General features: G+C 33.0%; 24 non-coding genes across 24 annotated transcripts; all 24 read right to left on the reverse strand.

The window, feature by feature from the left end:
* Positions 1-908: 908 nt before the first annotated feature.
* Positions 909-982, reverse strand: TRNAI-AAU (transfer RNA isoleucine (anticodon AAU)). Its single transcript has one exon. It is a non-coding gene; the product is annotated as a tRNA-Ile (tRNA).
* A 3,374-nt stretch (positions 983-4,356) lies between these two features.
* Positions 4,357-4,430, reverse strand: TRNAI-AAU (transfer RNA isoleucine (anticodon AAU)). The gene has a single exon. It is a non-coding gene; the product is annotated as a tRNA-Ile (tRNA).
* A 2,515-nt stretch (positions 4,431-6,945) lies between these two features.
* Positions 6,946-7,019, reverse strand: TRNAI-AAU (transfer RNA isoleucine (anticodon AAU)). Its single transcript has one exon. It is a non-coding gene; the product is annotated as a tRNA-Ile (tRNA).
* A 788-nt stretch (positions 7,020-7,807) lies between these two features.
* On the reverse strand, positions 7,808-7,881 carry TRNAI-AAU (transfer RNA isoleucine (anticodon AAU)). Its single transcript has one exon. It is a non-coding gene; the product is annotated as a tRNA-Ile (tRNA).
* A 783-nt stretch (positions 7,882-8,664) lies between these two features.
* On the reverse strand, positions 8,665-8,738 carry TRNAI-AAU (transfer RNA isoleucine (anticodon AAU)). The gene has a single exon. It is a non-coding gene; the product is annotated as a tRNA-Ile (tRNA).
* Positions 8,739-12,980: 4,242 nt separating this feature from the next.
* On the reverse strand, positions 12,981-13,054 carry TRNAI-AAU (transfer RNA isoleucine (anticodon AAU)). Its single transcript has one exon. It is a non-coding gene; the product is annotated as a tRNA-Ile (tRNA).
* A 4,240-nt stretch (positions 13,055-17,294) lies between these two features.
* Positions 17,295-17,368, reverse strand: TRNAI-AAU (transfer RNA isoleucine (anticodon AAU)). The gene has a single exon. It is a non-coding gene; the product is annotated as a tRNA-Ile (tRNA).
* Positions 17,369-18,157: 789 nt separating this feature from the next.
* Positions 18,158-18,231, reverse strand: TRNAI-AAU (transfer RNA isoleucine (anticodon AAU)). The gene has a single exon. It is a non-coding gene; the product is annotated as a tRNA-Ile (tRNA).
* Positions 18,232-22,475: 4,244 nt separating this feature from the next.
* Positions 22,476-22,549, reverse strand: TRNAI-AAU (transfer RNA isoleucine (anticodon AAU)). The gene has a single exon. It is a non-coding gene; the product is annotated as a tRNA-Ile (tRNA).
* Positions 22,550-24,202: 1,653 nt separating this feature from the next.
* Positions 24,203-24,276, reverse strand: TRNAI-AAU (transfer RNA isoleucine (anticodon AAU)). The gene has a single exon. It is a non-coding gene; the product is annotated as a tRNA-Ile (tRNA).
* Positions 24,277-29,379: 5,103 nt separating this feature from the next.
* On the reverse strand, positions 29,380-29,453 carry TRNAI-AAU (transfer RNA isoleucine (anticodon AAU)). The gene has a single exon. It is a non-coding gene; the product is annotated as a tRNA-Ile (tRNA).
* Positions 29,454-30,242: 789 nt separating this feature from the next.
* Positions 30,243-30,316, reverse strand: TRNAI-AAU (transfer RNA isoleucine (anticodon AAU)). Its single transcript has one exon. It is a non-coding gene; the product is annotated as a tRNA-Ile (tRNA).
* Positions 30,317-35,419: 5,103 nt separating this feature from the next.
* Positions 35,420-35,493, reverse strand: TRNAI-AAU (transfer RNA isoleucine (anticodon AAU)). The gene has a single exon. It is a non-coding gene; the product is annotated as a tRNA-Ile (tRNA).
* A 1,652-nt stretch (positions 35,494-37,145) lies between these two features.
* Positions 37,146-37,219, reverse strand: TRNAI-AAU (transfer RNA isoleucine (anticodon AAU)). Its single transcript has one exon. It is a non-coding gene; the product is annotated as a tRNA-Ile (tRNA).
* A 6,824-nt stretch (positions 37,220-44,043) lies between these two features.
* TRNAI-AAU (transfer RNA isoleucine (anticodon AAU)) lies at positions 44,044-44,117 on the reverse strand. Its single transcript has one exon. It is a non-coding gene; the product is annotated as a tRNA-Ile (tRNA).
* A 5,967-nt stretch (positions 44,118-50,084) lies between these two features.
* On the reverse strand, positions 50,085-50,158 carry TRNAI-AAU (transfer RNA isoleucine (anticodon AAU)). The gene has a single exon. It is a non-coding gene; the product is annotated as a tRNA-Ile (tRNA).
* A 789-nt stretch (positions 50,159-50,947) lies between these two features.
* On the reverse strand, positions 50,948-51,021 carry TRNAI-AAU (transfer RNA isoleucine (anticodon AAU)). The gene has a single exon. It is a non-coding gene; the product is annotated as a tRNA-Ile (tRNA).
* A 5,103-nt stretch (positions 51,022-56,124) lies between these two features.
* On the reverse strand, positions 56,125-56,198 carry TRNAI-AAU (transfer RNA isoleucine (anticodon AAU)). Its single transcript has one exon. It is a non-coding gene; the product is annotated as a tRNA-Ile (tRNA).
* Positions 56,199-57,850: 1,652 nt separating this feature from the next.
* On the reverse strand, positions 57,851-57,924 carry TRNAI-AAU (transfer RNA isoleucine (anticodon AAU)). The gene has a single exon. It is a non-coding gene; the product is annotated as a tRNA-Ile (tRNA).
* A 2,509-nt stretch (positions 57,925-60,433) lies between these two features.
* TRNAI-AAU (transfer RNA isoleucine (anticodon AAU)) lies at positions 60,434-60,507 on the reverse strand. The gene has a single exon. It is a non-coding gene; the product is annotated as a tRNA-Ile (tRNA).
* Positions 60,508-63,931: 3,424 nt separating this feature from the next.
* TRNAI-AAU (transfer RNA isoleucine (anticodon AAU)) lies at positions 63,932-64,005 on the reverse strand. The gene has a single exon. It is a non-coding gene; the product is annotated as a tRNA-Ile (tRNA).
* Positions 64,006-65,651: 1,646 nt separating this feature from the next.
* TRNAI-AAU (transfer RNA isoleucine (anticodon AAU)) lies at positions 65,652-65,725 on the reverse strand. The gene has a single exon. It is a non-coding gene; the product is annotated as a tRNA-Ile (tRNA).
* Positions 65,726-69,014: 3,289 nt separating this feature from the next.
* TRNAI-AAU (transfer RNA isoleucine (anticodon AAU)) lies at positions 69,015-69,088 on the reverse strand. Its single transcript has one exon. It is a non-coding gene; the product is annotated as a tRNA-Ile (tRNA).
* Positions 69,089-71,992: 2,904 nt separating this feature from the next.
* On the reverse strand, positions 71,993-72,066 carry TRNAT-AGU (transfer RNA threonine (anticodon AGU)). The gene has a single exon. It is a non-coding gene; the product is annotated as a tRNA-Thr (tRNA).
* Positions 72,067-72,089: the final 23 nt, after the last annotated feature.

Consider the following 72,089-nt stretch of genomic DNA (forward strand, 5'->3'; position numbering starts at 1 on the left):
ATGAGACGCAAGAAAAAAATTAATCTTTTTTCAAACAATTAAACTTGGCCTGTATAGGGATCGAACCTGTGACCTTGTCGTTATTAGCACCACGCTCTAACCATCTGAGCTAACAGGCCATTTTGCATAAACCCTTGGAAGTCCAGCATATGAAGAAGTGCTAATGATAGTTAACCCAGGAGATTTGGAAAGCTTACTTTCAGAGGTTTACCATGAAGTTATAAATATATAATATCAACATGAAGAAACTAATATGACTTTAAAAAAATTACAATACAAAAGAGATTTTCATACTTAGTGTTAGAACTTAGAACCATTAATGTTTTTTCCATGTGTTTTAGCAATAAATAACAATTCATCACCTATATGCAATTGATTCATTTAATCATTCTATCAGCTCCCCCTCAAAGGAAATACAGAGATACACATGATACAGAAGAAAATACATCTATTTTCAACATTAAAGGAGAATCAAGTATTGGCTTGGAGACTGATTGAAAGTATGTCCTTGGCATTTTTAACTTTTTGCTCTAAAGACTAAACTAATAGGCTCACTAAATATATAGCATACTATTGAAGAAATAGCAGATGATGAAGTGCTACTGATTGTTAACCCGGGATAGTTGGAAAGCTTATATTCAGCTGTTTACATTCATACTATCTTTATATTTCATCAACAAGACAAAACAAAAATGACCTCAATGAATTGCAATAAATAAGAGATTTAGTTACTTGGAGTTAGAACTTAGAACCATTAATAGATATTCCAGGAGCTTTCAGAATAATAATTAATTCTACAACTATATCAAATGTATTCATCCAATCCTTCAAGCAGTGTTTGATCCACAGTGATAAACAGTCAAAAATGAGACACAAGAAAAATTAATCTATTTTCAAACAATTAAACTTGGCCTGTACAGGGATCGAACCTGTGACCTTGGCGTTATTAGCACCACGCTCTAACCATCTGAGCTAACAGGCCGTTTTGCACAATTTCCTGGAAGTCCAGCATATGAAGAAGTGCTAATGATAGTTTACCCGGGAGATTTGGAAAGCTTAATTTCAGAGGTTTACCATGAAGTTATAAATATATAATATCAACATGAAGAAACTAATATGACTTTAAAAAAAGTTACAATACAAAAGAGATGTTCATACTTAGTGTTAAAACTTAGAACCATTAATGTTTTTCCATGTGTTTTAGCAATAAATAACAATTCATCCCCTATATGCAATTGATTTATTTAATCATTCTATCAGCTTCCCCTCAAAGGAAATATAGAGATACACATGATACAGAAGAAAATACATCTATTTTCAACATTAAAGGAGCATCAAGTATTGGCTTGGAGACTGATGAAAATATGTCCTTGGCATTTTTAACTTTTTGCTCTAAAGACTAAACTAATAGGCTCACTAAATATATAGCATACTATTGAAGAAATAGCAGATGATGAAGTGCTACTGATTGTTAACCCGGGATAGTTGGAAAGCTTATATTCAGCTGTTTACATTCATACTATCTTTATATTTCATCAACAAGACAAAACAAAAATGACCTCAATGAATTGCAATAAATAAGAGATTTAGTTACTTGGAGTTAGAACTTAGAACCATTAATAGATATTCCAGGAGCTTTCAGAATAATAATTAATTCTACAACTATATCAAATGTATTCATCCAATCCTTCAAGCAGTGTTTGATCCAAGGTGATAAACAGTCAAAAATGAGACACAAGAAAAATTACTCTTTTTTCAAACAATTATACTTGGCCTGTACAGGGATCAAACCTGTGACCTTGGAGTTATTAGCACCACGCTCTAACCATCTGAGCTAACAAGCCATTTTGCACAAATTCCTGGAAGTCCAGCATGTGAAGAAGTGCTAATGATAGTTAACCCGGGAGATTTGGAAAGCTTAATTTCAGAGGTTTACCATGAAATTATAAATATATAATATCAACATGAAGAAACTAATATGACTTTAAAAAAATTACAATACAAAAGAGATTTTCATACTTAGTGTTAGAACTTAGAACCATTAATGTTTTTTCCATGTGTTTTAGCAATAAATAACAATTCATCACCTATATGCAATTGATTCAACTAATCGTTCTATCAGCTTCCCATCAAAGGAAATATAGACATACACATGATACAGAAGAAAATACATCTATTTTCAACATTAAAGGAGCATCAAGTATTGGCTTGGAGACTGATTGAAAATATGTCCTTGGCATTTTTAACTTTTTGCTCTAAAGACTAAACTAATAGGCTCACTAAATATATAGCATACTATTGAAGAAATAGCAGATGATGAAGTGCTACCGATTGTTAACCCGGGATAGTTGGAAAGCTTATATTCAGCTGTTTACATTCATACTATCTTTATATTTCATCAACAAGACAAAACAAAAATGACCTCAATAAATTGCAATAAATAAGAGATTAAGTTACTTGGCGTTAGAACTTAGAACTATTAATAGATATTCCAGGAGCTTTCAGAATAATAATAATTCTACAACTATATTAAATGTATTTATCCAATCTTTCAAGCAGTGTTTGATCCAAGGTGATAAACAGTCAAAAATGAGACACAAGAAAAATGAATCTTTTTTCAAACAATTAAACTTAGCCTGTACAGGGATCGAACCTGTGACCTTGGCGTTATTAGCACCACACTCTAACCATCTGAGCTAACTGGCCGTTTTGCACAATTTCCTGGAAGTCCAGCATCTGAAGAAGTGCTAATGATAGTTAACCCGGGAGATTTGGAAAGCTTAATTTCAGAGGTTTACCATGAAGTTATAAATATATAATATCAACATGAAGAAACTAATATGACTTAAAAAAAATTACAATACAAAAGAGATGTTCATACTTAGTGTTAAAACTTAGAACCATTAATGTTTTTCCATGTGTTTTAGCAATAAATAACAATTCATCACCTATATGCAATTGATTCATTTAATCATTCTATCAGCTTCCCCTAAAAGGAAATATAGAGATACACATGATACAGAAGAAAATACATCTATTTTCAACATTAAAGGAGCATCAAGTATTGGCTTGGAGACTGATGAAAATATGTCCTTGGCATTTTTAACTTTTTGCTCTAAAGACTAAACTAATAGGCTCACTAAATATATAGCATACTATTGAAGAAATAGCAGATGATGAAGTGCTACTGATTGTTAACCCGGGATGGTTGGAAAGCTTATATTCAGCTGTTTACATTCATACTATCTTTATATTTCATCAACAAGACAAAACAAAAATGACCTCAATGAATTGCAATAAAGAAGAGATTTAGTTACTTGGAGTTAGAACTTAGAACCATTAATAGATATTCCAGGAGCTTTCAGAATAATAATTAATTCTACAACTATATCAAATGTATTTATCCAATCCTTCAAGCAGCGTTTGATCCAAGGTGATAAACAGTCAAAAATTAGACACAAGAAAAATTAATCTTTTTACAAACAATTAAACTCGGCCTGTACAGGGATTGAACCTGTGACCTTGGCGTTATTAGCACCACGCTCTAACCATATGAGCTAACAGGCCGTTTTGCACAAAGTCCTGGAAGTCCAGCATATGAAGAAGTGCTAATGATAGTTAACCCGGGAGATTTGGAAAGCTTAATTTCAGAGGTTTACCATGAAGTTATACTTATATAATATCAACATGAAGAAACTAATATGACTCTAAAAAAATTACAATACAAAAGAGATTTTCATACTTAGTGTTAGAACTTAGAACCATTAATGTTTTTTCCATGTGTTTTAGCAATAAATAACAATTCATCACCTATATGCAATTGATTCATCTAATCATTCTATCAGCTTCCCCTCAAAGGAAATATAGACATACGCATGATACAGAAGAAAATACATCTATTTTCAACATTAAAGGAGCATCAAGTATTGGCTTGGAGACTGATTGAAAGTATGTCCTTGGCATTTTTAACTTTATGCTCTAAAGACTAAACTAATAGGCTCACTAAATATATAGCATACTATTGAAGAAATAGCAGATGATGAAGTGCTACTGATTGTTAACCCGGGATAGTTGGAAAGCTTATATTCAGCTGTTTACATTCATACTATCTTTATATTTCATCAACAAGACAAAACAAAAATGACCTCAATGAATTGCAATAAATAAGAGATTTAGTTACTTGGCGTTAGAACTTAGAACCATTAATAGATATTCCAGGAGCTTTCAGAATAATAATTAATTCTACAACTATATGAAATATATTCATCCAATCCTTCAAGCTCCGTTTGATCCAATGTGATAAACAGTCAAAAATGAGACACAAGAAAAATTTATCTTTTTACAAACAATTAAACTTGGCCTGTACAGGGATCGAACCTGTGACCTTGGCGTTATTAGCACCACGCTCTAACCATCTGAGCTAACAGGCCGTTTTGCACAATTTCCTGGAAGTCCAGCATCTGAAGAAGTGCTAATGATAGTTAACCCGGGAGATTTGGAAAGCTTAATTTCAGAGGTTTACCATGAAGTTATAAATATATAATATCAACATGAAGAAACTAATATGACTCTAAAAAAATTACAATACAAAAGAGATTTTCATACTTAGTGTTAGAACTTAGAACCATTAATGTTTTTTCCATGTGTTTTAGCAATAAATAACAATTCATCACCTATATGCAATTGATTCATCTAATCATTCTATCAGCTTCCCCTCAAAGGAAATATAGACATACACATGATACAGAAGAAAATACATCTATTTTCAACATTAAAGGAGCATCAAGTATTGGCTTGGAGACTGATTGAAAGTATGTCCTTGGCATTTTTAACTTTATGCTCTAAAGACTAAACTAATATGCTCACTAAATATATAGCATACTATTGAAGAAATAGCAGATGATGAAGTGCTACTGATTGTTAACCCGGGATAGTTGGAAAGCTTATATTCAGCTGTTTACATTCATACTATCTTTATATTTCATCAACAAGACAAAACAAAAATGACCTCAATGAATTGCAATAAATAAGAGATTTAGTTACTTGGCGTTAGAACTTAGAACCATTAATAGATATTCCAGGAGCTTTCAGAATAATAATCAATTCTACAACTATATGAAATATATTCATCCAATCCTTCAAGCTCCGTTTGATCCAAGGTGGTAAACAGTCAAAAATGAGACACAAGAAAAATGTATCTTTTTACAAACAATTGAACTTGGCCTGTACAGGGATCGAACCTGTGACCTTGGCGTTATTAGCACCACGCTCTAACCATCTGAGGTAACAGGCCGTTTTGCATGAATTGCTGGAAGTCCAGCATATGAAGAAGTGCTAATGATAGTTAACCCGGGAGATTTGGAAAGCTTAATTTCAGAGGTTTACCATGAAGTTATAAATATATAATATCAACATGAATAAACTAATATGACTTTAAAAAAATTACAATACAAAAGAGATTGTCATACTTAGTGCTAGAACTTAGAACCATTAATGTTTTTTCCATGTGTTTTAGCAATAAATAACAATTCATCACCTATATGCAATTGATTCATTTAATCATTCTATCAGCTTCCCCTCAAAGAAAATATAGAGATACACATGATACAGAAGAAAATACATCTATTTTCAACATTAAAGGAGCATCAAGTATTGGCTAGGAGATTGATTGAAAGTATGTCCTTGGCATTTTTAACGTTATGCTCTAAAGACTAAACTAATAGGCTCACTAAATATATAGCATACTATTGAAGAAATAGCAGATGATGAAGTGCTACCGATTGTTAACCCGGGATAGTTGGAAAGCTTATATTCAGCTGTTTACATTCATACTATCTTTATATTTCATCAACAAGACAAAACAAAAATGACCTCAATAAATTGCAATAAATAAGAGATTTAGTTACTTGGCGTTAGAACTTAGAAACATTAATAGATATTTCAGGAGCTTTCAGAATAATAATTAATTCTACAACTATATCAAATGTATTCATCCAATCCTCCAAGCAGCGTTTGATCCAAGGTGATAAACAGTCAAAAATGAGACACAAGAAAAATTAATCTTTTTTCAAACAATTAAACTTGGCCTGTACAGGGATCGAACCTGTGACCTTGGCGTTATTAGCACCACACTCTAACCATCTGAGCTAACAGGCCATTTTGCATAAACTCCTGGAAGTCCAGCATATGAAGAAGTGCTAATGATAGTTAACCTGGGAGATTTGGAAAGCTTAATTTCAGAGGTTTACCATGAACTTATAAATATATATTATCAACATGAAGAAACTAATATGACTTTAAAAAAATTACAATACAAAAGAGATTTTCATACTTAGTGTTAGAACTTAGAACCATTAATGTTTTTTCCATGTGTTTTAGCAATAAATAACAATTCATCACCTATATGCAATTGATTCATTTAATCATTCTATCAGCTTCCCCTCAAAGGAAATATAGAGATACACATGATACAGAAGAAAATACATCTATTTTCAACATTAAAGGAGCATCAAGTATTGGCTTGGAGACTGATTGAAAGTATGTCCTTGGCATTTTTACCTTTATGCTCTAAAGACTAAACTAATAGGCTCACTAAATATATAGCATACTATTGAAGAAATAGCAGATGATGAAGTGCTACTGATGGTTAACCCGGGATAGTTGGAAAGCTTATATTCAGCTGTTTACATTCATACTATCTTTATATTTCATCAACAAGACAAAACAAAAATGACCTCAATGAATTGCAATAAAGAAGAGATTTAGTTACTTGGAGTTAGAACTTAGAACCATTAATAGATATTCCAGGAGCTTTCAAAATAATAATTAATTCTACAACTATATCAAATGTATTCATCCAATCCTTCAAGCAGTGTTTGATCCAAGGTGATAAACAGTCAAAAATGAGACACAAGAAAAATTAATCTTTTTTCAAACAATTAAACTTGGCCTGTACAGGGATCGAACCTGTGACCTTGGCGTTATTAGCACCACGCTCTAACCATCTGAGCTAACAGGCCGTTTTGCACAATTTCCTGGAAGTCCAGCATATGAAGAAGTGCTAATGATAGTTAACCCGGGAGATTTGGAAAGCTTAATTTCAGAGGTTTACCATGAAGTTATAAATATATAATATCAACATGAAGAAACTAATATGACTTTAAAAAAATTACAATACAAAAGAGATGTTCATACTTAGTGTTAGAACTTAGAACCAATAATGTTTTTTCCATGTTTTTTAGCAATAAATAACAATTCATCAGCTATATGCAATTGATTCATTTAATCATTCTATCAGCTTCCCCTCAAAGGAAATATAGAGATACACATGATACAGAAGAAAATACATCTATTTTAAACATTAAAGGAGCATCAAGTATTGGCTTGGAGACTGATTGAAAATATGTCCTTGGCCTTTTTAACTTTTTGCTCTAAAGACTAAACTAATAGGCTCACTAAATATATAGCATACTATTGAAGAAATAGCAGATGATGAAGTGCTACCGATTGTTAACCCGGGATAGTTGGAAAGCTTATATTCAGCTGTTTACATTCATACTATCTTTATATTTCATCAACAAGACAAAACAAAAATGACCTCAATAAATTGCAATAAATAAGAGATTAAGTTACTTGGCGTTAGAACTTAGAACCATTAATAGATATTCCAGGAGCTTTCAGAATAATAATTAATTCTACAACTATATCAAATGTATTTATCCAATCCTTCAAGCAGTGTTTGATCCAAGGTGATAAACATCAAAAATGAGACACAAGAAAAATTAATCTTTTTTCAAACAATTAAACTTGGCCTGTACAGGGATCGAACCTGTGACCTTGGCGTTATTAGCACCACGCTCTAACCATCTGAGCTAACAGGCCGTTTTGCACAATTTCCTGGAAGTCCAGCATATGAAGAAGTGCTAATGATAGTTAACCCGGGAGATTTGGAAAGCTTAATTTCAGTAGGTTTACCATGAAGTTATAAATATATAATATCAACATGAAGAAACTAATATGACTAAGTTACAATACAAAAGAGATGTTCATACTTAGTGTTAAAACTTAGAACCATTAATGTTTTTTCCATGTGTTTTAGCAATAAATAACAATTCATCACCTATATGCAATTGATTCATTTAATCATTCTATCAACTTCCCCTCAAAGGAAATATAGAGATACACATGATACAGAAGAAAATACATCTATTTTCAACATTAAAGGAGCATCAAGTATTGGCTTGGAGACTGATGAAAATATGTCCTTGGCATTTTTAACTTTTTGCTCTAAAGACTAAACTAATAGGCTCACTAAATATATAGCATACTATTGAAGAAATAGCAGATGATGAAGTGCTACTGATTGTTAACCCGGGATAGTTGGAAAGCTTATATTCAGCTGTTTACATTCATACTATCTTTATATTTCATCAACAAGACAAAACAAAAATGACCTCAATGAATTGCAATAAATAAGAGATTTAGTTACTTGGAGTTAGAACTTAGAACCATTAATAGATATTCCAGGAGCTTTCAGAATAATAATTAATTCTACAACTATATCAAATGTATTCATCCAATCCTTCAAGCAGTGTTTGATCCACGGTGATAAACAGTCAAAAATGAGACACAAGAAAAATTAATCTTTTTTCAAACAATTAAACTTGGCCTGTACAGGGATCGAACCTGTGACCTTGGCGTTATTAGCACCACGCTCTAACCATCTGAGCTAACAGGCCGTTTTGCACAATTTCCTGGAAGTCCAGCATATGAAGAAGTGCTAATGATAGTTTACCCGGGAGATTTGGAAAGCTTAATTTCAGAGGTTTACCATGAAGTTATAAATATATAATATCAACATGAAGAAACTAATATGACTTTAAAAAAAGTTACAATACAAAAGAGATGTTCATACTTAGTGTTAAAACTTAGAACCATTAATGTTTTTCCATGTGTTTTAGCAATAAATAACAATTCATCCCCTATATGCAATTGATTTATTTAATCATTCTATCAGCTTCCCCTCAAAGGAAATATAGAGATACACATGATACAGAAGAAAATACATCTATTTTCAACATTAAAGGAGCATCAAGTATTGGCTTGGAGACTGATGAAAATATGTCCTTGGCATTTTTAACTTTTTGCTCTAAAGACTAAACTAATAGGCTCACTAAATATATAGCATACTATTGAAGAAATAGCAGATGATGAAGTGCTACTGATTGTTAACCCGGGATAGTTGGAAAGCTTATATTCAGCTGTTTACATTCATACTATCTTTATATTTCATCAACAAGACAAAACAAAAATGACCTCAATGAATTGCAATAAATAAGAGATTTAGTTACTTGGAGTTAGAACTTAGAACCATTAATAGATATTCCAGGAGCTTTCAGAATAATAATTAATTCTACAACTATATCAAATGTATTCATCCAATCCTTCAAGCAGTGTTTGATCCAAGGTGATAAACAGTCAAAAATGAGACACAAGAAAAATTACCCTTTTTTCAAACAATTATACTTGGCCTGTACAGGGATCAAACCTGTGACCTTGGAGTTATTAGCACCACGCTCTAACCATCTGAGCTAACAAGCCATTTTGCACAAATTCCTGGAAGTCCAGCATGTGAAGAAGTGCTAATGATAGTTAACCCGGGAGATTTGGAAAGCTTAATTTCAGAGGTTTACCATGAAGTTATAAATATATAATATCAACATGAAGAAACTAATATGACTTAAAAAAAATTACAATACAAAAGAGATTTTCATACTTAGTGTTAGAACTTAGAACCATTAATGTTTTTTCCATGTGTTTTAGCAATAAATAACAATTCATCACCTATATGCAATTGATTCAACTAATCGTTCTATCAGCTTCCCATCAAAGGAAATATAGACATACACATGATACAGAAGAAAATACATCTATTTTCAACATTAAAGGAGCATCAAGTATTGGCTAGGAGATTGATTGAAAGTATGTCCTTGGCATTTTTAACTTTATGCTCTAAAGACTAAACTAATAGGCTCAATAAATATATAGCATACCATTGAAGAAATAGCAGATGATGAAGTGCTATTGATTGTTAACCCGGGATAGTTGGAAAGCTTATATTCAGCTGTTTACATTCATACTATCTTTATATTTCATCAACAAGACAAAACAAAAATGACCTCAATGAATTGCAATAAATAAGAGATTTAGTTACTTGGAGTTAGAACTTAGAACCATTATTAGATATTCCAGGAGCTTTCAGAATAATAATTAATTCTACAACTATATCAAATGTATTCATCCAATCCTTCAAGCAGTGTTTGATCCAAGGTGATAAACAGTCAAAAATGAGACACAAGAAAAATTACTCTTTTTTCAAACAATTATACTTGGCCTGTACAGGGATCGAACCTGTGACCTTGGCGTTATTAGCACCACGCTCTAACCATCTGAGCTAACAAGCCATTTTGCACAAATTCCTGGAAGTCCAGCATGTGAAGAAGTGCTAATGATAGTTAACCCGGGAGATTTGGAAAGCTTAATTTCAGAGGTTTACCATGAAATTATAAATATATAATATCAACATGAAGAAACTAATATGACTTTAAAAAAATTACAATACAAAAGAGATTTTCATACTTAGTGTTAGAACTTAGAACCATTAATGTTTTTTCCATGTGTTTTAGCAATAAATAACAATTCATCACCTATATGCAATTGATTCAACTAATCGTTCTATCAGCTTCCCATCAAAGGAAATATAGACATACACATGATACAGAAGAAAATACATCTATTTTCAACATTAAAAGAGCATCAAGTATTGGCTAGGAGATTGATTGAAAGTATGTCCTTGGCATTTTTAACTTTATGCTCTAAAGACTAAACTAATAGGCTCAATAAATATATAGCATACTATTGAAGAAATAGCAGATGATGAAGTGCTACTGATTGTTAACCCGGGATAGTTGGAAAGCTTATATTCAGCTGTTTACATTCATACTATCTTTATATTTCATCAACAAGACAAAACAAAAATGACCTCAATGAATTGCAATAAATAAGAGATTTAGTTACTTGGAGTTAGAACTTAGAACCATTAATAGATATTCCAGGAGCTTTCAGAATAATAATTAATTCTACAACTATATCAAATGTATTCATCCAATCCTTCAAGCAGTGTTTGATCCAAGGTGATAAACAGTCAAAAATGAGACACAAGAAAAATTACTCTTTTTTCAAACAATTATACTGGGCCTGTACAGGGATCGAACCTGTGACCTTGGCGTTATTAGCACCACGCTCTAACCATCTGAGCTAACAAGCCATTTTGCACAAATTCCTGGAAGTCCAGCATGTGAAGAAGTGCTAATGATAGTTAACCCGGGAGATTTGGAAAGCTTAATTTCAGAGGTTTACCATGAAATTATAAATATATAATATCAACATGAAGAAACTAATATGACTTTAAAAAAATTACAATACAAAAGAGATTTTCATACTTAGTGTTAGAACTTAGAACCATTAATGTTTTTTCCATGTGTTTTAGCAATAAATAACAATTCATCACCTATATGCAATTGATTCAACTAATCGTTCTATCAGCTTCCCCTCAAAGGAAATATAGACATACACAGGACACAGAAGAAAATACATCTATTTTCAACATTAAAGGAGCATCAAGTATTGGCTTGGAGACTGATTGAAAGTATGTCCTTGGCATTTTTACCTTCATGCTCTAAAGACTAAACTAATAGGCTCACTAAATATATAGCATACTATTGAAGAAATAGCAGATGATGAAGTGCTACTGATTGTTAACCCGGGATAATTGGAAAGCTTATATTCAGCTGTTTACATTCATACTATCTTTATATTTCATCAACAAGACAAAACAAAAATGACCTCAATAAATTGCAATAAATAAGAGATTAAGTTACTTGGCGTTAGAACTTAGAACCATTAATAGATATTCCAGGAGCTTTCAGAATAATAATTAATTCTACAACTATATCAAATGTATTTATCCAATCCTTCAAGCAGCGTTTGATCCAAGGTAATAAACAGTCAAGAATGAGACGCAAGAAAAAAATTAATCTTTTTTCAAACAATTAAACTTGGCCTGAATAGGGATCGAACCTGTGACCTTGTCGTTATTAGCACCACGCTCTAACCATCTGAGCTAACAGGCCATTTTGCATAAACCCTTGGAAGTCCAGCATATGAAGAAGTGCTAATGATAGTTAACCCAGGAGATTTGGAAAGCTTAATTTCAGAGGTTTACCATGAAGTTATAAACATATAATATCAACATGAAGAAACTAATATGACTTTAAAAAAATTACAATACAAAAGAGATTTTCATACTTAGTGTTAGAACTTAGAACCATTAATGTTTTTTCCATGTGTTTTAGCAATAAATAACAATTCATCACCTATATGCAATTGATTCATTTAATCATTCTATCAGCTCCCCCTCAAAGGAAATACAGAGATACACATGATACAGAAGAAAATACATCTATTTTCAACATTAAAGGAGAATCAAGTATTGGCTTGGAGACTGATTGAAAGTATGTCCTTGGCATTTTTTACTTTTTGCTCTAAAGACTAAACTAATAGGCTCACTAAATATATAGCATACTATTGAAGAAATAGCAGATGATGAAGTGCTACTGATTGTTAACCCTGGATAGTTGGAAAGCTTATATTCAGCTGTTTACATTCATACTATCTTTATATTTCATCAACAAGACAAAACAAAAATGACCTCAATGAATTGCAATAAATAAGAGATTTAGTTACTTGGAGTTAGAACTTAGAACCATTAATAGATATTCCAGGAGCTTTCAGAATAATAATTAATTCTACAACTATATCAAATGTATTCATCCAATCCTTCAAGCAGTGTTTGATCCACGGTGATAAACAGTCAAAAATGAGACACAAGAAAAATGTATCTTTTTTCAAACAATTAAACTTGGCCTGTACAGGGATCGAACCTGTGACCTTGGCGTTATTAGCACCATGCTCTAACCATCTGAGCTAACAGGCCGTTTTGCACAATTTCCTGGAAGTCCAGCATATGAAGAAGTGCTAATGATAGTTTACCCGGGAGATTTGGAAAGCTTAATTTCAGAGGTTTCCCATGAAGTTATAAATATATAATATCAACATGAAGAAACTAATATGACTTTAAAAAAAGTTACAATACAAAAGAGATGTTCATACTTAGTGTTAAAACTTAGAACCATTAATGTTTTTCCATGTGTTTTAGCAATAAATAACAATTCATCCCCTATATGCAATTGATTTATTTAATCATTCTATCAGCTTCCCCTCAAAGGAAATATAGAGATACACATGATACAGAAGAAAATACATATATTTTCAACATTAAAGGAGCATCAAGTATTGGCTTGGAGACTGATGAAAATATGTCCTTGGCATTTTTAACTTTTTGCTCTAAAGACTAAACTAATAGGCTCACTAAATATATAGCATACTATTGAAGAAATAGCAGATGATGAAGTGCTACTGATTGTTAACCCAGGATAGTTGGAAAGCTTATATTCAGCTGTTTACATTCATACTATCTTTATATTTCATCAACAAGACAAAACAAAAATGACCTCAATGAATTGCAATAAATAAGAGATTTAGTTACTTGGAGTTAGAACTTAGAACCATTAATAGATATTCCAGGAGCTTTCAGAATAATAATTAATTCTACAACTATATCAAATGTATTCATCCAATCCTTCAAGCAGTGTTTGATCCAAGGTGATAAACAGTCAAAAATGAGACACAAGAAAAATTACTCTTTTTTCAAACAATTATACTTGGCCTGTACAGGGATCAAACCTGTGACCTTGGAGTTATTAGCACCACGCTCTAACCATCTGAGCTAACAAGCCATTTTGCACAAATTCCTGGAAGTCCAGCATGTGAAGAAGTGCTAATGATAGTTAACCCGGGAGATTTGGAAAGCTTAATTTCAGAGGTTTACCATGAAATTATAAATATATAATATCAACACGAAGAAACTAATATGACTTTAAAAAAATTACAATACAAAAGAGATTTTCATACTTAGTGTTAGAACTTAGAACCATTAATGTTTTTTCCATGTGTTTTAGCAATAAATAACAATTCATCACCTATATGCAATTGATTCAACTAATCGTTCTATCAGCTTCCCATCAAAGGAAATATAGACATACACATGATACAGAAGAAAATACATCTATTTTCAACATTAAAGGAGCATCAAGTATTGGCTAGGAGATTGATTGAAAGTATGTCCTTGGCATTTTTAACTTTATGCTCTAAAGACTAAACTAATAGGCTCAATAAATATATAGCATACCATTGAAGAAATAGCAGATGATGAAGTGCTATCGATTGTTAACCCGGGATAGTTGGAAAGCTTATATTCAGCTGTTTACATTCATACTATCTTTATATTTCATCAACAAGACAAAACAAAAATGACCTCAATGAATTGCAATAAATAAGAGATTTAGTTACTTGGAGTTAGAACTTAGAACCATTATTAGATATTCCAGGAGCTTTCAGAATAATAATTAATTCTACAACTATATCAAATGTATTCATCCAATCCTTCAAGCAGTGTTTGATCCAAGGTGATAAACAGTCAAAAATGAGACACAAGAAAAATTACTCTTTTTTCAAACAATTATACTTGGCCTGTACAAGGATCGAACCTGTGACCTTGGCGTTATTAGCACCACGCTCTAACCATCTGAGCTAACAAGCCATTTTGCACAAATTCCTGGAAGTCCAGCATGTGAAGAAGTGCTAATGATAGTTAACCCGGGAGATTTGGAAAGCTTAATTTCAGAGGTTTACCATGAAATTATAAATATATAATATCAACATGAAGAAACTAATATGACTTTAAAAAAATTACAATACAAAAGAGATTTTCATACTTAGTGTTAGAACTTAGAACCATTAATGTTTTTTCGTTGTGTTTTAGCAATAAATAACAATTCATCACCTATATGCAATTGATTCAACTAATCGTTCTATCAGCTTCCCATCAAAGGAAATATAGACATACACATGATACAGAAGAAAATACATCTATTTTCAACATTAAAGGAGCATCAAGTATTGGCTAGGAGATTGATTGAAAGTATGTCCTTGGCATTTTTAACTTTATGCTCTAAAGACTAAACTAATAGGCTCAATAAATATATAGCATACCATTGAAGAAATAGCAGATGATGAAGTGCTATCGATTGTTAACCCGGGATAGTTGGAAAGCTTATATTCAGCTGTTTACATTCATACTATCTTTATATTTCATCAACAAGACAAAACAAAAATGACCTCAATGAATTGCAATAAATAAGAGATTTAGTTACTTGGAGTTAGAACTTAGAACCATTATTAGATATTCCAGGAGCTTTCAGAATAATAATTAATTCTACAACTATATCAAATGTATTCATCCAATCCTTCAAGCAGTGTTTGATCCAAGGTGATAAACAGTCAAAAATGAGACACAAGAAAAATTACTCTTTTTTCAAACAATTATACTTGGCCTGTACAGGGATCGAACCTGTGACCTTGGCGTTATTAGCACCACGCTCTAACCATCTGAGCTAACAAGCCATTTTGCACAAATTCCTGGAAGTCCAGCATGTGAAGAAGTGCTAATGATAGTTAACCCGGGAGATTTGGAAAGCTTAATTTCAGAGGTTTACCATGAAATTATAAATATATAATATCAACATGAAGAAACTAATATGACTTTAAAAAAATTACAATACAAAAGAGATTTTCATACTTAGTGTTAGAACTTAGAACCATTAATGTTTTTTCCATGTGTTTTAGCAATAAATAACAATTCATCACCTATATGCAATTGATTCAACTAATCGTTCTATCAGCTTCCCCTTAAAGGAAATATAGACATACACATGATACAGAAGAAAATACATCTATTTTCAACATTAAAGGAGCATCAAGTATTGGCTTGGAGACTGATTGAAAGTATGTCCTTGGCATTTTTACCTTCATGCTCTAAATACTAAACTAATAGGCTCACTAAATATATAGCATACTATTGAAGAAATAGCAGATGATGAAGTGCTACTGATTGTTAACCCGGGATAATTGGAAATCTTATATTCAGCTGTTTACATTCATACTATCTTTATATTTCATCAACAAGACAAAACAAAAATGACCTCAATAAATTGCAATAAATAAGAGATTAAGTTACTTGGCGTTAGAACTTAGAACCATTAATAGATATTCCAGGAGCTTTCAGAATAATAATTAATTCTACAACTATATCAAATGTATTTATCCAATCCTTCAAGCAGTGTTTGATCCAAGGTGATAAACAGTCAAAAATGAGACACAAGAAAAATTAATCTTTTTTCAAACAATTAAACTTGGCCTGTACAGGGATCGAAACTGTGACCTCGGCGTTATTAGCACCACGCTCTAACCATCTGAGCTAACAGGCCGTTCTGCACAATGTCCTGGAAGTCCAGCATATGAAGAAGTGCTAATGATAGTTAACCCGGGAGATTTGGAAAGCTTAATTTCAGAGGTTTACCATGAAGTTATAAATATATAATATCAACATGAAGAAACTAATATGACTTTAAAAAAATTACAATACAAAAGAGATGTTCATACTTAGTGTTAGAACTTAGAACCATTAATGTTTTTTCCATGTGTTTTAGCAATAAATAACAATTTATCACCTATATGCAATTGATTCATTTAATCATTCTATCAGCTTCCCCTCAAAGGAAATATAGAGATACACATGATACAGAAGAAAATACATCTATTTTCAACATTAAAGGAGCATCAAGTATTGGCTTGGAGACTGATTGAAAATATGTCCTTGGCATTTTTAACTTTTTGCTCTAAAGACTAAACTAATAGGCTCACTAAATATATAGCATACTATTGAAGAAATAGCAGATGATGAAGTGCTACCGATTGTTAACACAGGATAGTTGGAAAGCTTATATTCAGCTGTTTACATTCATACTATCTTTATATTTCATCAACAAGACAAAACAAAAATGACCTCAATAAATTGCAATAAATAAGAGATTAAGTTACTTGGCGTTAGAACTTAGAACCATTAATAGATATTCCAGGAGCTTTCAGAATAATAATTAATTCTACAACTATATCAAATGTATTCATCCAATCCTTCAAGCAGTGTTTGATCCAAGGTGATAAACAGTCAAAAATGAGACACAAGAAAAATTAATCTTTTTTCAAACAATTAAACTTGGCCTGTACAGGGATCGAACCTGTGACCTTGGCGTTATTAGCACCACGCTCTAACCATCTGAGCTAACAGGCCTTTTTGCACAATTTCCTGGAAGTCCAGCATATGAAGAAGTGCTAATGATAGTTAACCCGGGAGATTTGGAAAGCTTAATTTCAGAGGTTTACCATGAAGTTATAAATATATAATATCAACATGAAGAAACTAATATGACTTTAAAAAAATTACAATACAAAAGAGATGTTCATACTTAGTGTTAGAACTTAGAATCATTAATGTTTTTTCCATGTGTTTTAGCAATAAATAATAATTCATCACCTATATGCAATTGATTCATTTAATCATTCTATCAGCTTCCCCTCAAAGGAAATATAGAGATACACATGATACAGAAGAAAATACATCTATTTTCAACATTAAAGGAGCATCAAGTATTGGCTAGGAGATTGATTGAAAGTATGTCCTTGGCATTTTTAACTTTATGCTCTAAAGGCTAAACTAATAGGCTCAATAAATATATAGCATACCATTGAAGAAATAGCAGATGATGAAGTGCTATCGATTGTTAACCCGGGATAGTTGGAAAGCTTATATTCAGCTGTTTACATTCATACTATCTTTATATTTCATCAACAAGACAAAACAAAAATGACCTCAATAAATTGCAATAAATAAGAGTTTAAGTTACTTGGCGTTAGATCTTAGAACCATTAATAGATATTCCAGGAGCTTTCAGAATAATAATTAATTCTACAACTATATCAAATGTATTTATCCAATCCTTCAAGCAGTGTTTGATCCAAGGTGATAAACAGTCAAAAATGAGACACAAGAAAAATTAACCTTTTTTCAAACAATTAAACTTGGCCTGTACAGGGATCGAACCTGTGACCTTGGCGTTATTAGCACCACGCTCTAACCATCTGAGCTAACAGGCCGTTTTGCACAATTTCCTGGAAGTCCAGCATATGAAGAAGTGCTAATGATAGTTACCCCGGGAGATTTGGAAAGCTTAATTTCAGAGGTTTACCATGAAGTTATAAATATATAATATCAACATGAAGAAACTAATATGACTTAAAAAAAATACAATACAAAAGAGATGTTCATACTTAGTGTTAGAACTTAGAACCATTAATGTTTTTCCATTTGTTTTAGCAATAAATAACAATTCATCACCTATATGCAATTGATTCATTTAATCATTCTATCAGCTTCCCCTCAAAGGAAATATAGAGATACACATGATACAGAAGAAAATACATCTATTTTCAACATTAAAGGAGCATCAAGTATTGGCTTGGAGACTGATTGAAAATATGTCCTTGGCATTTTTAACTTTTTGCTCTAAAGACTAAACTAATAGGCTCACTAAATATATAGCATACTATTGAAGAAATAGCAGATGATGAAGTGCTACCGATTGTTAACCCGGGATAGTTGGAAAGCTTATATTCAGCTGTTTACATTCATACTATCTTTATATTTCATCAACAAGACAAAACATAAATGACCTCAATAAATTGCAATAAATAAGAGATTAAGTTACTTGGCGTTAGAACTTAGAACCATTAATAGGTATTCCAGGAGCTTTCAGAATAATAATTAATTCTACAACTATATCAAATGTATTCATCCAATCCTTCAAGCAGATTTTGATATAAGGTGATAAACAGTCAAAAATGAGACACAAGAAAAATTACTCTTTTTTCAAACAATTATACTTGGCCTGTACAGGGATCGAACCTGTGACCTTGGCGTTATTAGCACCACGCTCTAACCATCTGAGCTAACAAGCCATTTTGCACAAATTCTTGGAAGTCCAGCATGTGAAGAACTGCTAATGATAGTTAACCCGGGAGATTTGGAAAGCTTAATTTCAGAGGTTTACCATGAAATTATAAATATATAATATCAACATGAAGAAACTAATATGACTTTAAAAAAATTAAAAAATACAAAAGAGATTTTCATACTTAGTGTTAGAACTTAGAACCATTAATGTTTTTTCCATGTGTTTTAGCAATAAATAACAATTCATCACCCATATGCAATTGATTCAACTAATCGTTCTATCAGCTTCCCCTCAAAGGAAATATAGATATACACATGATACAGAAGAAAATACATCTATTTTCAACATTAAAGGAGCATCAAGTATTGGCTTGGAGACTGATTGAAAGTATGTCCTTGGCATTTTTACCTTCATGCTCTAAAGACTAAACTAATAGGCTCACTAAATATATAGCATACTATTGAAGAAATAGCAGATGATGAAGTGCTACTGATTGTTAACCCGGGATAATTGGAAAGCTTATATTCAGCTGTTTACATTCATACTATCTTTATATTTCATCAACAAGACAAAACAAAAATGACCTCAATAAATTGCAATAAATAAGAGATTAAGTTACTTGGCGTTAGAACTTAGAACCATTAATAGATATTCCAGGAGCTTTCAGAATAATAATTAATTCTACAACTATATCAAATGTATTTATCCAATCCTTCAAGCAGCGTTTGATTCAAGGTAATAAACAGTCAAGAATGAGACGCAAGAAAAAATTAATCTTTTTTCAAACAATTAAACTTGGCCTGTATAGGGATCGAACCTGTGACCTTGGCGTTATTAGCACCACGCTCTAACCATCTGAGCTAACAGGCCATTTTGCATAAACTCCTGGAAGTCCAGCATATGAAGAAGTGCTAATGATAGTTAACCCGGGAGATTTGGAAAGCTTAATTTCAGAGGTTTACCATGAAATTATAAATATATAATATCAACATGAAGAAACTAATATGACTTTAAAAAAATTACAATACAAAAGAGATTTTCATACTTAGTTTTAGAACTTAGAACCATTAATGTTTTTTCCATGTGTTTTAGCAATAAATAACAATTCATCACCTATATGCAATTGATTCATTTAATCATTCTATCAGCTCCCCCTCAAAGGAAATATAGAGATACACATGATACAGAAGAAAATACATCTATTTTCAACATGAAAGGAGCATCAAGTATTGGCTAGGAGATTGATTGAAAGTATGTCCTTGGCATTTTTAAAATTTTGCTCTAAAGACTAAACTAATAGGCTCACTAAATATATAGCATACTATTGAAGAAATAGCAGATGATGAAGTGCTACTGATTGTTAACCCGGGATAGTTGGAAAGCTTATATTCAGCTGTTTACATTCATACTATCTTTATATTTCATCAACAAGACAAAACAAAAATGACCTCAATGAACTGCAATAAATAGGAGATTTAGTTACTTGGAGTTAGAACTTAGAACCATTAATAGATATTCCAGGAGCTTTCAGAATAATAATTAATTCTACAACTATATCAAATGTATTCATCCAATCCTTCAAGCAGTGTTTGATCCAAGGTGATAAACAGTCAAAAATGAGACACAAGAAAAATTACTCTTTTTTCAAACAATTATACTGGGCCTGTACAGGGATCGAACCTGTGACCTTGGCGTTATTAGCACCACGCTCTAACCATCTGAGCTAACAAGCCATTTTGCACAAATTCCTGGAAGTCCAGCATGTGAAGAAGTGCTAATGATAGTTAACCCGGGAGATTTGGAAAGCTTTATTTCAGAGGTTTACCATGAAATTATAAATATATAATATCAACATGAAGAAACTAATATGACTTTAAAAAAATTACAATGCAAAAGAGATTTTCATACTTAGTGTTAGAACTTAGAACCATTAATGTTTTTTCCATGTGTTTTAGCAATAAATAACAATTCATCACCTATATGCAATTGATTCAACTAATCGTTCTATCAGCTTCCCCTCAAAGGAAATATAGACATACACATGACACAGAAGAAAATACATCTATTTTCAACATTAAAGGAGCATCAAGTATTGGCTTGGAGACTGATTGAAAGTATGTCCTTGGCATTTTTACCTTCATGCTCTAAAGACTAAACTAATAGGCTCACTAAATATATAGCATACTATTGAAGAAATAGCAGATGATGAAGTGCTACTGATTGTTAACCCGGGATAATTGGAAAGCTTATATTCAGCTGTTTACATTCATACTATCTTTATATTTCTTCAACAAGACAAAACAAAAATGACCTCAATAAATTGCAATAAATAAGAGATTAAGTTACTTGGCGTTAGAACTTAGAACCATTAATAGATATTCCAGGAGCTTTCAGAATAATAATTAATTCTACAACTATATCAAATGTATTTATCCAATCCTTCAAGCAGCGTTTGATCCAAGGTAATAAACAATCAAGAATGAGACGCAAGAAAAAAATTAATCTTTTTTCAAACAATTAAACTTGGCCTGTATAGGGATCGAACCTGTGACCTTGTCGTTATTAGCACCACGCTCTAACCATCTGAGCTAACAGGCCATTTTGCATAAACCCTTGGAAGTCCAGCATATGAAGAAGTGCTAATGATAGTTAACCCAGGAGATTTGGAAAGCTTAATTTCAGAGGTTTACCATGAAGTTATAAATATATAATATCAACATGAAGAAACTAATATGACTTTAAAAAAATTACAATACAAAAGAGATTTTCATACTTAGTGTTAGAACTTAGAACCATTAATGTTTTTTCCATGTGTTTTAGCAATAAATAACAATTCATCACCTATATGCAATTGATTCATTTAATCATTCTATCAGCTCCCCCTCAAAGGAAATACAGAGATACACATGATACAGAAGAAAATACATCTATTTTCAACATTAAAGGAGAATCAAGTATTGGCTTGGAGACTGATTGAAAGTATGTCCTTGGCATTTTTAACTTTTTGCTCTAAAGACTAAACTAATAGGCTCACTAAATATATAGCATACTATTGAAGAAATAGCAGATGATGAAGTGCTACTGATTGTTAACCCGGGATAGTTGGAAAGCTTATATTCAGCTGTTTACATTCATACTATCTTTATATTTCATCAACAAGACAAAACAAAAATGACCTCAATGAATTGCAATAAATAAGAGATTTAGTTACTTGGAGTTAGAACTTAGAACCATTAATAGATATTCCAGGAGCTTTCAGAATAATAATTAATTCTACAACTATATCAAATGTATTCATCCAATCCTTCAAGCAGTGTTTGATCCACGGTGATAAACAGTCAAAAATGAGACACAAGAAAAATTAATCTTTTTTCAAACAATTAAACTTGGCCTGTACAGGGATCGAACCTGTGACCTTGGCGTTATTAGCACCATGCTCTAACCATCTGAGCTAACAGGCCGTTTTGCACAATTTCCTGGAAGTCCAGCATATGAAGAAGTGCTAATGATAGTTTACCCGGGAGATTTGGAAAGCTTAATTTCAGAGGTTTACCATGAAGTTATAAATATATAATATCAACATGAAGAAACTAATATGACTTTAAAAAAAGTTACAATACAAAAGAGATGTTCATACTTAGTGTTAAAACTTAGAACCATTAATGTTTTTCCATGTGTTTTAGCAATAAATAACAATTCATCCCCTATATGCAATTGATTTATTTAATCATTCTATCAGCTTCCCCTCAAAGGAAATATAGAGATACACATGATACAGAAGAAAATACATCTATTTTCAACATTAAAGGAGCATCAAGTATTGGCTTGGAGACTGATGAAAATATGTCCTTGGCATTTTTAACTTTTTGCTCTAAAGACTAAACTAATAGGCTCACTAAATATATAGCATACTATTGAAGAAATAGCAGATGATGAAGTGCTACTGATTGTTAACCCAGGATAGTTGGAAAGCTTATATTCAGCTGTTTACATTCATACTATCTTTATATTTCATCAACAAGACAAAACAAAAATGACCTCAATGAATTGCAATAAATAAGAGATTTAGTTACTTGGAGTTAGAACTTAGAACCATTAATAGATATTCCAGGAGCTTTCAGAATAATAATTAATTCTACAACTATATCAAATGTATTTATCCAATCCTTCAAGCAGCGTTTGATCCAAGGTAATAAACAGTCAAGAATGAGACGCAAGAAAAAAATTAATCTTTTTTCAAACAATTAAACTTGGCCTGTATAGGGATCGAACCTGTGACCTTGTCGTTATTAGCACCACGCTCTAACCATCTGAGCTAACAGGCCATTTTGCATAAACCCTTGGAAGTCCAGCATATGAAGAAGTGCTAATGATAGTTAACCCAGGAGATTTGGAAAGCTTAATTTCAGAGGTTTACCATGAAGTTATAAATATATAATATCAACATGAAGAAACTAATATGACTTTAAAAAAATTACAATACAAAAGAGATTTTCATACTTAGTGTTAGAACTTAGAATCATTAATGTTTTTTCCATGTGTTTTAGCAATAAATAACAATTCATCACCTATATGCAATTGATTCATTTAATCATTCTATCAGCTCCCCCTCAAAGGAAATACAGAGATACACATGATACAGAAGAAAATACATCTATTTTCAACATTAAAGGAGAATCAAGTATTGGCTTGGAGACTGATTGAAAGTATGTCCTTGGCATTTTTTACTTTTTGCTCTAAAGACTAAACTAATAGGCTCACTAAATATATAGCATACTATTGAAGAAATAGCAGATGATGAAGTGCTACTGATTGTTAACCCTGGATAGTTGGAAAGCTTATATTCAGCTGTTTACATTCATACTATCTTTATATTTCATCAACAAGACAAAACAAAAATGACCTCAATGAATTGCAATAAATAAGAGATTTAGTTACTTGGAGTTAGAACTTAGAACCATTAATAGATATTCCAGGAGCTTTCAGAATAATAATTAATTCTACAACTATATCAAATGTATTCATCCAATCCTTCAAGCAGTGTTTGATCCACGGTGATAAACAGTCAAAAATGAGACACAAGAAAAATTAATCTTTTTTCAAACAATTAAACTTGGCCTGTACAGGGATCGAACCTGTGACCTTGGCGTTATTAGCACCATGCTCTAACCATCTGAGCTAACAGGCCATTTTGCACAATTTCCTGGAAGTCCAGCATATGAAGAAGTGCTAATGATAGTTTACCCGGGAGATTTGGAAAGCTTAATTTCAGAGGTTTACCATGAAGTTATAAATATATAATATCAACATGAAGAAACTAATATGACTTTAAAAAAAGTTACAATACAAAAGAGATGTTCATACTTAGTGTTAAAACTTAGAACCATTAATGTTTTTCCATGTGTTTTAGCAATAAATAACAATTCATCCCCTATATGCAATTGATTTATTTAATCATTCTATCAGCTTCCCCTCAAAGGAAATATAGAGATACACATGATACAGAAGAAAATACATCTATTTTCAACATTAAAGGAGCATCAAGTATTGGCTTGGAGACTGATGAAAATATGTCCTTGGCATTTTTAACTTTTTGCTCTAAAGACTAAACTAATAGGCTCAATAAATATATAGCATACTATTGAAGAAATAGCAGATGATGAAGTGCTACTGATTGTTAACCCAGGATAGTTGGAAAGCTTATATTCAGCTGTTTACATTCATACTATCTTTATATTTCATCAACAAGACAAAACAAAAATGACCTCAATGAATTGCAATAAATAAGAGATTTAGTTACTTGGAGTTAGAACTTAGAACCATTAATAGATATTCCAGGAGCTTTCAGAATAATAATTAATTCTACAACTATATCAAATGTATTCATCCAATCCTTCAAGCAGTGTTTGATCCAAGGTGATAAACAGTCAAAAATGAGACACAAGAAAAATTACTCTTTTTTCAAACAATTATACTTGGCCTGTACAGGGATCAAACCTGTGACCTTGGAGTTATTAGCACCACGCTCTAACCATCTGAGCTAACAAGCCATTTTGCACAAATTCCTGGAAGTCCAGCATGTGAAGAAGTGCTAATGATAGTTAACCCGGGAGATTTGGAAAGCTTAATTTCAGAGGTTTACCATGAAATTATAAATATATAATATCAACATGAAGAAACTAATATGACTTTAAAAAAATTACAATACAAAAGAGATTTTCATACTTAGTGTTAGAACTTAGAACCATTAATGTTTTTTCCATGTGTTTTAGCAATAAATAACAATTCATCACCTATATGCAATTGATTCAACTAATCGTTCTATCAGCTTCCCATCAAAGGAAATATAGACATACACATGATACAGAAGAAAATACATCTATTTTCAACATTAAAGGAGCATCAAGTATTGGCTAGGAGATTGATTGAAAGTATGTCCTTGGCATTTTTAACTTTATGCTCTAAAGACTAAACTAATAGGCTCAATAAATATATAGCATACCATTGAAGAAATAGCAGATGATGAAGTGCTATCGATTGTTAACCCGGGATAGTTGGAAAGCTTATATTCAGCTGTTTACATTCATACTATCTTTATATTTCATCAACAAGACAAAACAAAAATGACCTCAATGAATTGCAATAAATAAGAGATTTAGTTACTTGGAGTTAGAACTTAGAACCATTATTAGATATTCCAGGAGCTTTCAGAATAATAATTAATTCTACAACTATATCAAATGTATTCATCCAATCCTTCAAGCAGTGTTTGATCCAAGGTGATAAACAGTCAAAAATGAGACACAAGAAAAATTACTCTTTTTTCAAACAATTATACTTGGCCTGTACAAGGATCGAACCTGTGACCTTGGCGTTATTAGCACCACGCTCTAACCATCTGAGCTAACAAGCCATTTTGCACAAATTCCTGGAAGTCCAGCATGTGAAGAAGTGCTAATGATAGTTAACCCGGGAGATTTGGAAAGCTTAATTTCAGAGGTTTACCATGAAATTATAAATATATAATATCAACATGAAGAAACTAATATGACTTTAAAAAAATTACAATACAAAAGAGATTTTCATACTTAGTGTTAGAACTTAGAACCATTAATGTTTTTTCCATGTGTTTTAGCAATAAATAACAATTCATCACCTATATGCAATTGATTCAACTAATCGTTCTATCAGCTTCCCATCAAAGGAAATATAGACATACACATGATACAGAAGAAAATACATCTATTTTCAACATTAAAGGAGCATCAAGTATTGGCTAGGAGATTGATTGAAAGTATGTCCTTGGCATTTTTAACTTCATGCTCTAAAGACTAAACTAATAGGCTCAATAAATATATAGCATACCATTGAAGAAATAGCAGATGATGAAGTGCTATCGATTGTTAACCCGGGATAGTTGGAAAGCTTATATTCAGCTGTTTACATTCATACTATCTTTATATTTCATCAACAAGACAAAACAAAAATGACCTCAATGAATTGCAATAAATAAGAGATTTAGTTACTTGGAGTTAGAACTTAGAACCATTATTAGATATTCCAGGAGCTTTCAGAATAATAATTAATTCTACAACTATATCAAATGTATTCATCCAATCCTTCAAGCAGTGTTTGATCCAAGGTGATAAACAGTCAAAAATGAGACACAAGAAAAATTACTCTTTTTTCAAACAATTATACTTGGCCTGTACAAGGATCGAACCTGTGACCTTGGCGTTATTAGCACCACGCTCTAACCATCTGAGCTAACAAGCCATTTTGCACAAATTCCTGGAAGTCCAGCATGTGAAGAAGTGCTAATGATAGTTAACCCGGGAGATTTGGAAAGCTTAGTTTCAGAGGTTTACCATGAAATTATAAATATATAATATCAACATGAAGAAACTAATATGACTTTAAAAAAATTACAATACAAAAGAGATTTTCATACTTAGTGTTAGAACTTAGAACCATTAATGTTTTTTCCATGTGTTTTAGCAATAAATAACAATTCATCACCTATATGCAATTGATTCAACTAATCGTTCTATCAGCTTCCCATCAAAGGAAATATAGACATACACATGATACAGAAGAAAATACATCTATTTTCAACATTAAAGGAGCATCAAGTATTGGCTAGGAGATTGATTGAAAGTATGTCCTTGGCATTTTTAACTTTATGCTCTAAAGACTAAACTAATAGGCTCAATAAATATATAGCATACCATTGAAGAAATAGCAGATGATGAAGTGCTATCGATTGTTAACCCGGGATAGTTGGAAAGCTTATATTCAGCTGTTTACATTCATACTATCTTTATATTTCATCAACAAGACAAAACAAAAATGACCTCAATGAATTGCAATAAATAAGAGATTTAGTTACTTGGAGTTAGAACTTAGAACCATTATTAGATATTCCAGGAGCTTTCAGAATAATAATTAATTCTACAACTATATCAAATGTATTCATCCAATCCTTCAAGCAGTGTTTGATCCAAGGTGATAAACAGTCAAAAATGAGACACAAGAAAAATTACTCTTTTTTCAAACAATTATACTTGGCCTGTACAGGGATCGAACCTGTGACCTTGGCGTTATTAGCACCACGCTCTAACCATCTGAGCTAACAAGCCATTTTGCACAAATTCCTGGAAGTCCAGCATGTGAAGAAGTGCTAATGATAGTTAACCCGGGAGATTTGGAAAGCTTAATTTCAGAGGTTTACCATGAAATTATAAATATATAATATCAACATGAAGAAACTAATATGACTTTAAAAAAATTACAATACAAAAGAGATTTTCATACTTAGTGTTAGAACTTTGAACCATTAATGTTTTTTCCATGTGTTTTAGCAATAAATAACAATTCATCACCTATATGCAATTGATTCAACTAATCGTTCTATCAGCTTCCCCTCAAAGGAAATATAGACATACACATGATACAGAAGAAAATACATCTATTTTCAACATTAAAGGAGCATCAAGTATTGGCTTGGAGACTGATTGAAAGTATGTCCTTGGCATTTTTACCTTCATGCTCTAAATACTAAACTAATAGGCTCACTAAATATATAGCATACTATTGAAGAAATAGCAGATGATGAAGTGCTACTGATTGTTAACCCGGGATAATTGGAAAGCTTATATTCAGCTGTTTACATTCATACTATCTTTATATTTCATCAACAAGACAAAACAAAAATGACCTCAATAAATTGCAATAAATAAGAGATTAAGTTACTTGGCGTTAGAACTTAGAACCATTAATAGATATTCCAGGAGCTTTCAGAATAATAATTAATTCTACAACTATATCAAATGTATTTATCCAATCCTTCAAGCAGTGTTTGATCCAAGGTGATAAACAGTCAAAAATGAGACACAAGAGAAATTAATCTTTTTTCAAACAATTAAACTTGGCCTGTACAGGGATCGAACCTGTGACCTCGGCGTTATTAGCACCACGCTCTAACCATCTGAGCTAACAGGCCGTTCTGCACAATGTCCTGGAAGTCCAGCATATGAAGAAGTGCTAATGATAGTTAACCCGGGAGATTTGGAAAGCTTAATTTCAGAGGTTTACCATGAAGTTATAAATATATAATATCAACATGAAGAAACTAATATGACTTTAAAAAAATTACAATACAAAAGAGATGTTCATACTTAGTGTTAGAACTTAGAACCATTAATGTTTTTTCCATGTGTTTTAGCAATAAATAACAATTTATCACCTATATGCAATTGATTCATTTAATCATTCTATCAGCTTCCCCTCAAAGGAAATATAGAGATACACATGATACAGAAGAAAATACATCTATTTTCAACATTAAAGGAGCATCAAGTATTGGCTTGGAGACTGATTGAAAATATGTCCTTGGCATTTTTAACTTTTTGCTCTAAAGACTAAACTAATAGGCTCACTAAATATATAGCATACTATTGAAGAAATAGCAGATGATGAAGTGCTACCGATTGTTAACACAGGATAGTTGGAAAGCTTATATTCAGCTGTTTACATTCATACTATCTTTATATTTCATCAACAAGACAAAACAAAAATGACCTCAATAAATTGCAATAAATAAGAGATTAAGTTACTTGGCGTTAGAACTTAGAACCATTAATAGATATTCCAGGAGCTTTCAGAATAATAATTAATTCTACAACTATATCAAATGTATTCATCCAATCCTTCAAGCAGTGTTTGATCCAAGGTGATAAACAGTCAAAAATGAGACACAAGAAAAATTAATCTTTTTTCAAACAATTAAACTTGGCCTGTACAGGGATCGAACCTGTGACCTTGGCGTTATTAGCACCACGCTCTAACCATCTGAGCTAACAGGCCTTTTTGCACAATTTCCTGGAAGTCCAGCATATGAAGAAGTGCTAATGATAGTTAACCCGGGAGATTTGGAAAGCTTAATTTCAGAGGTTTACCATGAAGTTATAAATATATAATATCAACATGAAGAAACTAATATGACTTTAAAAAAATTACAATACAAAAGAGATGTTCATACTTAGTGTTAGAACTTAGAATCATTAATGTTTTTTCCATGTGTTTTAGCAATAAATAATAATTCATCACCTATATGCAATTGATTCATTTAATCATTCTATCAGCTTCCCCTCAAAGGAAATATAGAGATACACATGATACAGAAGAAAATACATCTATTTTCAACATTAAAGGAGCATCAAGTATTGGCTAGGAGATTGATTGAAAGTATGTCCTTGGCATTTTTAACTTTATGCTCTAAAGGCTAAACTAATAGGCTCAATAAATATATAGCATACCATTGAAGAAATAGCAGATGATGAAGTGCTATCGATTGTTAACCCGGGATAGTTGGAAAGCTTATATTCAGCTGTTTACATTCATACTATCTTTATATTTCATCAACAAGACAAAACAAAAATGACCTCAATAAATTGCAATAAATAAGAGTTTAAGTTACTTGGCGTTAGATCTTAGAACCATTAATAGATATTCCAGGAGCTTTCAGAATAATAATTAATTCTACAACTATATCAAATGTATTTATCCAATCCTTCAAGCAGTGTTTGATCCAAGGTGATAAACAGTCAAAAATGAGACACAAGAAAAATTAACCTTTTTTCAAACAATTAAACTTGGCCTGTACAGGGATCGAACCTGTGACCTTGGCGTTATTAGCACCACGCTCTAACCATCTGAGCTAACAGGCCGTTTTGCACAATTTCCTGGAAGTCCAGCATATGAAGAAGTGCTAATGATAGTTACCCCGGGAGATTTGGAAAGCTTAATTTCAGAGGTTTACCATGAAGTTATAAATATATAATATCAACATGAAGAAACTAATATGACTTAAAAAAAATACAATACAAAAGAGATGTTCATACTTAGTGTTAGAACTTAGAACCATTAATGTTTTTTCCATGTGTTTTAGCAATAAATAACAATTCATCACCTTTATGCAATTGATTCATTTAATCATTCTATCAGCTTCCCCTCAAAGGAAATATAGAGATACACATGATACAGAAGAAAATACATCTATTTTCAACATTAAAGGAGCATCAAGTATTGGCTTGGAGACTGATTGAAAATATGTCCTTGGCATTTTTAACTTTTTGCTCTAAAGACTAAACTAATAGGCTCACTAAATATATAGCATACTATTGAAGAAATAGCAGATGATGAAGTGCTACCGATTGTTAACCCGGGATAGTTGGAAAGCTTATATTCAGCTGTTTACATTCATACTATCTTTATATTTCATCAACAAGACAAAACATAAATGACCTCAATAAATTGCAATAAATAAGAGATTAAGTTACTTGGCGTTAGAACTTAGAACCATTAATAGATATTCCAGGAGCTTTCAGAATAATAATTAATTCTACAACTATATCAAATGTATTTATCCAATCCTTCAAGCAGTGTTTGATCCAAGGTGATAAACAGTCAAAAATGAGACACAAGAAAAATTAATCTTTTTTCAAACAATTAAACTTGGCATGTACAGGGATCGAACCTGTGACCTTGGCGTTATTAGCACCACGCTCTAACCATCTGAGCTAACAGGCCGTTTTGCACAATTTCCTGGAAGTCCAGCATATGAAGAAGTGCTAATGATAGTTAACCCGGGAGATTTGGAAAGCTTAATTTCAGAGGTTTACCATGAAGTTATAAATATATAATATCAACATGAAGAAACTAATATGACTTTAAAAAAATTACAATACAAACGAGATGTGCATACTTAGTGTTAAAACTTAGAACCATTAATGTTTTTTCCATGTGTTTTAGCAATAAATAACAATTCATCACCTATATGCAATTGATTCATTTAATCATTCTATCAGCTTCCCCTCAAAGGAAATATAGAGATACACATGATACAGAAGAAAATACATCTATTTTCAACATTAAAGGAACATCAAGTATTGGCTTGGAGACTGAGGGAAATATGTCCTTGGCATTTTTAACTTTTTGCTCTAAAGACTAAACTAATAGGCTCACTAAATATATAGCATACTATTGAAGAAATAGAAGATGATGAAGTGCTACTCATTGTTAACCCGGGATAGTTGGAAAGCTTATATTCAGCTGTTTACATTCATACTATCTTTATATTTCATCAACAAGACAAAACAAAAATGAACTCAATGAATTGCAATAAATAAGAGATTTAGTTACTTGGAGTTAGAACTTAGAACCATTAATAGGTATTCCAGGAGCTTTCAGAATAATAATTAATTCTACAACTATATCAAATGTATTCATCCAATCCTTCAAGCAGATTTTGATATAAGGTGATAAACAGTCAAAAATGAGACACAAGAAAAATTACTCTTTTTTCAAACAATTATACTTGGCCTGTACAGGGATCGAACCTGTGACCTTGGCGTTATTAGCACCACGCTCTAACCATCTGAGCTAACAAGCCATTTTGCACAAATTCTTGGAAGTCCAGCATGTGAAGAACTGCTAATGATAGTTAACCCGGGAGATTTGGAAAGCTTAATTTCAGAGGTTTACCATGAAATTATAAATATATAATATCAACATGAAGAAACTAATATGACTTTAAAAAAATTACAATACAAAAGAGATTTTCATACTTAGTGTTAGAACTTAGAACCATTAATGTTTTTTCCATGTGTTTTAGCAATAAATAACAATTCATCACCCATATGCAATTGATTCAACTAATCGTTCTATCAGCTTCCCCTCAAAGGAAATATAGACATACACATGATACAGAAGAAAATACATCTATTTTCAACATTAAAGGAGCATCAAGTATTGGCTTGGAGACTGATTGAAAGTATGTCCTTGGCATTTTTACCTTCATGCTCTAAAGACTAAACTAATAGGCTCACTAAATATATAGCATACTATTGAAGAAATAGCAGATGATGAAGTGCTACTGATTGTTAACCCGGGATAATTGGAAAGCTTATATTCAGCTGTTTACATTCATACTATCTTTATATTTCATCAACAAGACAAAACAAAAATGACCTCAATAAATTGCAATAAATAAGAGATTAAGTTACTTGGCGTTAGAACTTAGAACCATTAATAGATATTCCAGGAGCTTTCAGAATAATAATTAATTCTACAACTATATCAAATGTATTTATCCAATCCTTCAAGCAGCGTTTGATTCAAGGTAATAAACAGTCAAGAATGAGACGCAAGAAAAAATTAATCTTTTTTCAAACAATTAAACTTGGCCTGTATATGGATCGAACCTGTGACCTTGGCGTTATTAGCACCACGCTCTAACCATCTGAGCTAACAGGCCATTTTGCATAAACTCCTGGAAGTCCAGCATATGAAGAAGTGCTAATGATAGTTAACCCGGGAGATTTGGAAAGCTTAATTTCAGAGGTTTACCATGAAGTTATAAATATATAATATCAACATGAAGAAACTAATATGACTTTAAAAAAATTACAATACAAAAGAGATTTTCATACTTAGTGTTAGAACTTAGAACCATTAATGTTTTTTCCATGTGTTTTAGCAATAAATAACAATTCATCACCTATATGCAATTGATTCATTTAATCATTCTATCAGCTCCCCCTCAAAGGAAATATAGAGATACACATGATACAGAAGAAAATACATCTATTTTCAACATTAAAGGAGCATCAAGTATTGGCTTGGAGACTGATTGAAATTATGTCCTTGGCATTTTTAAAATTTTGCTCTAAAGACTAAACTAATAGGCTCACTAAATATATAGCATACTATTGAAGAAATAGCAGATGATGAAGTGCTACTGATTGTTAACCCGGGATAGTTGGAAAGCTTATATTCAGCTGTTTACATTCATACTATCTTTATATTTCATCAACAAGACAAAACAAAAATGACCTCAATGAATTGCAATAAATAGGAGATTTAGTTACTTGGAGTTAGAACTTAGAACCATTAATAGCTATTCCAGGAGCTTTCAGAATAATAATTAATTCTACAACTATATCAAATGTATTCATCCAATCCTTCAAGCAGCGTTTGATCCAAGGTGATAAACAGTCAAAAATTAGACACAAGAAAAATTAATCTTTTTACAAACAATTAAACTCGGCCTGTACAGGGATTGAACCTGTGACCTTGGCGATATTAGCACCACGCTCTAACCATCTGAGCTAACAGGCCGTTTTGCACAAATTCCTGGAAGTCCAGCATATGAAGAAGTGCTAATGATAGTTAACCCGGGAGATTTGGAAAGCTTAATTTCAGAGGTTTACCATGAAGTTATACTTATATAATATCAACATGAAGAAACTAATATGACTCTAAAAAAATTACAATACAAAAGAGATTTTCATACTTAGTGTTAGAACTTAGAACCATTAATGTTTTTTCCATGTGTTTTAGCAATAAATAACAATTCATCACCTATATGCAATTGATTCATCTAATCATTCTATCAGCTTCCCCTCAAAGGAAATATAGACATACACATGATACAGACGAAAATACATCTATTTTCAACATTAAAGGAGCATCAAGTATTGGCTTGGAGACTGATTGAAAGTATGTCCTTGGCATTTTTAACTTTATGCTCTAAAGACTAAACTAATAGGCTCACTAAATATATAGCATACTATTGAAGAAATAGCAGATGATGAAGTGCTACTGATTGTTAACCCGGGATAGTTGGAAAGCTTATATTCAGCTGTTTACATTCATACTATCTTTATATTTCATCAACAAGACAAAACAAAAATGACCTCAATGAATTGCAATAAATAAGAGATTTAGTTACTTGGCGTTAGAACTTAGAACCATTAATAGATATTCCAGGAGCTTTCAGAATAATAATTAATTCTACAACTATATGAAATATATTCATCCAATCCTTCAAGCTCCGTTTGATCCAAGGTGATAAACAGTCAAAAATGAGACACAAGAAAAATGTATCTTTTTACAAACAATTAAACTTGGCCTGTACAGGGATCGAACCTGTGACCTTGGCGTTATTAGCACCATGCTCTAACCATACGAGCTAACAGGCCGTTTTGCATGAATTGCTGGAAGTCCAGCATATGAAGAAGTGCTAATGATAGTTAACCCGGGAGATTTGGAAAGCTTAATTTCAGAGGTTTACCATGAAGTTATAAATATATAATATCAACATGAATAAACTAATATGACTTTAAAAAAATTACAATACAAAAGAGATGTTCATACTTAGTGTTAAAACTTAGAACCATTAATGTTTTTTCCATGTGTTTTAGCAATAAATAACAATTCATCACCTATATGCAATTGATTCATTTAATCATTCTATCAGCTTCCCCTCAAAGAAAATATAGAGATACACATGATACAGAAGAAAATACATCTATTTTCAACATTAAAGGAGCATCAAGTATTGGCTAGGAGATTGATTGAAAGTATGTCCTTGGCATTTTTAACTTTATGCTCTAAAGACTAAACTAATAGGCTCACTAAATATATAGCATACTATTGAAGAAATAGCAGATGATGAAGTGCTACCGATTGTTAACCCGGGATAGTTGGAAAGCTTATATTCAGCTGTTTACATTCATACTATCTTTATATTTCATCAATAAGACAAAACAAAAATGACCTCAATAAATTGCAATAAATAAGAGATTTAGTTACTTGGCGTTAGAACTTAGAACCATGAATAGATATTTCAGGAGCTTTCAGAATAATAATTAATTCTACAACTATATCAAATGTATTCATCCAATCCTCCAAGCAGCGTTTGATCCAAGGTGATAAACAGTCAAAAATGAGACACAAGAAAAAATAATCTTTTTTCAAACAATTAAACTTGGCCTGTACAGGGATCGAACCTGTGACCTTGGCGTTATTAGCACCACGCTCTAACCATCTGAGCTAACAGGCCATTTTGCATAAACTCCTGGAAGTCCAGCATATGAAAAAGTGCTAATGATAGTTAACCCGGGAGATTTGGAAAGCTTAATTTCAGAGGTTTACCATGAACTTATAAATATATATTATCAACATGAAGAAACTAATATGACTTTAAAAAAATTACAATACAAAAGAGATTTTCATACTTAGTGTTAGAACTTAGAACCATTAATGTTTTTTCCATGTGTTTTAGCAATAAATAACAATTCATCACCTATATGCAATTGATTCATTTAATCATTCTATCAGCTTCCCCTCAAAGAAAATATAGAGATACACATGATACAGAAGAAAATACATCTATTTTCAACATTAAAGGAGCATCAAGTATTGGCTAGGAGATTGATTGAAAGTATGTCCTTGGCATTTTTAACTTTATGCTCTAAAGACTAAACTAATAGGCTCACTAAATATATAGCATACTATTGAAGAAATAGCAGATGATGAAGTGCTACCGATTGTTAACCCGGGATAGTTGGAAAGCTTATATTCAGCTGTTTACATTCATACTATCTTTATATTTCATCAATAAGACAAAACAAAAATGACCTCAATAAATTGCAATAAATAAGAGATTTAGTTACTTGGCGTTAGAACTTAGAACCATGAATAGATATTTCAGGAGCTTTCAGAATAATAATTAATTCTACAACTATATCAAATGTATTCATCCAATCCTCCAAGCAGCGTTTGATCCAAGGTGATAAACAGTCAAAAATGAGACACAAGAAAAAATAATCTTTTTTCAAACAATTAAACTTGGCCTGTACAGGGATCAAACCTGTGACCTTGGCGTTATTAGCACCACGCTCTAACCATCTGAGCTAACAGGCCATTTTGCATAAACTCCTGGAAGTCCAGCATATGAAAAAGTGCTAATGATAGTTAACCCGGGAGATTTGGAAAGCTTAATTTCAGAGGTTTACCATGAACTTATAAATATATATTATCAACATGAAGAAACTAATATGACTTTAAAAAAATTACAATACAAAAGAGATTTTCATACTTAGTGTTAGAACTTAGAACCATTAATGTTTTTTCCATGTGTTTTAGCAATAAATAACAATTCATCACCTATATGCAATTGATTCATTTAATCATTCTATCAGCTTCCCCTCAAAGGAAATATAGAGATACACATGATACAGAAGAAAATACATCTATTTTCAACATTAAAGGAGCATCAAGTATTGGCTTGGAGACTGATTGAAAGTATGTCCTTGGCATTTTTACCGTTATGCTCTAAAGACTAAACTAATAGGCTCACTAAATATATAGCATACTATTGAAGAAATAGCAGATGATGAAGTGCTACTGATTGTTAACCCGGGATAATTGGAAAGCTTATATTCAGCTGTTTACATTCATACTATCTTTATATTTCATCAACAAGACAAAACAAAAATGACCTCAATAAATTGCAATAAATAAGAGATTAAGTTACTTGGCGTTAGAACTTAGAACCATTAATAGATATTCCAGGAGCTTTCAGAATAATAATTAATTCTACAACTATATCAAATATATTTATCCAATCCTTCAAGCAGTGTTTGATCCAAGGTGATAAACAGTCAAAAATGAGACACAAGAAAAATTAATCTTTTTTCAAACAATTAAACTTGGCCTGTACAGGGATCGAACCTGTGACCTTGGCGTTATTAGCACCACGCTCTAACCATCTGAGCTAACAGGCCTTTTTGCACAATTTCCTGGAAGTCCAGCATATGAAGAAGTGCTAATGATAGTTAACCCGGGAGATTTGGAAAGCTTAATTTCAGTAGGTTTACCATGAAGTTATAAATATATAATATCAACATGAAGAAACTAATATGACTAAGTTACAATACAAAAGAGATGTTCATACTTAGTGTTAAAACTTAGAACCATTAATGTTTTTTCCATGTGTTTTAGCAATAAATAACAATTCATCACCTATATGCAATTGATTCATTTAATCATTCTATCAGCTTCCCCTCAAAGGAAATATAGAGATACACATGATACAGAAGAAAATACATCTATTTTCAACATTAAAGGAGCATCAAGTATTGGCTTGGAGACTGATGAAAATATGTCCTTGGCATTTTTAACTTTTTGCTCTAAAGACTAAACTAATAGGCTCGCTAAATATATAGCATACTATTGAAGAAATAGCAGATGATGAAGTGCTACTGATTGTTAACCCGGGATAGTTGGAAAGCTTATATTCAGCTGTTTACATTCATACTATCTGTATATTTCATCAACAAGACAAAACAAAAATGACCTCAATGAATTGCAATAAATAAGAGATTTAGTTACTTGGATTTAGAACTTAGAACCATTAATAGATATTCCAGGAGCTTTCAGAATAATAATTAATTCTACAACTATATCAAATGTATTCATCCAATCCTTCAAGCAGCGTTTGATCCAAGGTGATAAACAGTCAAAAATTAGACACAAGAAAAATTAATCTTTTTACAAACAATTAAACTCGGCCTGTACAGGGATTGAACCTGTGACCTTGGCGTTATTAGCACCACGCTCTAACCATCTGAGCTAACAGGCCGTTTTGCACAAATTCCTGGAAGTCCAGCATATGAAGAAGTGCTAATGATAGTTAACCCGGGAGATTTGGAAAGCTTAATTTCAGAGGTTTACCATGAAGTTATACTTATATAATATCAACATGAAGAAACTAATATGACTCTAAAAAAATTACAATACAAAAGAGATTTTCATACTTAGTGTTAGAACTTAGAACCATTAATGTTTTTTCCATGTGTTTTAGCAATAAATAACAATTCATCACCTATATGCAATTGATTCATCTAATCATTCTATCAGCTTCCCCTCAAAGGAAATATAGACATACACATGATACAGAAGAAAATACATCTATTTTCAACATTAAAGGAGCATCAAGTATTGGCTTGGAGACTGATTGAAAGTATGTCCTTGGCATTTTTAACTTTATGCTCTAAAGACTAAACTAATAGGCTCACTAAATATATAGCATACTATTGAAGAAATAGCAGATGATGAAGTGCTACTGATTGTTAACCCGGGATAGTTGGAAAGCTTATATTCAGCTGTTTACATTCATACTATCTTTATATTTCATCAACAAGACAAAACAAAAATGACCTCAATGAATTGCAATAAATAAGAGATTTAGTTACTTGGCGTTAGAACTTAGAACCATTAATAGATATTCCAGGAGCTTTCAGAATAATAATTAATTCTACAACTATATGAAATATATTCATCCAATCCTTCAAGCTCCGTTTGATCCAAGGTGATAAACAGTCAAAAATGAGACACAAGAAAAATGTATCTTTTTACAAACAATTAAACTTGGCCTGTACAGGGATCGAACCTGTGACCTTGGCGTTATTAGCACCATGCTCTAACCATCCGAGCTAACAGGCCGTTTTGCATGAATTGCTGGAAGTCCAGCATATGAAGAAGTGCTAATGATAGTTAACCCGGGAGATTTGGAAAGCCTAATTTCAGAGGTTTACCATGAAGTTATAAATATATAATATCAACATGAATAAACTAATATGACTTTAAAAAAATTACAATACAAAAGAGATTTTCATACTTAGTGTTAGAACTTAGAACCATTAATGTTTTTTCCATGTGTTTTAGCAATAAATAACAATTCATCACCTATATGCAATTGATTCATTTAATCATTCTATCAGCTTCCCCTCAAAGAAAATATAGAGATACACATGATACAGAAGAAAATACATCTATTTTCAACATTAAAGGAGCATCAAGTATTGGCTAGGAGATTGATTGAAAGTATGTCCTTGGCATTTTTAACTTTATGCTCTAAAGACTAAACTAATAGGCTCACTAAATATATAGCATACTATTGAAGAAATAGCAGATGATGAAGTGCTACTGATTGTTAACCCAGGATAGTTGGAAAGCTTATATTCAGCTGTTTACATTCATACTATCTTTATATTTCATCAACAAGACAAAACAAAAATGACCTCAATGAATTGCAATAAATAAGAGATTTAGTTACTTGGAGTTAGAACTTAGAACCATTAATAGATATTCCAGGAGCTTTCAGAATAATAATTAATTCTACAACTATATCAAATGTATTCATCCAATCCTTCAAGCAGTGTTTGATCCAAGGTGATAAACAGTCAAAAATGAGACACAAGAAAAATTACTCTTTTTTCAAACAATTATACTTGGCCTGTACAGGGATCAAACCTGTGACCTTGGAGTTATTAGCACCACGCTCTAACCATCTGAGCTAACAAGCCATTTTGCACAAATTCCTGGAAGTCCAGCATGTGAAGAAGTGCTAATGATAGTTAACCCGGGAGATTTGGAAAGCTTAATTTCAGAGGTTTACCATGAAATTATAAATATATAATATCAACATGAAGAAACTAATATGACTTTAAAAAAATTACAATACAAAAGAGATTTTCATACTTAGTGTTAGAACTTAGAACCATTAATGTTTTTTCCATGTGTTTTAGCAATAAATAACAATTCATCACCTATATGCAATTGATTCAACTAATCGTTCTATCAGCTTCCCATCAAAGGAAATATAGACATACACATGATACAGAAGAAAATACATCTATTTTCAACATTAAAGGAGCATCAAGTATTGGCTAGGAGATTGATTGAAAGTATGTCCTTGGCATTTTTAACTTTATGCTCTAAAGACTAAACTAATAGGCTCAATAAATATATAGCATACCATTGAAGAAATAGCAGATGATGAAGTGCTATCGATTGTTAACCCGGGATAGTTGGAAAGCTTATATTCAGCTGTTTACATTCATACTATCTTTATATTTCATCAACAAGACAAAACAAAAATGACCTCAATGAATTGCAATAAATAAGAGATTTAGTTACTTGGAGTTAGAACTTAGAACCATTATTAGATATTCCAGGAGCTTTCAGAATAATAATTAATTCTACAACTATATCAAATGTATTCATCCAATCCTTCAAGCAGTGTTTGATCCAAGGTGATAAACAGTCAAAAATGAGACACAAGAAAAATTACTCTTTTTTCAAACAATTATACTTGGCCTGTACAAGGATCGAACCTGTGACCTTGGCGTTATTAGCACCACGCTCTAACCATCTGAGCTAACAAGCCATTTTGCACAAATTCCTGGAAGTCCAGCATGTGAAGAAGTGCTAATGATAGTTAACCCGGGAGATTTGGAAAGCTTAATTTCAGAGGTTTACCATGAAATTATAAATATATAATATCAACATGAAGAAACTAATATGACTTTAAAAAAATTACAATACAAAAGAGATTTTCATACTTAGTGTTAGAACTTAGAACCATTAATGTTTTTTCCATGTGTTTTAGCAATAAATAACAATTCATCACCTATATGCAATTGATTCAACTAATCGTTCTATCAGCTTCCCATCAAAGGAAATATAGACATACACATGATACAGAAGAAAATACATCTATTTTCAACATTAAAGGAGCATCAAGTATTGGCTAGGAGATTGATTGAAAGTATGTCCTTGGCATTTTTAACTTCATGCTCTAAAGACTAAACTAATAGGCTCAATAAATATATAGCATACCATTGAAGAAATAGCAGATGATGAAGTGCTATCGATTGTTAACCCGGGATAGTTGGAAAGCTTATATTCAGCTGTTTACATTCATACTATCTTTATATTTCATCAACAAGACAAAACAAAAATGACCTCAATGAATTGCAATAAATAAGAGATTTAGTTACTTGGAGTTAGAACTTAGAACCATTATTAGATATTCCAGGAGCTTTCAGAATAATAATTAATTCTACAACTATATCAAATGTATTCATCCAATCCTTCAAGCAGTGTTTGATCCAAGGTGATAAACAGTCAAAAATGAGACACAAGAAAAATTACTCTTTTTTCAAACAATTATACTTGGCCTGTACAAGGATCGAACCTGTGACCTTGGCGTTATTAGCACCACGCTCTAACCATCTGAGCTAACAAGCCATTTTGCACAAATTCCTGGAAGTCCAGCATGTGAAGAAGTGCTAATGATAGTTAACCCGGGAGATTTGGAAAGCTTAATTTCAGAGGTTTACCATGAAATTATAAATATATAATATCAACATGAAGAAACTAATATGACTTTAAAAAAATTACAATACAAAAGAGATTTTCATACTTAGTGTTAGAACTTAGAACCATTAATGTTTTTTCCATGTGTTTTAGCAATAAATAACAATTCATCACCTATATGCAATTGATTCAACTAATCGTTCTATCAGCTTCCCATCAAAGGAAATATAGACATACACATGATACAGAAGAAAATACATCTATTTTCAACATTAAAGGAGCATCAAGTATTGGCTAGGAGATTGATTGAAAGTATGTCCTTGGCATTTTTAACTTTATGCTCTAAAGACTAAACTAATAGGCTCAATAAATATATAGCATACCATTGAAGAAATAGCAGATGATGAAGTGCTATCGATTGTTAACCCGGGATAGTTGGAAAGCTTATATTCAGCTGTTTACATTCATACTATCTTTATATTTCATCAACAAGACAAAACAAAAATGACCTCAATGAATTGCAATAAATAAGAGATTTAGTTACTTGGAGTTAGAACTTAGAACCATTATTAGATATTCCAGGAGCTTTCAGAATAATAATTAATTCTACAACTATATCAAATGTATTCATCCAATCCTTCAAGCAGTGTTTGATCCAAGGTGATAAACAGTCAAAAATGAGACACAAGAAAAATTACTCTTTTTTCAAACAATTATACTTGGCCTGTACAGGGATCGAACCTGTGACCTTGGCGTTATTAGCACCACGCTCTAACCATCTGAGCTAACAAGCCATTTTGCACAAATTCCTGGAAGTCCAGCATGTGAAGAAGTGCTAATGATAGTTAACCCGGGAGATTTGGAAAGCTTAATTTCAGAGGTTTACCATGAAATTATAAATATATAATATCAACATGAAGAAACTAATATGACTTTAAAAAAATTACAATACAAAAGAGATTTTCATACTTAGTGTTAGAACTTTGAACCATTAATGTTTTTTCCATGTGTTTTAGCAATAAATAACAATTCATCACCTATATGCAATTGATTCAACTAATCGTTCTATCAGCTTCCCCTCAAAGGAAATATAGACATACACATGATACAGAAGAAAATACATCTATTTTCAACATTAAAGGAGCATCAAGTATTGGCTTGGAGACTGATTGAAAGTATGTCCTTGGCATTTTTACCTTCATGCTCTAAATACTAAACTAATAGGCTCACTAAATATATAGCATACTATTGAAGAAATAGCAGATGATGAAGTGCTACTGATTGTTAACCCGGGATAATTGGAAAGCTTATATTCAGCTGTTTACATTCATACTATCTTTATATTTCATCAACAAGACAAAACAAAAATGACCTCAATAAATTGCAATAAATAAGAGATTAAGTTACTTGGCGTTAGAACTTAGAACCATTAATAGATATTCCAGGAGCTTTCAGAATAATAATTAATTCTACAACTATATCAAATGTATTTATCCAATCCTTCAAGCAGTGTTTGATCCAAGGTGATAAACAGTCAAAAATGAGACACAAGAGAAATTAATCTTTTTTCAAACAATTAAACTTGGCCTGTACAGGGATCGAACCTGTGACCTCGGCGTTATTAGCACCACGCTCTAACCATCTGAGCTAACAGGCCGTTCTGCACAATGTCCTGGAAGTCCAGCATATGAAGAAGTGCTAATGATAGTTAACCCGGGAGATTTGGAAAGCTTAATTTCAGAGGTTTACCATGAAGTTATAAATATATAATATCAACATGAAGAAACTAATATGACTTTAAAAAAATTACAATACAAAAGAGATGTTCATACTTAGTGTTAGAACTTAGAACCATTAATGTTTTTTCCATGTGTTTTAGCAATAAATAACAATTTATCACCTATATGCAATTGATTCATTTAATCATTCTATCAGCTTCCCCTCAAAGGAAATATAGAGATACACATGATACAGAAGAAAATACATCTATTTTCAACATTAAAGGAGCATCAAGTATTGGCTTGGAGACTGATTGAAAATATGTCCTTGGCATTTTTAACTTTTTGCTCTAAAGACTAAACTAATAGGCTCACTAAATATATAGCATACTATTGAAGAAATAGCAGATGATGAAGTGCTACCGATTGTTAACACAGGATAGTTGGAAAGCTTATATTCAGCTGTTTACATTCATACTATCTTTATATTTCATCAACAAGACAAAACAAAAATGACCTCAATAAATTGCAATAAATAAGAGATTAAGTTACTTGGCGTTAGAACTTAGAACCATTAATAGATATTCCAGGAGCTTTCAGAATAATAATTAATTCTACAACTATATCAAATGTATTCATCCAATCCTTCAAGCAGTGTTTGATCCAAGGTGATAAACAGTCAAAAATGAGACACAAGAAAAATTAATCTTTTTTCAAACAATTAAACTTGGCCTGTACAGGGATCGAACCTGTGACCTTGGCGTTATTAGCACCACGCTCTAACCATCTGAGCTAACAGGCCTTTTTGCACAATTTCCTGGAAGTCCAGCATATGAAGAAGTGCTAATGATAGTTAACCCGGGAGATTTGGAAAGCTTAATTTCAGAGGTTTACCATGAAGTTATAAATATATAATATCAACATGAAGAAACTAATATGACTTTAAAAAAATTACAATACAAAAGAGATGTTCATACTTAGTGTTAGAACTTAGAATCATTAATGTTTTTTCCATGTGTTTTAGCAATAAATAATAATTCATCACCTATATGCAATTGATTCATTTAATCATTCTATCAGCTTCCCCTCAAAGGAAATATAGAGATACACATGATACAGAAGAAAATACATCTATTTTCAACATTAAAGGAGCATCAAGTATTGGCTTGGAGACTGATTGAAAGTATGTCCTTGGCATTTTTAACTTTATGCTCTAAAGACTAAACTAATAGGCTCACTAAATATATAGCATACTATTGAAGAAATAGCAGATGATGAAGTGCTACTGATTGTTAACCCGGGATAGTTGGAAAGCTTATATTCAGCTGTTTACATTCATACTATCTTTATATTTCATCAACAAGACAAAACAAAAATGACCTCAATGAATTGCAATAAATAAGAGATTTAGTTACTTGGCGTTAGAACTTAGAACCATTAATAGATATTCCAGGAGCTTTCAGAATAATAATTAATTCTACAACTATATGAAATATATTCATCCAATCCTTCAAGCTCCGTTTGATCCAAGGTGATAAACAGTCAAAAATGAGACACAAGAAAAATGTATCTTTTTACAAACAATTAAACTTGGCCTGTACAGGGATCGAACCTGTGACCTTGGCGTTATTAGCACCATGCTCTAACCATCCGAGCTAACAGGCCGTTTTGCATGAATTGCTGGAAGTCCAGCATATGAAGAAGTGCTAATGATAGTTAACCCGGGAGATTTGGAAAGCCTAATTTCAGAGGTTTACCATGAAGTTATAAATATATAATATCAACATGAATAAACTAATATGACTTTAAAAAAATTACAATACAAAAGAGATTTTCATACTTAGTGTTAGAACTTAGAACCATTAATGTTTTTTCCATGTGTTTTAGCAATAAATAACAATTCATCACCTATATGCAATTGATTCATTTAATCATTCTATCAGCTTCCCCTCAAAGAAAATATAGAGATACACATGATACAGAAGAAAATACATCTATTTTCAACATTAAAGGAGCATCAAGTATTGGCTAGGAGATTGATTGAAAGTATGTCCTTGGCATTTTTAACTTTATGCTCTAAAGACTAAACTAATAGGCTCACTAAATATATAGCATACTATTGAAGAAATAGCAGATGATGAAGTGCTACTGATTGTTAACCCAGGATAGTTGGAAAGCTTATATTCAGCTGTTTACATTCATACTATCTTTATATTTCATCAACAAGACAAAACAAAAATGACCTCAATGAATTGCAATAAATAAGAGATTTAGTTACTTGGAGTTAGAACTTAGAACCATTAATAGATATTCCAGGAGCTTTCAGAATAATAATTAATTCTACAACTATATCAAATGTATTCATCCAATCCTTCAAGCAGTGTTTGATCCAAGGTGATAAACAGTCAAAAATGAGACACAAGAAAAATTACTCTTTTTTCAAACAATTATACTTGGCCTGTACAGGGATCAAACCTGTGACCTTGGAGTTATTAGCACCACGCTCTAACCATCTGAGCTAACAAGCCATTTTGCACAAATTCCTGGAAGTCCAGCATGTGAAGAAGTGCTAATGATAGTTAACCCGGGAGATTTGGAAAGCTTAATTTCAGAGGTTTACCATGAAATTATAAATATATAATATCAACATGAAGAAACTAATATGACTTTAAAAAAATTACAATACAAAAGAGATTTTCATACTTAGTGTTAGAACTTAGAACCATTAATGTTTTTTCCATGTGTTTTAGCAATAAATAACAATTCATCACCTATATGCAATTGATTCAACTAATCGTTCTATCAGCTTCCCATCAAAGGAAATATAGACATACACATGATACAGAAGAAAATACATCTATTTTCAACATTAAAGGAGCATCAAGTATTGGCTAGGAGATTGATTGAAAGTATGTCCTTGGCATTTTTAACTTTATGCTCTAAAGACTAAACTAATAGGCTCAATAAATATATAGCATACCATTGAAGAAATAGCAGATGATGAAGTGCTATCGATTGTTAACCCGGGATAGTTGGAAAGCTTATATTCAGCTGTTTACATTCATACTATCTTTATATTTCATCAACAAGACAAAACAAAAATGACCTCAATGAATTGCAATAAATAAGAGATTTAGTTACTTGGAGTTAGAACTTAGAACCATTATTAGATATTCCAGGAGCTTTCAGAATAATAATTAATTCTACAACTATATCAAATGTATTCATCCAATCCTTCAAGCAGTGTTTGATCCAAGGTGATAAACAGTCAAAAATGAGACACAAGAAAAATTACTCTTTTTTCAAACAATTATACTTGGCCTGTACAAGGATCGAACCTGTGACCTTGGCGTTATTAGCACCACGCTCTAACCATCTGAGCTAACAAGCCATTTTGCACAAATTCCTGGAAGTCCAGCATGTGAAGAAGTGCTAATGATAGTTAACCCGGGAGATTTGGAAAGCTTAATTTCAGAGGTTTACCATGAAATTATAAATATATAATATCAACATGAAGAAACTAATATGACTTTAAAAAAATTACAATACAAAAGAGATTTTCATACTTAGTGTTAGAACTTAGAACCATTAATGTTTTTTCCATGTGTTTTAGCAATAAATAACAATTCATCACCTATATGCAATTGATTCAACTAATCGTTCTATCAGCTTCCCATCAAAGGAAATATAGACATACACATGATACAGAAGAAAATACATCTATTTTCAACATTAAAGGAGCATCAAGTATTGGCTAGGAGATTGATTGAAAGTATGTCCTTGGCATTTTTAACTTCATGCTCTAAAGACTAAACTAATAGGCTCAATAAATATATAGCATACCATTGAAGAAATAGCAGATGATGAAGTGCTATCGATTGTTAACCCGGGATAGTTGGAAAGCTTATATTCAGCTGTTTACATTCATACTATCTTTATATTTCATCAACAAGACAAAACAAAAATGACCTCAATGAATTGCAATAAATAAGAGATTTAGTTACTTGGAGTTAGAACTTAGAACCATTATTAGATATTCCAGGAGCTTTCAGAATAATAATTAATTCTACAACTATATCAAATGTATTCATCCAATCCTTCAAGCAGTGTTTGATCCAAGGTGATAAACAGTCAAAAATGAGACACAAGAAAAATTACTCTTTTTTCAAACAATTATACTTGGCCTGTACAAGGATCGAACCTGTGACCTTGGCGTTATTAGCACCACGCTCTAACCATCTGAGCTAACAAGCCATTTTGCACAAATTCCTGGAAGTCCAGCATGTGAAGAAGTGCTAATGATAGTTAACCCGGGAGATTTGGAAAGCTTAATTTCAGAGGTTTACCATGAAATTATAAATATATAATATCAACATGAAGAAACTAATATGACTTTAAAAAAATTACAATACAAAAGAGATTTTCATACTTAGTGTTAGAACTTAGAACCATTAATGTTTTTTCCATGTGTTTTAGCAATAAATAACAATTCATCACCTATATGCAATTGATTCAACTAATCGTTCTATCAGCTTCCCATCAAAGGAAATATAGACATACACATGATACAGAAGAAAATACATCTATTTTCAACATTAAAGGAGCATCAAGTATTGGCTAGGAGATTGATTGAAAGTATGTCCTTGGCATTTTTAACTTTATGCTCTAAAGACTAAACTAATAGGCTCAATAAATATATAGCATACCATTGAAGAAATAGCAGATGATGAAGTGCTATCGATTGTTAACCCGGGATAGTTGGAAAGCTTATATTCAGCTGTTTACATTCATACTATCTTTATATTTCATCAACAAGACAAAACAAAAATGACCTCAATGAATTGCAATAAATAAGAGATTTAGTTACTTGGAGTTAGAACTTAGAACCATTATTAGATATTCCAGGAGCTTTCAGAATAATAATTAATTCTACAACTATATCAAATGTATTCATCCAATCCTTCAAGCAGTGTTTGATCCAAGGTGATAAACAGTCAAAAATGAGACACAAGAAAAATTACTCTTTTTTCAAACAATTATACTTGGCCTGTACAGGGATCGAACCTGTGACCTTGGCGTTATTAGCACCACGCTCTAACCATCTGAGCTAACAAGCCATTTTGCACAAATTCCTGGAAGTCCAGCATGTGAAGAAGTGCTAATGATAGTTAACCCGGGAGATTTGGAAAGCTTAATTTCAGAGGTTTACCATGAAATTATAAATATATAATATCAACATGAAGAAACTAATATGACTTTAAAAAAATTACAATACAAAAGAGATTTTCATACTTAGTGTTAGAACTTTGAACCATTAATGTTTTTTCCATGTGTTTTAGCAATAAATAACAATTCATCACCTATATGCAATTGATTCAACTAATCGTTCTATCAGCTTCCCCTCAAAGGAAATATAGACATACACATGATACAGAAGAAAATACATCTATTTTCAACATTAAAGGAGCATCAAGTATTGGCTTGGAGACTGATTGAAAGTATGTCCTTGGCATTTTTACCTTCATGCTCTAAATACTAAACTAATAGGCTCACTAAATATATAGCATACTATTGAAGAAATAGCAGATGATGAAGTGCTACTGATTGTTAACCCGGGATAATTGGAAAGCTTATATTCAGCTGTTTACATTCATACTATCTTTATATTTCATCAACAAGACAAAACAAAAATGACCTCAATAAATTGCAATAAATAAGAGATTAAGTTACTTGGCGTTAGAACTTAGAACCATTAATAGATATTCCAGGAGCTTTCAGAATAATAATTAATTCTACAACTATATCAAATGTATTTATCCAATCCTTCAAGCAGTGTTTGATCCAAGGTGATAAACAGTCAAAAATGAGACACAAGAGAAATTAATCTTTTTTCAAACAATTAAACTTGGCCTGTACAGGGATCGAACCTGTGACCTCGGCGTTATTAGCACCACGCTCTAACCATCTGAGCTAACAGGCCGTTCTGCACAATGTCCTGGAAGTCCAGCATATGAAGAAGTGCTAATGATAGTTAACCCGGGAGATTTGGAAAGCTTAATTTCAGAGGTTTACCATGAAGTTATAAATATATAATATCAACATGAAGAAACTAATATGACTTTAAAAAAATTACAATACAAAAGAGATGTTCATACTTAGTGTTAGAACTTAGAACCATTAATGTTTTTTCCATGTGTTTTAGCAATAAATAACAATTTATCACCTATATGCAATTGATTCATTTAATCATTCTATCAGCTTCCCCTCAAAGGAAATATAGAGATACACATGATACAGAAGAAAATACATCTATTTTCAACATTAAAGGAGCATCAAGTATTGGCTTGGAGACTGATTGAAAATATGTCCTTGGCATTTTTAACTTTTTGCTCTAAAGACTAAACTAATAGGCTCACTAAATATATAGCATACTATTGAAGAAATAGCAGATGATGAAGTGCTACCGATTGTTAACACAGGATAGTTGGAAAGCTTATATTCAGCTGTTTACATTCATACTATCTTTATATTTCATCAACAAGACAAAACAAAAATGACCTCAATAAATTGCAATAAATAAGAGATTAAGTTACTTGGCGTTAGAACTTAGAACCATTAATAGATATTCCAGGAGCTTTCAGAATAATAATTAATTCTACAACTATATCAAATGTATTCATCCAATCCTTCAAGCAGTGTTTGATCCAAGGTGATAAACAGTCAAAAATGAGACACAAGAAAAATTAATCTTTTTTCAAACAATTAAACTTGGCCTGTACAGGGATCGAACCTGTGACCTTGGCGTTATTAGCACCACGCTCTAACCATCTGAGCTAACAGGCCTTTTTGCACAATTTCCTGGAAGTCCAGCATATGAAGAAGTGCTAATGATAGTTAACCCGGGAGATTTGGAAAGCTTAATTTCAGAGGTTTACCATGAAGTTATAAATATATAATATCAACATGAAGAAACTAATATGACTTTAAAAAAATTACAATACAAAAGAGATGTTCATACTTAGTGTTAGAACTTAGAATCATTAATGTTTTTTCCATGTGTTTTAGCAATAAATAATAATTCATCACCTATATGCAATTGATTCATTTAATCATTCTATCAGCTTCCCCTCAAAGGAAATATAGAGATACACATGATACAGAAGAAAATACATCTATTTTCAACATTAAAGGAGCATCAAGTATTGGCTAGGAGATTGATTGAAAGTATGTCCTTGGCATTTTTAACTTTATGCTCTAAAGGCTAAACTAATAGGCTCAATAAATATATAGCATACCATTGAAGAAATAGCAGATGATGAAGTGCTATCGATTGTTAACCCGGGATAGTTGGAAAGCTTATATTCAGCTGTTTACATTCATACTATCTTTATATTTCATCAACAAGACAAAACAAAAATGACCTCAATAAATTGCAATAAATAAGAGTTTAAGTTACTTGGCGTTAGATCTTAGAACCATTAATAGATATTCCAGGAGCTTTCAGAATAATAATTAATTCTACAACTATATCAAATGTATTTATCCAATCCTTCAAGCAGTGTTTGATCCAAGGTGATAAACAGTCAAAAATGAGACACAAGAAAAATTAACCTTTTTTCAAACAATTAAACTTGGCCTGTACAGGGATCGAACCTGTGACCTTGGCGTTATTAGCACCACGCTCTAACCATCTGAGCTAACAGGCCGTTTTGCACAATTTCCTGGAAGTCCAGCATATGAAGAAGTGCTAATGATAGTTACCCCGGGAGATTTGGAAAGCTTAATTTCAGAGGTTTACCATGAAGTTATAAATATATAATATCAACATGAAGAAACTAATATGACTTAAAAAAAATACAATACAAAAGAGATGTTCATACTTAGTGTTAGAACTTAGAACCATTAATGTTTTTTCCATGTGTTTTAGCAATAAATAACAATTCATCACCTTTATGCAATTGATTCATTTAATCATTCTATCAGCTTCCCCTCAAAGGAAATATAGAGATACACATGATACAGAAGAAAATACATCTATTTTCAACATTAAAGGAGCATCAAGTATTGGCTTGGAGACTGATTGAAAATATGTCCTTGGCATTTTTAACTTTTTGCTCTAAAGACTAAACTAATAGGCTCACTAAATATATAGCATACTATTGAAGAAATAGCAGATGATGAAGTGCTACCGATTGTTAACCCGGGATAGTTGGAAAGCTTATATTCAGCTGTTTACATTCATACTATCTTTATATTTCATCAACAAGACAAAACATAAATGACCTCAATAAATTGCAATAAATAAGAGATTAAGTTACTTGGCGTTAGAACTTAGAACCATTAATAGATATTCCAGGAGCTTTCAGAATAATAATTAATTCTACAACTATATCAAATGTATTTATCCAATCCTTCAAGCAGTGTTTGATCCAAGGTGATAAACAGTCAAAAATGAGACACAAGAAAAATTAATCTTTTTTCAAACAATTAAACTTGGCATGTACAGGGATCGAACCTGTGACCTTGGCGTTATTAGCACCACGCTCTAACCATCTGAGCTAACAGGCCGTTTTGCACAATTTCCTGGAAGTCCAGCATATGAAGAAGTGCTAATGATAGTTAACCCGGGAGATTTGGAAAGCTTAATTTCAGAGGTTTACCATGAAGTTATAAATATATAATATCAACATGAAGAAACTAATATGACTTTAAAAAAATTACAATACAAACGAGATGTGCATACTTAGTGTTAAAACTTAGAACCATTAATGTTTTTTCCATGTGTTTTAGCAATAAATAACAATTCATCACCTATATGCAATTGATTCATTTAATCATTCTATCAGCTTCCCCTCAAAGGAAATATAGAGATACACATGATACAGAAGAAAATACATCTATTTTCAACATTAAAGGAACATCAAGTATTGGCTTGGAGACTGAGGGAAATATGTCCTTGGCATTTTTAACTTTTTGCTCTAAAGACTAAACTAATAGGCTCACTAAATATATAGCATACTATTGAAGAAATAGAAGATGATGAAGTGCTACTCATTGTTAACCCGGGATAGTTGGAAAGCTTATATTCAGCTGTTTACATTCATACTATCTTTATATTTCATCAACAAGACAAAACAAAAATGAACTCAATGAATTGCAATAAATAAGAGATTTAGTTACTTGGAGTTAGAACTTAGAACCATTAATAGGTATTCCAGGAGCTTTCAGAATAATAATTAATTCTACAACTATATCAAATGTATTCATCCAATCCTTCAAGCAGATTTTGATATAAGGTGATAAACAGTCAAAAATGAGACACAAGAAAAATTACTCTTTTTTCAAACAATTATACTTGGCCTGTACAGGGATCGAACCTGTGACCTTGGCGTTATTAGCACCACGCTCTAACCATCTGAGCTAACAAGCCATTTTGCACAAATTCTTGGAAGTCCAGCATGTGAAGAACTGCTAATGATAGTTAACCCGGGAGATTTGGAAAGCTTAATTTCAGAGGTTTACCATGAAATTATAAATATATAATATCAACATGAAGAAACTAATATGACTTTAAAAAAATTACAATACAAAAGAGATTTTCATACTTAGTGTTAGAACTTAGAACCATTAATGTTTTTTCCATGTGTTTTAGCAATAAATAACAATTCATCACCCATATGCAATTGATTCAACTAATCGTTCTATCAGCTTCCCCTCAAAGGAAATATAGACATACACATGATACAGAAGAAAATACATCTATTTTCAACATTAAAGGAGCATCAAGTATTGGCTTGGAGACTGATTGAAAGTATGTCCTTGGCATTTTTACCTTCATGCTCTAAAGACTAAACTAATAGGCTCACTAAATATATAGCATACTATTGAAGAAATAGCAGATGATGAAGTGCTACTGATTGTTAACCCGGGATAATTGGAAAGCTTATATTCAGCTGTTTACATTCATACTATCTTTATATTTCATCAACAAGACAAAACAAAAATGACCTCAATAAATTGCAATAAATAAGAGATTAAGTTACTTGGCGTTAGAACTTAGAACCATTAATAGATATTCCAGGAGCTTTCAGAATAATAATTAATTCTACAACTATATCAAATGTATTTATCCAATCCTTCAAGCAGCGTTTGATTCAAGGTAATAAACAGTCAAGAATGAGACGCAAGAAAAAATTAATCTTTTTTCAAACAATTAAACTTGGCCTGTATATGGATCGAACCTGTGACCTTGGCGTTATTAGCACCACGCTCTAACCATCTGAGCTAACAGGCCATTTTGCATAAACTCCTGGAAGTCCAGCATATGAAGAAGTGCTAATGATAGTTAACCCGGGAGATTTGGAAAGCTTAATTTCAGAGGTTTACCATGAAGTTATAAATATATAATATCAACATGAAGAAACTAATATGACTTTAAAAAAATTACAATACAAAAGAGATTTTCATACTTAGTGTTAGAACTTAGAACCATTAATGTTTTTTCCATGTGTTTTAGCAATAAATAACAATTCATCACCTATATGCAATTGATTCATTTAATCATTCTATCAGCTCCCCCTCAAAGGAAATATAGAGATACACATGATACAGAAGAAAATACATCTATTTTCAACATTAAAGGAGCATCAAGTATTGGCTTGGAGACTGATTGAAATTATGTCCTTGGCATTTTTAAAATTTTGCTCTAAAGACTAAACTAATAGGCTCACTAAATATATAGCATACTATTGAAGAAATAGCAGATGATGAAGTGCTACTGATTGTTAACCCGGGATAGTTGGAAAGCTTATATTCAGCTGTTTACATTCATACTATCTTTATATTTCATCAACAAGACAAAACAAAAATGACCTCAATGAATTGCAATAAATAGGAGATTTAGTTACTTGGAGTTAGAACTTAGAACCATTAATAGCTATTCCAGGAGCTTTCAGAATAATAATTAATTCTACAACTATATCAAATGTATTCATCCAATCCTTCAAGCAGCGTTTGATCCAAGGTGATAAACAGTCAAAAATTAGACACAAGAAAAATTAATCTTTTTACAAACAATTAAACTCGGCCTGTACAGGGATTGAACCTGTGACCTTGGCGATATTAGCACCACGCTCTAACCATCTGAGCTAACAGGCCGTTTTGCACAAATTCCTGGAAGTCCAGCATATGAAGAAGTGCTAATGATAGTTAACCCGGGAGATTTGGAAAGCTTAATTTCAGAGGTTTACCATGAAGTTATACTTATATAATATCAACATGAAGAAACTAATATGACTCTAAAAAAATTACAATACAAAAGAGATTTTCATACTTAGTGTTAGAACTTAGAACCATTAATGTTTTTTCCATGTGTTTTAGCAATAAATAACAATTCATCACCTATATGCAATTGATTCATCTAATCATTCTATCAGCTTCCCCTCAAAGGAAATATAGACATACACATGATACAGACGAAAATACATCTATTTTCAACATTAAAGGAGCATCAAGTATTGGCTTGGAGACTGATTGAAAGTATGTCCTTGGCATTTTTAACTTTATGCTCTAAAGACTAAACTAATAGGCTCACTAAATATATAGCATACTATTGAAGAAATAGCAGATGATGAAGTGCTACTGATTGTTAACCCGGGATAGTTGGAAAGCTTATATTCAGCTGTTTACATTCATACTATCTTTATATTTCATCAACAAGACAAAACAAAAATGACCTCAATGAATTGCAATAAATAAGAGATTTAGTTACTTGGCGTTAGAACTTAGAACCATTAATAGATATTCCAGGAGCTTTCAGAATAATAATTAATTCTACAACTATATGAAATATATTCATCCAATCCTTCAAGCTCCGTTTGATCCAAGGTGATAAACAGTCAAAAATGAGACACAAGAAAAATGTATCTTTTTACAAACAATTAAACTTGGCCTGTACAGGGATCGAACCTGTGACCTTGGCGTTATTAGCACCATGCTCTAACCATCCGAGCTAACAGGCCGTTTTGCATGAATTGCTGGAAGTCCAGCATATGAAGAAGTGCTAATGATAGTTAACCCGGGAGATTTGGAAAGCTTAATTTCAGAGGTTTACCATGAAGTTATAAATATATAATATCAACATGAATAAACTAATATGACTTTAAAAAAATTACAATACAAAAGAGATGTTCATACTTAGTGTTAAAACTTAGAACCATTAATGTTTTTTCCATGTGTTTTAGCAATAAATAACAATTCATCACCTATATGCAATTGATTCATTTAATCATTCTATCAGCTTCCCCTCAAAGAAAATATAGAGATACACATGATACAGAAGAAAATACATCTATTTTCAACATTAAAGGAGCATCAAGTATTGGCTAGGAGATTGATTGAAAGTATGTCCTTGGCATTTTTAACTTTATGCTCTAAAGACTAAACTAATAGGCTCACTAAATATATAGCATACTATTGAAGAAATAGCAGATGATGAAGTGCTACCGATTGTTAACCCGGGATAGTTGGAAAGCTTATATTCAGCTGTTTACATTCATACTATCTTTATATTTCATCAATAAGACAAAACAAAAATGACCTCAATAAATTGCAATAAATAAGAGATTTAGTTACTTGGCGTTAGAACTTAGAACCATGAATAGATATTTCAGGAGCTTTCAGAATAATAATTAATTCTACAACTATATCAAATGTATTCATCCAATCCTCCAAGCAGCGTTTGATCCAAGGTGATAAACAGTCAAAAATGAGACACAAGAAAAAATAATCTTTTTTCAAACAATTAAACTTGGCCTGTACAGGGATCGAACCTGTGACCTTGGCGTTATTAGCACCACGCTCTAACCATCTGAGCTAACAGGCCATTTTGCATAAACTCCTGGAAGTCCAGCATATGAAAAAGTGCTAATGATAGTTAACCCGGGAGATTTGGAAAGCTTAATTTCAGAGGTTTACCATGAACTTATAAATATATATTATCAACATGAAGAAACTAATATGACTTTAAAAAAATTACAATACAAAAGAGATTTTCATACTTAGTGTTAGAACTTAGAACCATTAATGTTTTTTCCATGTGTTTTAGCAATAAATAACAATTCATCACCTATATGCAATTGATTCATTTAATCATTCTATCAGCTTCCCCTCAAAGAAAATATAGAGATACACATGATACAGAAGAAAATACATCTATTTTCAACATTAAAGGAGCATCAAGTATTGGCTAGGAGATTGATTGAAAGTATGTCCTTGGCATTTTTAACTTTATGCTCTAAAGACTAAACTAATAGGCTCACTAAATATATAGCATACTATTGAAGAAATAGCAGATGATGAAGTGCTACCGATTGTTAACCCGGGATAGTTGGAAAGCTTATATTCAGCTGTTTACATTCATACTATCTTTATATTTCATCAATAAGACAAAACAAAAATGACCTCAATAAATTGCAATAAATAAGAGATTTAGTTACTTGGCGTTAGAACTTAGAACCATGAATAGATATTTCAGGAGCTTTCAGAATAATAATTAATTCTACAACTATATCAAATGTATTCATCCAATCCTCCAAGCAGCGTTTGATCCAAGGTGATAAACAGTCAAAAATGAGACACAAGAAAAAATAATCTTTTTTCAAACAATTAAACTTGGCCTGTACAGGGATCAAACCTGTGACCTTGGCGTTATTAGCACCACGCTCTAACCATCTGAGCTAACAGGCCATTTTGCATAAACTCCTGGAAGTCCAGCATATGAAAAAGTGCTAATGATAGTTAACCCGGGAGATTTGGAAAGCTTAATTTCAGAGGTTTACCATGAACTTATAAATATATATTATCAACATGAAGAAACTAATATGACTTTAAAAAAATTACAATACAAAAGAGATTTTCATACTTAGTGTTAGAACTTAGAACCATTAATGTTTTTTCCATGTGTTTTAGCAATAAATAACAATTCATCACCTATATGCAATTGATTCATTTAATCATTCTATCAGCTTCCCCTCAAAGGAAATATAGAGATACACATGATACAGAAGAAAATACATCTATTTTCAACATTAAAGGAGCATCAAGTATTGGCTTGGAGACTGATTGAAAGTATGTCCTTGGCATTTTTACCGTTATGCTCTAAAGACTAAACTAATAGGCTCACTAAATATATAGCATACTATTGAAGAAATAGCAGATGATGAAGTGCTACTGATTGTTAACCCGGGATAATTGGAAAGCTTATATTCAGCTGTTTACATTCATACTATCTTTATATTTCATCAACAAGACAAAACAAAAATGACCTCAATAAATTGCAATAAATAAGAGATTAAGTTACTTGGCGTTAGAACTTAGAACCATTAATAGATATTCCAGGAGCTTTCAGAATAATAATTAATTCTACAACTATATCAAATATATTTATCCAATCCTTCAAGCAGTGTTTGATCCAAGGTGATAAACAGTCAAAAATGAGACACAAGAAAAATTAATCTTTTTTCAAACAATTAAACTTGGCCTGTACAGGGATCGAACCTGTGACCTTGGCGTTATTAGCACCACGCTCTAACCATCTGAGCTAACAGGCCTTTTTGCACAATTTCCTGGAAGTCCAGCATATGAAGAAGTGCTAATGATAGTTAACCCGGGAGATTTGGAAAGCTTAATTTCAGTAGGTTTACCATGAAGTTATAAATATATAATATCAACATGAAGAAACTAATATGACTAAGTTACAATACAAAAGAGATGTTCATACTTAGTGTTAAAACTTAGAACCATTAATGTTTTTTCCATGTGTTTTAGCAATAAATAACAATTCATCACCTATATGCAATTGATTCATTTAATCATTCTATCAGCTTCCCCTCAAAGGAAATATAGAGATACACATGATACAGAAGAAAATACATCTATTTTCAACATTAAAGGAGCATCAAGTATTGGCTTGGAGACTGATGAAAATATGTCCTTGGCATTTTTAACTTTTTGCTCTAAAGACTAAACTAATAGGCTCGCTAAATATATAGCATACTATTGAAGAAATAGCAGATGATGAAGTGCTACTGATTGTTAACCCGGGATAGTTGGAAAGCTTATATTCAGCTGTTTACATTCATACTATCTGTATATTTCATCAACAAGACAAAACAAAAATGACCTCAATGAATTGCAATAAATAAGAGATTTAGTTACTTGGATTTAGAACTTAGAACCATTAATAGATATTCCAGGAGCTTTCAGAATAATAATTAATTCTACAACTATATCAAATGTATTCATCCAATCCTTCAAGCAGCGTTTGATCCAAGGTGATAAACAGTCAAAAATTAGACACAAGAAAAATTAATCTTTTTACAAACAATTAAACTCGGCCTGTACAGGGATTGAACCTGTGACCTTGGCGTTATTAGCACCACGCTCTAACCATCTGAGCTAACAGGCCGTTTTGCACAAATTCCTGGAAGTCCAGCATATGAAGAAGTGCTAATGATAGTTAACCCGGGAGATTTGGAAAGCTTAATTTCAGAGGTTTACCATGAAGTTATACTTATATAATATCAACATGAAGAAACTAATATGACTCTAAAAAAATTACAATACAAAAGAGATTTTCATACTTAGTGTTAGAACTTAGAACCATTAATGTTTTTTCCATGTGTTTTAGCAATAAATAACAATTCATCACCTATATGCAATTGATTCATCTAATCATTCTATCAGCTTCCCCTCAAAGGAAATATAGACATACACATGATACAGAAGAAAATACATCTATTTTCAACATTAAAGGAGCATCAAGTATTGGCTTGGAGACTGATTGAAAGTATGTCCTTGGCATTTTTAACTTTATGCTCTAAAGACTAAACTAATAGGCTCACTAAATATATAGCATACTATTGAAGAAATAGCAGATGATGAAGTGCTACTGATTGTTAACCCGGGATAGTTGGAAAGCTTATATTCAGCTGTTTACATTCATACTATCTTTATATTTCATCAACAAGACAAAACAAAAATGACCTCAATGAATTGCAATAAATAAGAGATTTAGTTACTTGGCGTTAGAACTTAGAACCATTAATAGATATTCCAGGAGCTTTCAGAATAATAATTAATTCTACAACTATATGAAATATATTCATCCAATCCTTCAAGCTCCGTTTGATCCAAGGTGATAAACAGTCAAAAATGAGACACAAGAAAAATGTATCTTTTTACAAACAATTAAACTTGGCCTGTACAGGGATCGAACCTGTGACCTTGGCGTTATTAGCACCATGCTCTAACCATCCGAGCTAACAGGCCGTTTTGCATGAATTGCTGGAAGTCCAGCATATGAAGAAGTGCTAATGATAGTTAACCCGGGAGATTTGGAAAGCCTAATTTCAGAGGTTTACCATGAAGTTATAAATATATAATATCAACATGAATAAACTAATATGACTTTAAAAAAATTACAATACAAAAGAGATTTTCATACTTAGTGTTAGAACTTAGAACCATTAATGTTTTTTCCATGTGTTTTAGCAATAAATAACAATTCATCACCTATATGCAATTGATTCATTTAATCATTCTATCAGCTTCCCCTCAAAGAAAATATAGAGATACACATGATACAGAAGAAAATACATCTATTTTCAACATTAAAGGAGCATCAAGTATTGGCTAGGAGATTGATTGAAAGTATGTCCTTGGCATTTTTAACTTTATGCTCTAAAGACTAAACTAATAGGCTCACTAAATATATAGCATACTATTGAAGAAATAGCAGATGATGAAGTGCTACCGATTGTTAACCCGGGATAGTTGGAAAGCTTATATTCAGCTGTTTACATTCATACTATCTTTATATTTCATCAATAAGACAAAACAAAAATGACCTCAATAAATTGCAATAAATAAGAGATTTAGTTACTTGGCGTTAGAACTTAGAACCATGAATAGATATTTCAGGAGCTTTCAGAATAATAATTAATTCTACAACTATATCAAATGTATTCATCCAATCCTCCAAGCAGCGTTTGATCCAAGGTGATAAACAGTCAAAAATGAGACACAAGAAAAAATAATCTTTTTTCAAACAATTAAACTTGGCCTGTACAGGGATCGAACCTGTGACCTTGGCGTTATTAGCACCACGCTCTAACCATCTGAGCTAACAGGCCATTTTGCATAAACTCCTGGATGTCCAGCATATGAAAAAGTGCTAATGATAGTTAACCCAGGAGATTTGGAAAGCTTAATTTCAGAGGTTTACCATGAACTTATAAATATATATTATCAACATGAAGAAACTAATATGACTTTAAAAAAATTACAATACAAAAGAGATTTTCATACTTAGTGTTAGAACTTAGAACCATTAATGTTTTTTCCATGTGTTTTAGCAATAAATAACAATTCATCACCTATATGCAATTGATTCATTTAATCATTCTATCAGCTTCTCCTCAAAGGAAATATAGAGATACACATGATACAGAAGAAAATACATCTATTTTCAACATTAAAGGAGCATCAAGTATTGGCTTGGAGACTGATTGAAAGTATGTCCTTGGCATTTTTACCTTTATGCTCTAAAGACTAAACTAATAGGCTCACTAAATATATAGCATGCTATTGAAGAAATAGCAGATGATGAAGTGCTACTGATTGTTAACCCGGGATAATTGGAAAGCTTATATTCAGCTGTTTACATTCATACTATCTTTATATTTCATCAACAAGACAAAACAAGGAGGAGCTACGCCAGAGACCGCGATGGCCGCCTGACTCCTCGGCTCCGCTAACCTGCCCGCTTCCTGTCCGAAGCGCAGCGGATCCTGATATCTATCCTGCTTGAAAACCGGCGCTTCGGAGCCGCGCTGGGCTTCTGCCTCGAATGGTGGGCTCCCCGCCGCTCAGCTCGTTGTGGAACCGGAGATTTGCCCTGGACCTGCCCTGCCTCGGCGTGTGAGGGATCGGATCCTTTGTTCTCCGGTGAGGCTGCCCCCTGACTCAGCAGCCGCGGACGCCTGTGACGAGAGGGGCCGGAGGCTGTTGTGCTACTGTTGCAAACGATTGCTACAGTGTGCCGTCCGGCCCGCTCTTCCCTGTTTGGTTCGATACCGCCTCAGGAGATACGTTGTATCCCACACCAGTCCCAGGATCGGCGCTGGGTGATTCCACTATCCTTTGGCGCTGCAGCGGACGCCATTTTACCGGGCGCCCTTCATCTTGCCTGGTACCCCCCGGGGGATCCACAAGACGCTTTCCTAAAGGCAAGTTGCTTACGGCAGGACCCTGGACGGCGGGAGTTAAACTTTCTTCGTGGCTTAGTAGTGATTGCGCCCACTGCCTACACTATCGGCTTCGCCTTTGAGATGGGCTCCGGCAGCCACTACAGTGGACGACAACATGGCGACCCCCTTTGGGTGCGGGACTCGGCTGCTGTGGAGTCCATCGCCCTTGCAGATGTCTACATTGCCCTGCACGAGCTGTGGACATCTATGCGGGCTCGCGCCCGTGATCTGAGGGACCGTCTAAATGGAGTGATGCCCGGTGGGCTCCCGGACGACTGTGCTGCTGGCGGTTCCCCGCCGGATCTGCGATACCCGGCGACCGGCGGGTGGGACCCGTGTACCCCGCCGTGTGTTGTGACACGTTACACCCTGGATGATTCGGCTGCTGGGCCCTCTACTCTGGAGACGCTGGGGAGGGCGACGCTGGATCCTGCCTACCGGCTGGAGAGCGCTTGCTGGTCGACTTGCCCCGTGTCCACCTTGGGGTCCCCCGGAGGGCCCCCCTGCTCCGCCAAGATGATGTTGCAACGGCCCTGGCCATTCGGCCTTCAGGTACTGCTGCTGGGTTTCCACCTTTGCTGGGTAGCTACTGAGTGTTCTGCACTACGTGGGACGGATTTCTGCGAGGGGCTTTTGGACTGGTGGTGGTCTTTACATCTGCACCTCATGCCCAAGATGGCCGCTGCCCGCCTGGACTTCGTTGCTGGGCTGGATCGACGGGGACAAGGCTAACACTGTATGTGTTTTAAACGTGGTTGGATGCTACATGGTTGACGGGAAAGTGGAACTGTTGGGATGGCGTATGCTATTATGGTGTCGGGTCGGGATCCGAGGAGAGATGGCCGAGGGTGGTTTTATCGACTGTATGTGCTGGAGGGCGCTACGTTCTCCTGTTCTATTGTTACCATCATGGCTGTGTGTTGGATGGACGTTTACGGACACCCCCCCGCTCTGATGTGGACACTTTGCTCGCTCGCTTCATCCAAGATGTCTACCATTAGGCTGGACTATGCTGCTGCTTCGCATCGAGGGGGGCGGGGCTGGGGTGGTTTCCTGTTGTGCACGGTCTGTTTCTGCTTACACAGCTGGGATACTGATGGACTGCCGGGGATAGTGATTATGGGTATTGTATTGGTCGCGGGGCCCGGGATCGGGCGGCTGGGGATATATGATGGTGGTCTTGGGAATTTCTACTGGTCCTCGGTGATTCCTTAAGGGTAACGTATGTATTGTTGGGCGGGGACTATGATGTGACTGTTCTTTGTTTGATTTATTCGTTTACTTGAGATTATTCTCCCCACCTACCTTTCGGATTGCTACTACTCTTAAGCTGATGGTAATTTGCGTGTGTGATGTTAATAGGACCGGTGGTGACCGAGATTACGTCGAATCTAGCTCCTCCCTGCCTTCTCTGAGAGTTGGTGGGTGGGATGGCTCTTCTCACTCTATATACTCTCTTTCCCACTTGTGGGTTTCTTGGGGCGACAGGCATGCCTATGGGGGGGGGTGGGCCGTGGCCTTCCGCTGGTATGCAGGGTGGGGGGATGGGATGTGTTTTATGTTTTCTCTTTGTTTCTATGGCCCTCTTTCTTTTTCTTCTCTTCTTCTGTTTCCTTTTTCTATATCTCTTCGCTTCCTTTGGGGTCGGGGTCCGGTCTTATTAGGGAGTTTACTATATCGTCTCTTCATGTGACATAGTGGTTGATCCTGGTTCCTGGATGGTGGTCACTTGTTTTCTGTCACATGCTTCCACTATCACGCCACCTCCCGGATGCTCCCTAAATTATAATAACTATCCTGTTCAGTGAGTGGCTTTGACTCTTTTTGTAGTTTTAGGCTTGCATTCGACAAAATTATAAAATTAAACCTTTTTATATCCTTATGCTATTGTTCTATGCCACATACATTACTCTTCGCTCATAGACAGCTCTAATGGCGTTCTGTTCCATTTATACTGCTTTATTCTTTTCCCATATGTCATAGCGGCCGGCCCCTAGGGGTTGTAGGCAGACGCTGTGTATTGTGCATTTTACAAATAAAGGTTTTAAAAAAAAAAAAAAATAAATAAAAAAAAAAACAAGACAAAACAAAAATGACCTCAATAAATTGCAATAAATAAGAGATTAAGTTACTTGGCGTTAGAACTTAGAACCATTAATAGATATTCCAGGAGCTTTCAGAATAATAATTAATTCTACAACTATATCAAATATATTTATCCAATCCTTCAAGCAGTGTTTGATCCAAGGTGATAAACAGTCAAAAATGAGACACAAGAAAAATTAATCTTTTTTCAAACAATTAAACTTGGCCTGTACAGGGATCGAACCTGTGACCTTGGCGTTATTAGCACCACGCTCTAACCATCTGAGCTAACAGGCCGTTTTGCACAATTTCCTGGAAGTCCAGCATATGAAGAAGTGCTAATGATAGTTAACCCGGGAGATTTGGAAAGCTTAATTTCAGTAGGTTTACCATGAAGTTATAAATATATAATATCAACATGAAGAAACTAATATGACTAAGTTACAATACAAAAGAGATGTTCATACTTAGTGTTAAAACTTAGAACCATTAATGTTTTTTCCATGTGTTTTAGCAATAAATAACAATTCATCACCTATATGCAATTGATTCATTTAATCATTCTATCAGCTTCCCCTCAAAGGAAATATAGAGATACACATGATACAGAAGAAAATACATCTATTTTCAACATTAAAGGAGCATCAAGTATTGGCTTGGAGACTGATGAAAATATGTCCTTGGCATTTTTAACTTTTTGCTCTAAAGACTAAACTAATAGGCTCGCTAAATATATAGCATACTATTGAAGAAATAGCAGATGATGAAGTGCTACTGATTGTTTACCCGGGATAGTTGGAAAGCTTATATTCAGCTGTTTACATTCATACTATCTGTATATTTCATCAACAAGACAAAACAAAAATGACCTCAATGAATTGCAATAAATAAGAGATTTAGTTACTTGGAGTTAGAACTTAGAACCATTAATAGATATTCCAGGAGCTTTCAGAATAATAATTAATTCTACAACTATATCAAATGTATTCATCCAATCCTTCAAGCAGTGTTTGATCCAAGGTGATAAACAGTCAAAAATGAGACACAAGAAAAATTACTCTTTTTTCAAACAATTATACTTGGCCTGTACAGGGATCTAACCTGTGACCTTGGCGTTATTAGCACCACGCTCTAACCATCTGAGCTAACAAGCCATTTTGCACAAATTCCTGGAAGTCCAGCATGTGAAGAAGTGCTAATGATAGTTAACCCGGGAGATTTGGAAAGCTTAATTTCAGAAGTTTACCATGAAATTATAAATATATAATATCAACATGAAGAAACTAATATGACTATAAAAAAATTACAATACAAAAGAGATTTTCATACTTAGTGTTAGAACTTAGAACCATTAATGTTTTTTCCATGTGTTTTAGCAATAAATAACAATTCATCACCTATATGCAATTGATTCAACTAATCGTTCTATCAGCTTCCCCTCAAAGGAAATATAGACATACACATGATACAGAAGAAAATACATCTATTTTCAACATTAAAGGAGCATCAAGTATTGGCTTGGAGACTGATTGAAAGTATGTCCTTGGCATTTTTACCTTCATGCTCTAAAGACTAAACTAATAGGCTCACTAAATATATAGCATACTATTGAAGAAATAGCAGATGATGAAGTGCTACTGATTGTTAACCCGGGATAGTTGGAAAGCTTATATTCAGCTGTTTACATTCATACTATCTTTATATTTCATCAACAAGACAAAACAAAAATGACCTCAATGAATTGCAATAAATAAGAGATTTAGTTACTTGGAGTTAGAACTTAGAACCATTAATAGATATTCCAGGAGCTTTCAGAATAATAATTAATTCTACAACTATATCAAATGTATTCATCCAATCCTTCAAGCAGTGTTTGATCCACGGTGATAAACAGTCAAAAATGAGACACAAGAAAAATTAATCTTTTTTCAAACAATTAAACTTGGCCTGTACAGGGATCGAACCTGTGACCTTGGCGTTATTAGCACCACGCTCTAACCATCTGAGCTAACAGGCCATTTTTCACAAATTCCTTGAAGTCCAGCATGTGAAGAAGTGCTAATGATAGTTAACCCCGGAGATTTGGAAAGCTTAATTTCAGAGATTTACCATGAAATTATAAATATATAATATCAACATGAAGAAACTAATATGACTAAAACGAATTAGATATATAAGTTCCTAATGTCTGTGCAATTAGCATTGGTCTCAAACCAAGTTCGGTGAGGTAGAGTTATAAGGTATTCCAGTGCATAACAGGTTAGTATGGATAAATAAATCAGGTGAGGTAGAGGTTATATAGTTTTGTCAGTGAGATAAAGTTATCAGTTCACAAGTATATGAGGTAGCAGTATGTGTCTAGCCTCGGCTTGAACATGGACACAGTCAGATGTCAGGAATTGCTCTTCCAACATTCATGAAGTGGACAATCCTCTGGTAGCGTCAATGCTCGTCTCAGTAATCCGTAGGTCTCTCTATGTAGGGTATTTACTCATCAAGTGGCTCTTAAGTTCTCTTTTGAATGATACTGTATTTTGAATCTTCCTGATGCTTGGCGGGAGAGAGTTCCAGATTCTGGGGGCAGCTCCAGAGAATGCTCTGTTGTAAGTCTTTTTCTTGTGGAAAAAGGCTGGTCGCAATAGCAACTCTTTTGCGCTTCTAGTTGTTCTGTTACCTCCTGATAGCTTAAGTTTTTTGGCTAGGTATATAGGCGTGTTGCAATGAACCGCTTTATGTGTAATACAGGCCATCTTCATTTGAATTCTGGCTTCGTAGGGAAGCCAGTTTAGTGCTTTCAGATGCGGAGATATATGATCGAATTTCTTCGTTCCCGTGATGAGTCTTGCCGCTGCGTTGAGGCAGGCTTTTAGTGGTGCTGTGGATGTTTTCGGTAGGCCAGCTAGTGTGGTGCAGCCGTATTCGATCCTCGAGATAACTAGTGATTGGATAGCCAGTTTTAGATCTGACTCTGAGATAAAGGGTTTCAGTTTTCTTAAGTAATTTAAGTGGAAGCGGGCGCTCTTGGCCATTGAATTAATATGGTCTTTCATGTCAAGGTTTTCATCTAGGGTAATTCCTAGTGACTTGGCTGAGTTAACTAGTGTCGGGGCGCAATTTAACGCCGTTACCAATTTAGTCCATTCCTTAACATCAGGTTGGCTCCTTGTCGGTGAAATTAGCAGGAATTCTGTTTTCTGGGCGTTTAGTTTCAGATGGTTCATTGTTAACCATTGCAGAGCTCTCTTTAGTGTTTTGTTCATTAGGTCAATGTCCTCAAGGGAGGCGATCTTTATGTATAATTGTGTGTCGTCAGCATACATGTGATAGGATATCTGTGATTGTTGAAGAATCTCCGTGAGAGGTTCTACATACAAGTTGAATAGATCTGGGGATAACGTTGAGCCTTGTGGGACCCCGATTGCATTGGGGCTCGGGGAAGAGATTGCTTGATTCACCAAGAATCGCTGAGTCCTGTTTTGTAGGAAGGAGTTGAACCATTTCAGCACGTTTCCGGACAATCCCATCCTGTTTTGTAGCCTGGTCATTAGCACTTCATGGTTTACCGTGTCAAATGCTGATGACAGGTCTAGCAGGATTAGTAGGCATGTTTGATTTCGGTCTAAGGCTTGTAGGGCGTCATCAACAATATGCAGGATCACAGTCTCAGTACTGTGTCCTGTTCTGAATCCTGATTGGCAATCATCAAGTAGTGAGAATTTTGCGATATGTTGACTTATTTGGCCCTGTACGCATTTCTCAATGAGTTTGGCCAGTAGTGGGATGTTGGTCACTGGTCGATAGTTGTTCGGGTCTGTTGCATCAGCTGTCGGTTTTTTGATGATGGGCACTACCTGCCCTGTTTTTAGGCAGTCCGGGAGGGTTCCTTGTGCAAGTGAGGCATTTATTATCTCGGTCCAGATCGGGACTAGAGTGTGGCTGATTTTTCTTACACACTTTCCCGGTAGAGGGTCTTGATAGTGGTTGTTCGATCTGAGTTCCGCCAGCGTTTTGGCAATCATTCTCTTGTCATATAATTCAAATATATCCCATTTTGCCATATTTTTTGATTGGAGATCTTCTGTTGAGACATTGGCCTCATTTTTAGGTGGGGGAAGGGTCATAAGGTTTGTTGCTGCATTTGAGAGTTCAACCTCTAGTAATTTGGATTTTTCCGTGAAAAATATGGAAAATTCCTCGCAGCTTATGGGAGTTTTTGTCTTCTCTTGAACTGTTTTGGCTAGTTTGTTTGACTGTAGTTTTAAAATCTCGAAGAGTTTTCGCGGTCTGTTTGTGGCACTGTCCAATTCCGATCAGATAAATTCTTTTTTGGAGTTGATTATCTTTTTATTGTATTAATTTCTAGTTTTCCTGAGGGCTTTCAGCTCCGGGGAGGAGGGATGTTGTCTCCATTTCCTTTCGGCCATTCTCAGTTTGCGCCTGTCCTCGTTCAATGACTCATTAAACCAAGGATTTTTTGGTTTCTCTGAGACCTTTTTCATTTTTTGGGGCATGGTGTCATTGACAATGTTACCAATCGCGGTTGTATAGTGATCCGTCAGCTCGTTTACATTTTGCTTATTGCAAGGTGGTTTCAGATCTTTCTCACACCTTTCGACCAGTAGTTCAATATTAGCCTCTTTTGTGTCTCTGATCAGTTTCTTGAGCTTGCGTGGTTGCACGGTCCTACCCTTTTTCATTGTCGGTATCTCGAATGTTATGACGTGATGGTCAGACCAGTCACATGGGTCTATAGTCATCACCTATATGCAATTGATTCATCTAATCATTCTATCAGCTTCCCCTCAAAGGAAATATAGACATACACATGATACAGAAGAAAATACATCTGTTTTCAACATTAAAGGAGCATCAAGTATTGGCTTGGAGACTGATTGAAGGTATGTCCTTGGCATTTTTAACTTTATGCTCTAAAGACTAAACTAATAGGCTCAATAAATATATAGCATACCATTGAAGAAAGAGCAGATGATGAAGTGCTATCGATTGTTAACCCGGGATAGTTGGAAAGCTTATATTCAGCTGTTTACATTCATACTATCTTTATATTTCATCAACAAGACAAAACAAAAATGACCTCAATAAATTGCAATAAATAAGAGTTTAAGTTACTTGGCGTTAGAACTTAGAACCATTAATAGATATTCCAGGAGCTTTCAGAATAATAATTAATTCTACAACTATATCAAATGTATTTATCCAATCCTTCAAGCAGTGTTTGATCCAAGGTGATAAACAGTCAAAAATGAGACACAAGAAAAATGAATCTTTTTTCAAACAATTAAACTTGGCCTGTACAGGGATCGAACCTGTGACCTTGGCGTTATTAGCACCATGCTCTAACCATCTGAGCTAACAGGCCGTTTTGAACAATTTCCTGGAAGTCCAGCATATGAAGAAGTGCTAATGATAGTTAACCCGGGAGATTTGGAAAGCTTAATTTCAGAGGTTTACCATGAAGTTATAAATATATAATATCAACATGAAGAAACTAATATGACTTTAAAAAAAGTTACAATACAAAAGAGATGTTCATACTTAGTGTTAGAACTTAGAACCATTAATGTTTTTTCCATGTGTTTTAGCAATAAATAACAATTCATCACCTATATGCAATTGATTCATTTAATCATTTTATCAGCTTCCCCTCAAAGAAAATAGAGAGATACCCATGATACAGAAGAAAATACATCTATTTTCAACATTAAAGGAGCATCAAGTATTGGCTAGGAGATTGATTGAAAGTATGTCCTTGGCATTTTTACCTTTATGCTCAGTGTTAAAACTTAGAACCATTAATGTTTTTCCATGTGTTTTAGCAATAAATAACAATTCTTGAAAATACTTGGGTTTTTATAAGGTTTATGATGATCTGTTCAACAGTAAGATGAATCAGACTTTTATATTTTAATTGTATCGGAATAAGACCTAATGAAAATGATTTGTTATATAACAATGAGAAAAGCAAGGCGCTGCTGAGAGTTGAACTCAGGATCTTCTGTTTACTACACAGGAGCTTTAACGAGCTAAGCCACAGCACTCACTTGATTCTTAATTTTGAAACACTTTTCTTTATGGTGTTCAAGAGAATATTGCTTTTTCACTTTCATATTCTTTTCTAAGTTCACACACTTCTCAACTCAAACACTTAAGATGAATGAAGACTCTTCATTTATTCAAAAACACCTCTCTAATTTGAAGTTTACCCTATTCATATCATTTTAAACTATACCTTGCTGAAGAATGGATTAGTTGAATTCAACAATAGAGTGATCATTCACCTCTATCTTGTTCTTTGTCATTTTCTTTTCCCTATTTCAGTCGATGCATTCCTACAAAAATCTTCACAATACCAATCATTTTATTTAATTTTTAAGATAACTTATTCTAAAGTTCATAGAACCAGATGTTCATTCTTAAATTGTATTCAACACTTGTTTGATGAAAATTATTCGGAAAGCATGGAGAAAACAGTTAGGTGTTGCTGAGATTTGAACTCAGGATTTCCTGTTTACGAGACAGGCACGTTAACCACTAAGCCACAGCACCAACGTTAATAGTAAACAATGCATAAATAATTTATTGTTGATGATGAACATGTGTTTTCTGCTACCAATCATTTTATTTAATTTTTAAGATAACTTATTCTAAAGTTCATAGAACCAGATGTTTATTCTTAAATTGTATTCAACATGTGTTTGATGAAAATTATTCAGAAAGCATGGAGAAAACAGTTAGGTGCTGCTGAGATTTGAACTCAGGATTTCCTGATTACGCGACAGGCGCTTTAACCACTAGGCCACAGCACCAACATTAATAGTAAAAAATGCATAAATAATTTATTGTTGATGATGAAAATGTGTTTTCTGCTATAAATTCTTCTTTATATGTATTGTAATCTTAAACACGAAAAGATACTCAATCACTACGTAAGGATTAATATGTTTTAATAAACAGGTACTCTTATAAAACCCAATTTCATTTCTTGAATTCTTTACAATTTTTTTTCATGAGGGTATTATTATTGCTCAAATCTAGGTAGAAATTTCATCTACTTCTTTCTCATAGATATGTATTTTATTCATTTTGCAATAACAGTATTCATTCTATAATCTTGAAAATACTTGGGTTTTTATAAGGTTTAAGATGATCTGTTCAACAGTAAGATGAATCAGACTTTTATATTTTAATTGTATCGGAATAAGATCTAATGAAAATGATTTGTTATATAACAATGAGAAAAGCAAGGCACTGCTGAGAGTTGAACTCAGGATCTCCTGTTTACTAGACAGGCGCTTTAACCAGCTAAGCTAAACCACCCACTTGATTCTTAATTTTGAAACACTTTTCTGTATGGTGTTCAAGAGAATATTGCTTTTTCACTTTCATATTCTTTTCTAAGTTCACACACTTCTCTACTCAAACACTTAAGATGAATGAAGACTCTTCACGTATTCAAAAACACCTCTCTAATTTGAAGTTTACCTCTATTCATATCATTTTAAAATATACCTTGCTGAAGAATGGATTAGTTGAATTCAACAATAGAGTGATCATTCACCTCTATCTTGTTCTTTGTCATTTTCTTTTCCCTATTTCAGTCAATGCATTCCTACAAAAATCTTCACAATACCAAGCATTTTATTTAATTTTTAAGATAACTTATTCTAAAGTTCATAGAACCAGATGTTCATTCTTAAATTGTATTCAACACTTGTTTGATGAAAATTGTTCGGAAAGCATGGAGAAAACAGTTAGGTGTTGCTGAGATTTGAACTCAGGATTTCCTGTTTACGAGACAGGCACGTTAACCACTAAGCCACAGCACCAACGTTAATAGTAAACAATGCATAAATAATTTATTGTTGATGATGAACATGTGTTTTCTGCTATAAATTCTTCTTTATATGTATTGTAATCTTAAACACGAAAAGATACTCAATCACTACGCAAGGATTAATATGTTTTAATAAACAGCTACTCTTATGAAACCCAATTTCATTTCTTGAATTCTTTACAATTTTTTTTCATGAAGGTATTAATATTGCTCAAATCTAGGTAGAAATTTCATCTACTTCTTTCTCATAGATATGTATTTTTTTCATTTTGCAATAACAGTATTCATTCTATAATCTTGAAAATACTTGGGTTTCTATAAGGTTTAAGATGATCTGTTCAACAGTAAGATGAAGCAGACTTTTATATTTTAATTGTATCAGAATAAGACCTAATGAAAATGATTTGTTATATAACAATGAGAAAAGCAAGGCACTGCTGAGAGTTGAACTCAGGATCTCCTGTTTACTAGACAGGCGCTTTACCCAGCTAAGCCACAGCACCCACTTGATTCTTAATTTTGAAAC

Source organism: Lissotriton vulgaris, chromosome 12, assembly GCF_964263255.1.
Source record: "Lissotriton vulgaris chromosome 12, aLisVul1.2, whole genome shotgun sequence".
In the NCBI taxonomy this organism is placed as follows: domain Eukaryota; kingdom Metazoa; phylum Chordata; class Amphibia; order Caudata; family Salamandridae; genus Lissotriton; species Lissotriton vulgaris.